Below are 72089 nucleotides of genomic sequence, written 5' to 3' on the forward strand. Positions count from 1 at the left end.
GTGTCACCTCTTGTGAAAACCATCCTAGGTTTTAAAGATGCACTGATGGTCGTGTTACGCCGCATTCACACTTTGGTCTTAAAGCAGCTTATATAAAAGGGCTCACACCCTTCCATTTATGTCAAAACATAAGAGAAAACAAATAACCATCTTAATTAAAGCATAACCTAACTATCCATGCTCGTGTCAATTGTTCTTGAGCCACCATAGCTTTTGTGAGGAATTTAAGGCAGCAAAAGCTTGCTGCAATTTCCATTGCCCCTCTTTATCAACAACTACACTACTATGGTGCTAGAAAACTAGTTCCATTGTACATAAGCATTGATAATGCTTCCTATTAGCTCCCTATTAGCATGTAGCCACTATCTCCTTGTAGCTCTACCTTCATCATGGACTTCAACTATGCATGAGCATCAAATTAGATAAGAAGAGGGAGTGTATCTTGCTCTTGTGTGAGCATAGAAAAAAAACAAGCTCCCAATCAAACCTCATCCTCTAACCAAACCTTGTCTACTTCCTCCTCCATCGCCTTACTCCACACGAGGTGGAGGATCTTGGGAGCATGCTAAGGTGGGGCAACATAAAATAATGACATGACAATTGAGCCTCCCATTGTCACCATAAGAGTTTGCCATCTTCTCTTTCAATAACTGCACACGATATTTTACGGGTTGATTTGGACATGGTGATTATGGTCCTTATTCTAAAGGATTTGGGTTGATTTGGCTCAAAGAGTTTTTGTTTAACATACTTTGTGTAGTGTTGAAAGCAATGGAAAAGGTTTTTTGATGGGAAGCAAGGTGTAGTTGAAGATTATAAAGCAGATGAAACATGAAAGAATTTTCTATAGAGTTGGAGATTTTACTTTCAACTTGTGAATAATTCTCTACGCTATAACAACAAAGAACACTAGTGAGAATACAAAGGAAATGGAAGCAAAAAACAAAAGTGCCACAAGTGTAAAAGCTTAAGCTGGAAGAGAAATCCTAGCTTGATTTTGGTACGTCACTCACATGTACGGCCTATGGTACTAGAGCCCTTGAGGTTCCTAGTGTGGGCGCTTTTCTTTGAGAAGCAAAAAGGCATGGGCATACAAGATAAGCACACACATCAAATGACTTTGAATCAATGTGAGAAAAAAATTGAAAAAAGAGAAAATAAAAAGGCAAGAAAAATGAAATGAAAAGACTTCCATTGAAATTCAAGCTTTTGTTTGGAGTTGTGAGAGTCAATTAGCTAATGAAGCTGAAAAACACAAATAGAGAATCCTGCATTTAGATCATCTTCTTGACTTAGCTAGCACTAAAGTGATTGTTTTAACCCTTAGTCATAGGTAACTAATTGATAGACTCATCCATAAGCCCAAAACTCTTGACTAATTAATTTTAGTAACTACAATTTGTTTTTTCTTAATGGTAGTGTATCATTTCATAATTCTTTGTATATGTACTCATTACCACATGTGCTTTGCCTTCTTCTTATGCATTATTGCCATATGATTGAGCTTGCTGCCTCATCAATGTTTTTATTTTGCAAGTATATTCTTCATTGAGCATCTACCATGACATGGTTTTGTCAAAGGCGACAAAGCTTAGGAAGGGGGGAATGTTAGCAGCACCAACAAGAAGCAGTGGACCAACTTCAATAATGCTATTTTTAGCATACAATGCTTCATTTTTTGACAAAATATTATTTGTATATGCACTTTTGATGTATTTACAGGCTCTACATGAGTTCCAAATTGTATAACTAACCCTACCATGATGCCTAGGAGCTATAGAGATGCACACATTTTATGCATCTCATGGGGGTGGTCAAAAATATTTTTTATGCCCTAGGTATAAAAGTGAAAGTTTGGTCATTTTTCACTTATCCTCTTGAGAGTGGAGCTTTCATGGAAAGCTTGTAAAGAAGGTGGAGATGGTGATGCTTGTAGTGGAGCTTCCCTCGTGCTTCCACTCTTTTTATGACATGTAATGGAAAGCTAAGTGCTCTTGTTCTTCTATCTCTTTGTCATTTGTGTTAACACTAGAATGGTAACCTAACAGGACATAAAAGTGTCCATTCAGGGTTTTGGGAAAAAATTCCAAAACCATAGTAGATCCACTCATTTTGAAAAATCCTTTCATGAGCTTATAGTTCAATAACTACTACACATGGAAAAAATGAGAAACTTGTAATTTTTCTCATCCCTTGGTCACTACAAGCCTCCAAAGTTGATGGACCAGTGCATTTTGCCCAAAACAACAATTTCTTACGGTTGATTGCATATAAATAAGAGTGGATATTTTTGTAGGACATGAGATAAAATGCCCTGTTAACTTCAATGGGTTGGTGACCAAAACATATGGTTGCTTTTACCTCACTAATTTGTTTTTGGGCAAAAAAAATAGGTACAAAAAAGTTGCATTTTTGCCATTCTGCGGACCTATCATCAAAGTTTCTATAGTCACGCTCAATACAGATACTATATATATATTCTCTTAGTTCCCTTTGGGCCTTTGGATTCAAAAGGAGCCATGGATCATGTCAAAATGATAGTGGATCTCTTACAATTGGAACCTTGGGGGCAATGATAAAGTGCTAAATACAGCAAACATGAAAAAACTGGGTTTAGCATCATGACCTCTAGAATCCCATAGAAACTACTCAATATCTAGCCAAGTTTGTAGTCTATGATTAGATATGGTTACTACCTACAAAATACACACAATTGGCCTAAGAAACTAGCAATATTGAGAAAGTTATACTTGCTACTCTAAAATGTATCGTATTCTTCAACAATCAAAAAACTCAACCATCATCATATACTATGCTACATAGCATATTAGGTCCCCCAAAACTCAAGGAAGATTAGCTTTATGTTATACATTACACTTACTCAATCAAAATTGAATTTGGATATCAAGAAAGCCACCAAAAAAATCATAAAAGTGCTAATTTTGGCAAAAAAACAGGATTATGAAATTCTTGTAAATTGGTCATAACTTTCAATTTTAACACTTAGCTCTCCCTTCAAGCATCAAAACATGTTGAGAACTATGAAGGCCTAACCTCTAGCCATCTAAACGTCACAAACATGAATTTTAGAGTGGTATAGTTGCCAAAAATTGAAAAAAAGCCAAAAACAGGACCCGTTTTTTCACACAGTTTAGGTTCAAAAATGTTGTGCAAGAGTACGGCTAATGGTGAGATCGATACTCCAAAAAAAATGCTAAGTTTTTTTCAGCTGATAAGGCAACTTTGTGGATATATAGCACCTAGAAAAATCATTTTCATACTCTTCAAATAATTCAAGCAAAATGGTCACTTAACAGGACACAAAAGTGTCCAAGGACATAAAAGTGTCCTGTTACCATTCTAGTGTTAATGATATGTGGTTAATGAAATTGCAGGTTATGAGATGTATAGCTTTATGGATGGTTATAGTGGTTATAACTAAATACATGAAGACAGAGAGACTTCCAGGGATAAGGGTACTGGAAGTCTGGGAACTGAAGACCAGGAAATTCTAGAATCAGCCATTTTAAGCCTTTTTCATGTATAGCCAGTTCCAGAGCCAGTCAAAAGGTCAAAAAAGTCTCAGTGTGACAAAACCATGTCAGTACCAAAATCAGTAAAGTGTTAGAACCAGTATTTGTTTTTATGGGGAAAAGGGTCAGTTGGACTATGTGTGATAATCATTTCAAAGAATATGGAGAGTATTAGCCAATGCATGTATGCCACATCATTAGCGGTGCACAAAACTCTAGGAACGGTAAGTAGTGGAGCTTTTATGGCGTGAATGCGTATAACAGTAAGGTGAGTATGCATTTTTCCTCGTAAGTCTCATGCACGACGTATGCCTATTGTTATCCATTCACCATCCCCGAGCTCTGAAGTTTTTTCACTGCAACCACAAACTTCTTCGTTTGAGGAAATTGTTGATTGCTGTCTATCTTTACCAGCCACACCATGATACGAGTTTGGGGATTCAAGTAAGTCCTCTGCTTCTTCTTCTACTGATTCATCGTATTCACGGTGTATGGGTAGGAAGAAAATGTCGAAAAAGATGTAGGAAACTATAGAGGAAACCCAAGCACTTATTGCTGCAGCAAAAGCTTCTCTTCCACTTATCCCTCACAATAAGATACAACGATATGTGTTTACTGAGCAAGCCGAGGCATTATTCCGACTGTGGGATTTGCATGTGGTTGTGCAAGCCACAAGAATTGAGTTTGACACAGCTATCATTAGATAGGTTCTTGATTCCTTCAATGTTGATGAAGGAAGAGCTATGGTATATGGTAGGAAAGTGACAGTAACTCCGGAAAATATTTCTTTTGCCTTCAAGATGCCAAATGAGCCAAAGCCATCTGTGTTATGGAATTGATATCTTATTATTTATTGCATCTGTGACAGGTGGAAAAGGCTTGACCGAGCTAAGCTATTGCAAAAGGATATCATATTTTATGTACATTTCATTATTCAAGTGCTCTTTATGAGCTTTGGACATTTATGACCGGCCGGCCAGTTTGTACTCACTTTGACCATTCAAGAATTTATAAATTAAATACGTGCAAGAGGGAAATGGTCACTCTTGCACGGGGGGAGATTGTACCCAGTGTTTGCGTTGTTCTTCTCTCCTCTTCCCTATTCTCTCTCGTCGTGCCGGCGTAGCACTCCACTCTAGGAGGTGCGCCTGCACGTGTTCTTTCGCTCTCTCCTGCTCTCTGTTTCTCTCTGTTCGTATTGTGCTCGATTATGGATTTGTGCGAATCGATAGGTACGTAGATTTATGCGTTTATGTCTTGCTATGCGCTATTTGGAGTATTTTGCAGGGTTCTCTACGCTCTCGACTGTAGCAGTGGTATTAGAGCGCAAGGCTACGCTCTTGGACATAACAGAGAATCAAGGAGGTCGACAACTTGGCATCTGAGAAAAAAAATTAGATCTTTGTGATTCCTAGAGATAAGTACAACTACACAATTATTTTCTATTTCATATAATTTTATTGTTTTGTCTCTTTGTTGTGGCAAAGTCTTCGGAGATCTTAACATCAATTTTTTTTAAATTAATCTGTGATTAGTGTAGACATTCAAATAGAGATCGAGTACAAATAGCAATATTTTATGTAGTAAGAAAAGCCTGAATATTGCTTATATAGTGAATAGCACTCCTTATTAATAATAATAAGTGAATATTGCTTATATAGTGAATAGCACTCCTTATTAATAATAATAATATTGATATAATTAGTCTACATACTAGTAGATTGCATATGATTAAGAGGGTGGATCGTTAACTGCCACAACCAGGCCTTTGACATTAAGCAACAATCTGCCATAATAGCGGCATCAGCAGAGTTGTTGCACCAACCAATTTTCGTACAGTAGCGGCATGAACCCCGATAGCAACCTTGCATGCAGTGGGGTAGTAGAATGAAAAAAAAAAACCCATAAAAACAATGAGGAGCTATAGTAATCGCCAACGGCCAACCACAACTTGCATGCCACCCGGTCGCGTATGCGACAAAGTCTGCATGAGATGAGGGTTCAATTTTTTTCGAAGCAAAGCTTCACTTGAACCATATATTTTTCTCACACACAACCACCTCATGCAATTCGCAGCCTTTCACGACCAACAACTCTCCTCAAAAGTAATGGTTGTAAGCGTTTCTCATCATCATCCCTCCCCCCCCCCCCCCCCCCCCCCCTCTCTCTCTCTCTCTCTCTCTCTCTCTCTCTCTCTCTCTCTCTCTCTCTCTCTCTCTCTCTCTCTCTCTCTCTCTCTCTCTCTCTCTCTCTCTCTCTCTCTCTCTCTCTCTCTCTCTCTCTGGCCGCTCAACCAACTACCGGTTGAGAGAAAAACTACGAGAAACTGCATGGCGGCTTGATGGATCAGAGAACAACTAGGAAACTACCAAGTCACAGCTCTCTATGCACACTGAGTGCCAGTGCAAGAACACACACTCTCTCTCTACCTATCTGTCCTTCTCTCCCTCTCGACACTCTGCGAGGCTCATTAGCTGCCAAGATCAGACTCAATAGTTCTCTCTCTCTCTCTCTCTCTCTATCTCTCTCTCTCTCTCTCTCTCTCTCTCTCTCTCTCTCTCTCTCTCTCTCTCTCTCTCTCTCTCTCTCTCTCTCTCTCTCTCTCTCTCTCTCTCTCTCTCTCTCTCTCTCTCTCTCTCTCTCTCTCTCTCTCTCTCTCTCTCTCTCGCTGTCGCCCCAAACTCCGGCCCTACCTAACTCCAGCCACCATGCACACACCCACCCACCCACACAAACGCCATTTAACTCTCTCTCTCTCTCTCTCTCTCTCTCTCTCTCTCTCTCTAGTTGGTGACCACACCGACGACTACACACACACACACACACACGTGCACACTGGCATGCGGGCTCACTCTCTCTATCTGCTGTAACGTCCAGTAGTTGACACAAGATATCAACCTCACGAACATTGACAACACACATACTCTCTTTCTCTGCCCCTTATTTGCACGGCTATACACACACTACGCCGCCAACCAACCTTACTTTTTCTCACTTGTGAGCAGCAGTAGCGGCAACCAATCTTTTGATTCCTCTTCACCCACCAAGGTCCAAAACTCTCCCTCGAGTGCATGGCACCCACAACCACCCGCCTCTAGATCAGAAGAAGCACGCTATGCATGCCGGCGCCCAACCACAACACACAGACATACGTACGTACGTTTTGTGCTCACCTTCTATGTACCGACCCTCAGTGCTCGTTTTCCTCTTGCTCTGCTCATGGCAGCCCTTGGCTCGACTCTTCATACCCTTCGTTTTCCCTTTCAACCCCAGGCCCGAGAGCAGCGCCATCCTGCCGGCAAAGCCCAGCCAACACCTCCCTTTACAACCTCCTCCGACATTGATGAAGCTCTTTCGCGACCGCTGCACTATTTTGTGCGACACCGACGCTGCAGCTCTAACGATGTTGAGGATGATTTTTTTGAATTCTTTTTACTTTTCATTTTATTTTATACCCAGACATAGTATTACAACCCTAAGGATTGTATGAGGTAGGTCCCATAGGAAAACATTTCATTACTCCCTCTCCTCCCCCCCTCGTCTCTTGCTTTGGATGCAAACACACCTATGGCAACCCCCCCACTACTTACAGAGCCGGACATTGATGAAGTTATCAGCAATTAGTGTAATACTTTCTCCAACAACGCGTTATTGGGCATTGCCACTGATGATGCTGGCTTTTTACTCGTCAAGTCTTTTACTTTATTTTGTACCCTGACATTGGAGTAGATCCCCAAGGATTGTATCTGATTGTTTTCATAGGTAATTTTAGCATTTTGAAGACTGTTAATATAACATTTCATTTCATTTCTTTCCGTCTCTTTCTTCCCCGTTCCCAGTATGCCTATTTACAGAGGCGGTATTTGACGATGCTGACGACACTTTTTCTTTAATTTTTATTTCCTTTACTTCATTTTCATATGTACCCAAGCATTGGATTAGGTTGCTAAATTTACATGGATTGTATCAATTTGGCCTATCTATAATTTTGGCCTTTTTGAAGACGTTTAATACGACAATTTCATTTCATTTCTTTATCTCTCGTCGGCCTCCCAATATGATTTCTAATCACGATGGACATTGAGGAAACTCTTCGGCAAACATTGAGGAAGCTTTCTCAGATAAACACCTGCTGTCGGGCAACCACAAAAATCGAAAATGATGTCGATGATTTTTAGAATGATGCTTTTAGGGTTTTAATTTTAGTATTTCACTTTACTTCATTTTATTTTAGTACCCAAACATCGGATTAGATTCACACTAATTGTATCAATTTTGACTCAAAATGTAATTCAACGACGTTTAATGTAACATTTTATTTCATTTTATTTCTCGCCTTTTTGTTGCATCTGAACCTCCACACCAGTGCCCCCCCCCCCCCCCCCCCCCCCCCCCCCCCCTCCACAACTGAGACTACTTGTAGAAGCTGACATCCACAAAACTCTTCCATGACTAATGCAATACTTTTAGCGACGACGCCTAATGCCGCGCATCCACGGGACTTGACGACGATGACACTGATTTTAGTTTATTTTTTCTATACAGACATTGTATTAGATCCATAAGAACTGTATTAGTTTGCTCTTATAGGTAATTTGTATAAGTTGCAGACTCTCATACTACATATCTAGTACAAGTTCAGAAGAGAAGCTTAAGTTTTTGGTCTTGCCAGACATTTTCTTGATGCATATTCTTTTACATATTTTGATGTCTGATTGGCAATGTCCGACAGAGCAACTAAGGTCAAATCAATTTTGCATTATTTTCTTTATTCATGAACCAATCTACTATTTATAATAGGGCCTTCACCTGATGTATGCTCGTGATATCATGACTAGACACTAGTATGCTCGTGATATCATAATTAAACACTAGTCAATACCCTTTAACAATTATAAATAATAAATTTTACAATGTTAAGCACTATAGAGACAACAACTTGCGATATCAAGGGGACAACTCCATTTATTCAAACAAAAACAATCTAGAATATATTGATTCCATCTCACGTTTCGATTAATCCAAGGCTCATCATTGTAAATGACTTTTGCTAATTACAGTTCTCTCCCACTTGTATCTCTCTCCCCACGCACAGACTGGTACATATTTCAGATGCACTACATCATCTAGAGTCTGATGATTTACAGAGAGAAAACAGGTAAGTTCTCTTTGCATTTTCATTTTGGGTTTTGAAAAATCTTGTCAGAAACAGAAGTAATTATACACTGATATCACTCTCTCAGATACTCATAGTCCTACACATATTTCTTAATACCATTCCATAGAGAACACCAACGTTACATAAATTCAACACATCTAGCTTACTTATCAGCTTGATTACCATTTATTTCTTGAAAGAAGGCATGGCTCTTTTAATTACCTGCATTCTCTAACATTGTGCCAGTACTTGTATTAAACAAAATTGCTATTGTGATCATTTCACATTGAGATATGCAGCTAGTCACGTGAGTCGCGGTGCTTTCCGTTAAATACAAATTTGCCAGTACTTTGTTACTCAATCTTACTCCAATGTGGTGTGGAACATGTAGTACATTCTTTTATGTTTTTATGCCTTGCCTCGTCCATTGGTCACATGCACACAGATTCGCCGATTTAGGCAGTGTGTAAATGCTCACCTTGGTGTAGATTCGCCGATTTAGGCAACACCAGTTATCTGTGCAGATCCGCCTATTTAGGCAACACACTGACAACTTGCAAATTCACAATGGTAAATGTAGATCCGCCGATATAGGCAGCATTAGTGTAGATTCGCCGATCTAGGCAGCACGTCTTATTGGTGTAGATTCGTCGGTTGAGGCAACACCGATCACAAAATCATGCTGCAGTGGCTGGCCACCACTGCAACTAGTATGATTTTGTTACCCGGGTACATAATGAAAGTGATTTGGATTTGGACTTATATTGTGGAATTGGAATTGGATTGGGACTTGGTATCTAGTGATTATTATGGCAGTGTTTATGTGATGAGACTTGACATTATGAGATTAACGATGAGTGTGACCAATGATATCTTGATTCATCAGGGTATGACATATACTGCTTATTCTAGTGATATGGGACACTAGAATAGGTAGTATGTGGATGACGGCAGGCATAAGATACTGTTGTTTAGTTTCATAATTTTTTCTTTTATTATGTGATGTTTTTGACACAACATATCAATCACCATTTTTGACAAGTATTGTTTGCAGACTTTTATCTTTGCAACTGAGGACAGTTGCTTTCCAACGGAGAGGTATGTTATGGAATTGATATCGTATTATTTATTGCATCTGTGACAGGTGGAAAAGGCTTGACCGAGCTAAGCTATTGCAAAAGGATATCATATTTTATGTACATTTCATTATTCAAGTGCTCTTTATGAGCTTTGGCCATTTATGACCGGTCGGCCAGTTTGTACTCACTTTGACCATTCAAGAATCTATAAATTAAATACGTGCAAGAGGGAAATGGTCACTCTTGCACGGGGGGAGATTGTACCCAGTGCTTGCGTTGTTCTTCTCGCCTCTTCCCTCTTCTCTCTCGTCGTGCCGACGTAGAACTCCGCTCTAGGAGGTGCGCCTGCACATGTTCTTTCGCTCTCTCCCGCTCTTTGTCTCTCTCTCTCTCTGTTCATATTGTGCTCGATTATGGATTTGTGCGAATCGATAGGTATGTAGATTTATGCGTTTATGTCTTGCTATGCGCTATTTGGAGTATTTTGCAGGGTTCTCTACGCTCTCGACTGTAGCAATCTGTGGTTACAACAGAATAGATTAGTGCAGCTCTGTAAGAAGATGATGCTGCCAAGAAGAAACGCAAAGCCAGTGCACAAGGGGTTCCAGAGCGGGTCTGGACATCCCCGCTGCTTATCGCTTTGTGGCTGAGGTTGTGAGTCTCAAAAACAACCCGACTTATGAGTCAATTTTTTTTTTTGCTATGCTACTGGCAAAGAGATTAGATGCCAAAATTTCAATGAATCTATGTCAGATTCTGTCGCATAATGTGCTTCAACAGACTACTAAGTTGAAGTCCCAGAACTGTTTTAAAAGCTTGGTATGTTTGACAGTTTATTTACTGGGCAACTTCTCCGACAGCTCATGACCAGGTAAGGATGGCTTGGAGCCAGAAGCCCTTGCCAGCAACTAACAATGTGGATTTACCATCATATGAAGAAGCCCCAAATAACCAGTTAGCTCTCACTAGACAGAAGAGGAAGGCCATGCAGGATGAAGATGGTAGTTCTAAGAGGCAGAAAACTACATTGGCCAAGAGCAATGCTTTCCTAAAGCAGCTTGAAAGTCAAGTCAAAACTGTGTTTACTGAAAAATCTCCAGTAAACCAAGCTTCAGCTAGCCAGACAAACCAGCCTCCAGTCCAGACCACTGGTGGAACCAGCCAACAATCAGGGCAAAGATCAGCGACCACCAGTGCAAAAAAAGACCAGCCAGATAGGACTAGTGCTGAGCAGCCGGTGGTTTAGACTGATAAGGGAAAAGGGCCAACACCTTCTAGTCCAATTGGTAAAGTTTCCATCCCTTACAGTGAATTGGCTTTTACTTTAACCAAGAAGGACCGATTACAACAGCTGTAGACTCATCCACTCATAGGACAATTAGTCCTTCATAAACGTGATTATACCACATTGTTGGGTATGCAAGCCCTGGTGATCAATTGTCATCTCCTTGTGGGAACACCGTTCATAAGGCATGCGGTTCAGAGTCAGTTATTGGTAGAACTTTGCATGGCAAATTCACCCTATATGTACAAGGGCTATTGAATAAAAAGATATAACAAGCGTTTTTCCTTATTCTGTGCATCGAAACTCTCTGCTCTCTCTCTCTCTCTCTCTCTCTCTCTCTCTCTCTCTCTCTCTCTCTCTCTCTCTCTCTCTCTCTCTCTCTCTCTCTCTCTCTCTCTCTCTCTCTCTCTCTCTCTCTCTCTCTCTCTCTCTCTCTCTCTCTCGTCCTCTGCAGCACCGCTCCTCGTCGCCATGGTTTGTCATCGGCATCACCCATCATAGCCTCTATGCACTGTAGCCCATATACCTGTCCACAAAAGCATCTCAAAATGCTGTAATACAACCTAATACCAACAAAGACACCTTTTGAAATGCTATCTAGCATAGCTAGTCATAAAAGGCACAACAAGTTATGGCCGACTCAAAGCTGCACCTTAAAACACCATTTGTGGTGCATGCAAACCAACAAAAGGCTTCTCAAAACACCGTCCAGTTTGGAAAAGATTTGTTTGCATGAGAAGAAAGCTGCAAATGAACAAAAGCAAGCACTGGAGTTCCATTGTGGCAAAATGGTTATCCAGTCTATTAAAGCTAAACGTGGAGGTAGAGTGAGGTGTCAACACTTTCTTCAATACATGTTGATCTAGAAAAAGACAAAGAACATCCAAAAGCAAATGGTTTGCTTCCAGCACCAAGAGGTACATCAACAGATGTAGAAGATGAAGATCTGCTTTGAGATTGTGGTACAAGACTTCACAAACTATTTTTATCTGCTTAGTGTCATAGAAGTTTTATGTTTGTTTGTCAACACAGTCATATACTTTTCAGTCAAAGCCTTCTTTTAGCTTGTCTGTTGTCAATTACTGCCATGCCAAAAACTTTGTACGGGTTATAGACACTGCCATAAAATAAAATGGTAAGACCACCCTTTGTTGTTTGGTCGAGTTCTAGTATGTCTCACACTGATGGTTGTTTGAGGGAAGTACACACACACACACACCTACGCTATAGTCAAGGGGGGGACTTCTACTCATGGTTTCAGGTGAATGAACTCTGCCATGGTTTGTCTGTCTCGAGTCCATTGTCAGTGGTTTGGGGGGGGGGGGGGGGGGGGGGGGGGTTGTTGTGCATGCAAGCCCTGGTGATCAGTTGTCATCTTACTGTGGGAACACTGTTCATAAGGCATGAGGTTAAGAGTCAGTTATTGGTAGAACTTTGCATGGAAAATTCACCCTATATGTTCAAGGGCTATTGAATAAAAAGGTATAACAAGAGTTTTTCCTTATTCTGTGCATCAAAACTCTCTACTCTCTCTCTCTCTCTCTCTCTCTCTCTCTCTCTCTCTCTCTCTCTCTCTCTCTCTCTCTCTCTCTCTCTCTCTCTCTCTCTCTCTCTCTCTCTCTCTCTCTCTCTCTCTCTCTCTCTCTCTCTCTCTCTCTCTCTCTCTCTTCCTCTGCAACACCGCTCCCTCCTCGCCATGGTTTGTCACCGGCATCACCCGCCATAGCCTCGATCCCCAACACACATTACCATATACGGCTCCTATTACAGTTTATGAGCCAGTTGACTATGACCCAGCAACGGTGAATGATGGTTGTTCAGTACTTATTCAATCATCCTGGAACACAATTGTTAATGCTATATGAGCACAAATGTTGGATGCCTGAGTGCCTAATGATGAAGTGACCAAGTTAAAGGCTGAACTGAGGGATAATGAGCAGCAAGTTGAGAAGTTGAAGCAGGATATAGGAGCACAGTCCCTGCGGCACAATATCCTTGAAAATCAATCAACTAGGACCATTCAGACTTTAGAAAATAAGTCGTCAAAGATGGAGTCTGAGATGAGGGTGCTAAAAGAAGAAAAGGTAGAGGCTAAGAGAGCTGCTGACAGATTCAGAACCATGCTGCAAATGAAGACAATTGATTTCAACTCATTGGTGACCAGCCGCACTGCATTGAAAGCCACTTTAATTGAAAGATATATCTATAATAATTTGGCTGATATACTGAATCCAAAGGGAAATGCTGTTTTCAATATAGATAATCTGAGGGCGCTCATGAAAATAATGCAGAGTAATTTGCAGGAAATACAACAGTGCTTTAGCAAATCAGGCCATCCTGGACTATATTGAACAGCAGAATAACCTCGATGAGGATGATGATAAAGTAGCAGAGGAAGAAGAGAAGGAGGATGAACCAACAGAAAGGCATGATGATGATGACTCTCCTCCATCTTCCCCTTCAGGATCTGGTGCTGGTGGATCAACTGCAACAAGGGGTAGTCAGCCCAATACAGACCAGCCAGACCAGTATAGGGATTAGCAGGCGGGAGATCAGCAGGTTGAAGATCAACAACCAAGCAACACTGGAGATTCACCAGTACGCCAGTCACAACATAGTTCAGATGTGAAGGGGAAAGGTAAAGTTGTGATTGAGATTCTAAAAGGTGATGAGAAACATTCATTATAGTTCATCACACTGAACAAGTGGCTAAGACATCAGCAAGCTCCTATAACTAGGATGTATCTGGAGGATGATGTTCTTCTTTCTGATCTTGAAAGATTTCAACGACTATATGTCGGCGCCAGAGAAATGATCCAGCATTGGAAATCAGCCACTTTTCATGATTAGGAATTGTGCCAGTTACCTGAACGTCCTACTAGAATTCAACTGCTAGAGAGAGTACCTGAATGGGCACTAACTGCTGATGATAAACTGGTTAATCCACACTGGCAGCGGCAGTCTACTGCAAACTGTCATTCCCTAGCCATCAGATTAGAGCTCCTGCTAGGGAACATGCCAACATATAAATGTATGAAAGAGGTCAGAAGTCAATTGAAAGAAGTCTTACTGCAAATGCAAATTGCCAGGGGAGTTTTGGATCAAAGGGTACAAGCTATTATTGAAGATCAGACTTCCACCAGTAAGGGGCCCTAAACTCAAATGACAATAGGACAACAGGCAACTGCTCTCCGAAGACTGTTTCAGTTGGTTAGAGTTACCAAAAAGACGATACAGCAGAAGAACCAGGCTATCCTCAACTTTCTGAAGTTTGTACCTGATTCCCCAGTCCTCCTGTATGCTTTACTAGCTAGAGAAACTGAGTTGCCTAGGTTTTTCCCAGCACTGTATCCTCGACATCCAGAACCAGTAGATCGGCTCACATACTATAATATCACTGATGATCTTCAGGATTGGTATGAGCGATCCACTGTAGAATGGAAAACCTGGCAGAGACTGATCGATGATGCTCTGCAACTGGATGATGTATTGGAACTGCAAGGAGAAATGCAAAGAATCAAGTTATGTATGGGCCAATGGAAGATCGAGCTCAAAGGACTCACCAAGATCACAAATCAACTGCTTCAACTTACTATGGAGTCCTCTAAGATCCCTGAAAAGGATATTATGGCTAAACTAGGTTTAGGCCCACAATACAAGGAAATGGCTAAGATACTCTTTGAAGCTAGGATTAAAACAAATCAGCCTCTCCTTGAAGGATGGCTCCATACGGCTTCGCATTGTCATAAGTTGGCCAGATGCCGTCTGACAAAGGGAAGACATACACTTTATGATCGCGACACTAAAATGTATAATCCTCTCATGCCTTATGAATTGGAGATGTCCACGGCAAGGTGGGATCAACTAGAGCAGGAGTCCATTTATCGACTTATCCAGAAGGACAATGCTGGCACTGGAACTTCTGAAGCACCAGCATCAAAGAAGGGCAAGCGAAAGCGGGTTCAGTGGAAGGATACTGGATAGTTCCATCTCAGAATCAGACGATGGATTTTCCCAGTAAGGCGCTGGAATTTCTTTAGCAGGACACCCTTGGAATTACAATTATAGGGGTGTCAAGCACTCAACAAGCATGAAATATGGCATAAAGCTAGCAGTACAGGAGAGCTAGCAACTCCAGAGGAGTACTATCATGAGGAACATCGGCCAACTCAAGAGGAACATCAGCCGACTCAGGAAACAGACATATGGGTTTAGGGTCCAGGGTTTGGATCTCAACCACAAATCTAGACGGGTTCCTCAACACTAATTCAGAATCAGCTGGTGAATTTTCAAAATTTTTGGAGTCATACCAAAATTCAAGAAAAGAGGGAAGGATGTAGAAGGCGAAGACAATCTCAGCAGGTGGGAACTGTCTCTTGGAAGCTGAACAGTGGATCAATCAGTAATTACCATGACAGTTACCACAGTAACTTCTAGAAGGCTATAAATAGGACCCATTACATTGGTTTCCTTGCTTCTTACTTTGGAGTTCTTTTTGGCTTAATCTTTGAGCAATTTCCTAACAGCAATCTATTCGCCTGTAATTTTGTAATCCTTACTACTGTAATCATTCGAGTTGCAAACTATTCCATCTTGTATTGATTATCTTGAATATGAATCTGAAACTGCAATCACTTTTCCAGTTGTCCAGTCTGTCTATCATTTCAGTTGGCTAATTCAATTTAGATAACCATTTCAGTCTAGTTCTGGTCTCTATTCCAGTTTTACTGACTGAACTGACGACTTACCATTAGCTTTGAATTCTAACACTGGAATTAGCTATCTGAAGAGATCAACTCCAATTCCAATAGCTCATGCAGATTCAAAAACCCTATGCCCTCGGCCATCCTTCAATGTTCATGGAAATGATATGCACAGGTCCCCATGTCTAATTTTCAAGATTCACACCAATTTTTTTCCGTGCAGTTTGCCCTTGCAACACCAAGCCGGACATAATCGGATTAAAGAAGTATCGGAGACCTTTCAAACCCTGGTTATAATACTTTGCAAATCATCAAGCGTTAAAATAATTTGCGGATCATCAACCTGGAGGGTACTTTGGATGCTTGCCGACGTGATGAGAACTCTCAAAGATCAGATATTTTGTGCGATCAACCCATGGCAGAGGACTGTTCTAGTGTTACCGAAACAGAAGATATCAGATTTTGATCGATGATCGGTTGGCCTAATCTGGGGTTGAATCACCAAAACTCATTGCCTTAGCAGGCTCGTTCAGCACATTTTTATGTTGATGCTATCAGGCTGTTGGCGGAGCAGATGGCAGAGGCCGAAGAAATGAAAAGAGTAAATGTCGAAGTGGACAGGAGGGCACAAAAGCTTAACAAGATCGATCACACGAAAGCTTATGATGGTTAACCTCAAGTAATTAATATTAGCCAGCAGATTCACTGCTAGCTGCTTGCACTTTTAGCAGAGGGTGTGAGGGGATAGTGGCAGACAACTCAATGTCAAGGGAAAGACATTTTGGAATATTACCACTAGTGCAAGTCATGGTCTGAAGAGTTGTTGGCTTTAGTTGCACTCCTCGTCCAGCTACTCCAGGGTGGGCAGTGAAAATCTATTCACATCTTTTCAAAGGTCTTTTGTACAACAGGCGGTCAAGGTAGAAACTCCATATAACAGCTATAGTATGCCGAACGGGCCGAGTGCAAATATTGCCAACAATGACTTAACATTCCATAGTGCAGGGCATGCTGCTATTAATATATTGTCTGAGTGTGGTGTTAGGAAATAAGACATAGCTAAATAGATAATTGAGTAGATTACTTAATGGAGAGAGATAGATTTACATACATGAGATTATAGAGTAGAGTAGAGAGAGAGAGAGAGAGAGAGAGAGTACACACGATATACGTGTTTCACCCAATGTGGGCTACGTCCACGAGAAAGCAGCCACTCAATGGCTTTAGTACTTCAAAACAATAAGTAGTTTACAAAGGGATTATACCCTTAATGGAGCTCCCGCCTTGCTTCACTTTCACCGCCTCTCACTCACCTTGTTGCATCAACTTCACACTCTATGAAATGTGTGTAGAAATGGCCTCCTTTTATAGGCCAAAAGGGCTGCCCTCTCTCATGAGAGGTAGCCATGTGTAGCCGCCCTTGTGTAGATAAGTCCAAATCGGACCCTTCAATCCGCCCATGTGTGGCCGCCCTTGAGAAGACAAGTCCGCTTTTGAATTCGGCCACCGGCCACCGGCCAACCGACCGGTTGTTTTCCGACCAGTTTCCGGCCGCCGTCCGGCCATAATATTCCGGCGAAAAGGAATATTCCGGCGAAGGAAAAAAAAAGTCTCCCCTAAAGTTGCCCCTGATTTTTGGCCGTGAAAATTTTCGTTTCCAGCGAGTGATTTTCCTTCACGCACGATGGATTCTCCTCATAATGGGGGCCTTACAAATGTGCGCTTTTACCACAGAAGATTACAAGGTAAATCAGGCTCCATACTTAACAATCTCCCACTTGGAGACTGATCTCAAAACCAAACCTGTGACTGCTTTCCATCCTGGCTTCTTATCCTTGAATGCCGATTGAGGATGAGCAAAAGCTCAACTTCTCCTTGTTGACCACCTTTGTAAACATGTCTGCAGGATTTTCACTTGTATGCACCTTACCTAGCTTTAGCTGTCCCTCTTCCAAAAGAGTGCGTATGAAGTGATATCTCACCTCAATGTGCTTTTTCCTTGAATGAAAGGCTGAGTTCTTTACAAGATGGATAGCGCTTTGGCTATCACAGTACAAGACACAATTGTCTTGTTTGAATCCAAGCTCTTCTAAGAATCTGTGAAGCCACATAATTTCTTTGCTTGCCTCCGTCATTGCTACATACTTTGCTTTCGTGGTAGAAAGTGAAACCACTTTCTGCAGCTTTGAAGCCCAGCTTCCTGCTGTGCCTCCAACCGTGAACACATAGCCAGTAGTGCTCCTTCGAGTATCTTTGTCACCTGCCATATCTGTATTAGAATACCCTTCTAGAAAAATATCAGTTCCTCCAAAATACAAAGCATTTGTTGTCGTCCCTTTTAGATACCTGAGTATCCACTTCACAGCTTGCCAATGCTCTTTACCTGGGTTGTCCATGAACCTACTCACAACTCCCACTGCATGTGCAATGTCTAGCCTTGTCCAGACCATAGTATACATTAGAGAACATACAACATACAACATGTCATCAACATGTCATCAACATACAACATTAGGATGATGAATTTTCCATCTCCCAAATTCTTCGTGTAGACGCAGTGATCCGAGTTGCATCTTGTGAATCCATGATCCAACATCCATCGATCAAAATTCAAGTACCATTGTCTTGATGCTTGCTTTAAACCATACAAGATCTTCTTTAATCTGCAAACCATTTTCTCCTTACCTTTACTTCATACCCCTTTGGTTGAAGCATGTAGATTTCCTCCTCTAAGTCACCGTGAGGGAATGCCATATTTACATCAATTTGCTCAAGATTTAGATCATGAGCAGCCACAAGGCTTAAGACAAGCTTAATTGAGTTCATTTTTACAACAGGAGAAAATATTTCATTGAAGTCAATACCTTTCTTTTGAGAAAAACCTTTTACCACAATCCTAGACTTGTACCTTTTCTTCCCACCTTCTTCTTCCTTCACCTTGTACACCCATTTGTTTTGAAGTGCCCGCTTACCTTTAGGCAACTCAACCAATTCCCATGTTTGGTTGCGATGTAGTGAGTCCATCTCCACTTGCATGCTCTTCTTCCATTCTTCTTTGGATCATGTTGCATAGCTTCTTCGTATGATTCCGGCTCTCCAGAATCCGAGATCAAGAGATGGTTGAAGGAAGGAACAAACCTTTCTGGAGGTCTACTTGCTCTTGTAGATCTTCGAGGAATAGGTTGAGGCTCCTCATTTGGTTGACGTTGTTGCACATTGTCACCGTTTGCAGTCCTTGAGTCTTCCCCGTCCTCAAGCTCCATGTACTCATCACTTGTTTCTTTTGTTTGATTTCTTTCCAAGTAATCTTTGAACATATTTGTTCGTTAAAAATTACATCCCTACTCCTTAAGATTTTACCATCTTCAAGATTCCATAGGCGATACCCAAAGTCACTTTCTCCATACCCGATGTAGAAACACTTTTTGGACTTTGCATCTAGCTTTGATGTTAGGATTCTATCTATGTGCATGAAAGCCTCACACCCAAACACTTTGAGAAATGCATAATTCACCGGTTTACCTGTACATGCCTCTTCTGGAACTCCCCTATCCAATGCCGTTGAGGGTGACCGATTGATTAAGTACACAGATGTACTTACAGCTTCCGCCCAAAGCTCAAGTGGTAGGCGAGCATGTAGCTGCATGCTTCGTGCTCGCTCCATGATTGTCCTGTTCATCCTTTCCGAAGTCCCATTTTGGTGAGGTGTCCTTGGGGTTGTCCTTTGCCTCCGAATACCAGTGCTAGCACAAAAGCTTTCAAAAGCTTGGCTGCAATATTCACCTCCATTGTCGGATCTGAGGCATTTAACCTTGGTACCTGTTTCATTCTCCACAAAGGCTTTCCACCTTTGAAATATGGAAAATGCATCGGACTTATTCTTCATGACATAATGAATGTTACATAGTACAATGAGCCACCAAGTGATGGTGTATACTTGCAGGACCCCAAACATCAGAATGAACCAACTCAAGTTTTTTATTTTTTCTTTCATTTCCTGATTTTTGAAATTTCACCCTCTTTTGTTTACCATAAACACAATTTTCACAGAACTCTAAGTCCACTTCTTTCAAACCTGGTAGAAGCTTCTTTGTTTGAAGGATTTGCATTCCTTTGGCACTCATATACCCAAGCCTGTAGTGACACACCGCACTGTCAACTTTTGTAGTTGCTGCACAAGCTGAAGGTTGCGTGCTAACAGTACACAAGTAAAGTGTACCAACCTTTTCTCCCTTGGCAACCACCAAAGATTCCTTTGAGATCTTCCACCGTTTGTTTCCGAATGCAATGTTGTGACCTTCATCGTCCAATTGTCTTGTAGAGATCAAATTTTTGCGATGAGAAGGAACATGCCTAACATCTCTAAGCTTCCATTCATTTTCGTTAGCAATTTTGACAGAAAGTGTACCTTTGCCGACAATCTCACAAGCTTCATCATCTCCCAAGTATACATATCCAAAATTACCTTTCGTGTAGTCTTGAAAATGTTGCTTGTGTGGTGTCGCATGTAATGAAGCCCCGGAATCTACTATCCAGGAATTAGACACATTGTCTAATGAGAGAATTAGAGCATCTTGCTCTACTTTACCTGCCACATTGGCCTCCGATGTTGGCTTGTTGTCTTGAGACTGTGTCTCCTTCTTCTTCTTGGACCAACAATCCTTCTTGACGTGGCCCTTCTTGCCGCAGTTCCAATATTCAAGAAATGACTTTGTGCGTGACTTGCTCCGCCTTGAGCGATCACGACCCTTTTGGTTTTTGAACCTCTCCTTAGGCCTTCCTCTTGTTTCCACTGACAGTGCACTTGTGCTTCTCCTTCGTATTTCCTCACTTAGGAGAACACCCACAACATCATCAAACCTAAGAGTATTTGTGTTAGAAATAGAATTACTTACAGCCATCACAAGGCTGTCCCAACTATCCGGTAGAGATGATAGTATAAGAAGAGCTCGCACTTCGTCATCGAAATTGATTTTCACCGATCAAAGTTGACTTATGTTTGTGTTAAAGTCATTTAGGTGTTCTACAACTGAACCATTCTCTGCCATCTTTAGATTGAACAAGCGCTTCATAAGAAATACCTTATTGGATGCCGATGGTTTCTCGTAGAAGTTGTCAAGTGACTTTATCAAGTCCTCCGTGGTCTTCATCTCCGAAACATTGAAGGCCACCGTTGACGCCAAGCTTAACCGGATTGTTCCCAGTGCCTTTCAATCAAGAACAATTGTCACGGCTAGGGACTTGCTACGCGCCGTGTGCGAGCCACAAAGGCTCCTAACACACAGTCATACAACAGACAAGCTCACAAGGAAGAATGGTGTGTCACTCACCTTCCTGCGTAGTTGCGAATGAAGGATTCCCGCGCCGCGAAGAAGAGGGAGACGCCGCTACGCCGCGCTCAACCGCCTCGCCGCCGTCGTGCCGCCGCAATGCTCGATCACACACACACTCTCACACTCTCTCTCACACGTACACACACACACACACACACAAGGAGATGGTGAAGGAGAAGGTGGAGATGGAGCAAGAGCGGCTTCTATTGCACAATGAGAGAATGAGTAAAAATTAGGTTTAGTGGCTTTTATATGAGCTCACCCCATTCACACTTGTGCGCCCATACTTAGCAAACTAACTCCTTGAATATTCCAGTTAGAGTGCGCCTGTCATCGGCGATCACCCTTACCCTGTTCCTATTGGTCCGACAAGCCCGGTACCTGACTCTAAATAATACAACGTTTATAGATCATAGGGTGTCCGTGTGCCGTGAGGGTTAACATGCCCCCCTTCCAGATGTAGATTCCGTCCTCGGAAGCTATCCAGTTGAAGCTCGTTCGTCGAGATGGGAGAGCAGTCGACATGGATGTGCGTAGTCTTCTTCAATCACTGCAAAATCAAACAACATTGCCACAGTAATTGCATTCTCATATACAATTAAAAATCATATGCAATAGACAGTCAAATTGATTGGTAACAGAATTTTAGACAATTTGTCAGCAATAAACATTAAATTGCAATATAATCAAATGCATAAACAGATGTAAAGGTAAAAAATTAAACAAGTCCGGGGTCGCTAATTTAACGGTCAAAAGGCACTAGAGCTCGACTATTAATACCATGGGTAACTTCTCAATTTTTTCTGGTCAATTAAGTTGTTTAATCGCGAGAGCTAAGTATTTGATGTTCGAGGGCTGACTAGAGGCTATACCTAGAAGACCTTGTAGTTAAGCTACGATAAAAGGAATTTCTCATGAAATCATCGCCTGACTGATTACCTTTTCTTTGACCCCCAAAGTCTTTTCACATTGATTCAATTTTGATGTGTGTGCTTATTTTGTATGCCTTGGGTTTTTTGCTTTTCAAGGAAAAGCGCCCACACTGGGAACCTCTAGGGCTCTAGTACCATAGGCGATACATGTGAGTGAAGTACCAATTTAAGCAGGGATTTCTCTTCCAGCTTAAAATTTTACAATGTGGCACTTAGATTTTTTGTTTGTTCATTTTCAGCATTTTAATTTTGTAACTTTGGGGGGTCATATAACACTGTTACCCTCCCCAGGCTCATCACATTAGTAAACTCCCTTTATAATACTTAAGCTAAAGGTCAATAGGGTTAAGCCCACTAGAAAGCCCTAGTACATTTCACACAATTCTGCCTAAATCGGATTAAGAACCTAAGTAACCATTGCTTATTAGGAAGGCATTCCCCATGGTATTAAGAGAAGATTTCTAATACCTAGCTTGGTCAAACTAGCTTAGTCGGACTGCTTGATTTTTAAACCTAGACAAGTGATTATGACAAAACATTACATTGAATTAAATGTTTGATACTAAGCAAATGCGCTGAATATTATGCTACCAATCACAATCAAAGCAGACAAACATGGATGCAAAAAGATAAGGGCAATGCTAATGGACATAAAACACCTGTTTGTGTTGATGGTCGCGCTTGATTTGAAGTGTGAACGAGAGAAAGGTTCCATGAAGGTCCAAATCCTATCAATAGCAACACGCTCCTGTACACACTAGGAAACAAAAGGAATACCTCCAGGAGGCACATTAGTGGGAAAAGGTACCAACACTTATTGAACACAACAGAAAACATAAGGAATCCTAACCTAATTATTTGCACTCCCCCTAAAGATTCAAGGGAATAGGATATTGTAGAGGTTGGGGGGAAACCCTAAGGCTAAACCCCTATCCTCGTCGTTGAGATAAACAAAGTCATCATCCATGAGACCATATGTGCCATCCGTGTAGTCATGTAAATTTTCTTCTTCATCATAGGTGCCCATGTTTACTAAGAAGGTCACTAGACGCCTATAGTCATCTTGGTCAAAAGGGTAGGCTTGTGCAATGGGAGAAACGTTCTCTACTAAGTATGGATCAGACGTGGTCAAGAGACGTATCAGCCATTCTAACTCCTCAAAATTCCTCTCACATGCTAGCATACCTATCAAATCCCATTCACATGCAAGCACTGGAAAGACCATGTGAAACATTTGTGAAAAGTAACGAGGGTACCTCTCACCCAAGGCAGGAGTGGATGACTCTAGCGTACTAGCCATATCTGTACACGCAAATAGATGATGGTTAGAGTGCAAATATTACAAGGGTCGTGTTCTTGTGCATAATTTGTTTTTATGATTTGTGTGATGGCTCTTGCTCTTTTACTTTTTTATCTTGTTTTTGTGAGTATAAGGCTTTATATATACATTCCCTAAGATCGGAGATTAAGAGGTCAGGGAGAAAGGTTGAGAGGGAAGCAAGTGAATGATGGATGTCCACAAACACTCCCCCCTTCCTTGGGTAGATCATACCGTTTGAAATGAGCTTGTCACCCTTTGAAACCAATTGTTCCAGTTGGTAATAGGTGAGGATTTTTGCCAGTAGTTTTCTATTACCCTAGGTGCCTCGTCAAGTTGCAAGGGTGGTAAGGTACTCTCCCAGGATCGAACTTGAAGTGGTTCATCAGGTGATTCTTGAAAACTGGGAGGTGTCGATTCTTTTGTAGCTTCATTGAGGTCCATTACTATAGATGGAGGCTGTGTAGAAGCTTTTACCTCTATGGATGTATTACATGAGGAGCTAGAAGCTTCATGGAACTCCCCCCTTCCTGAGCTAGGTGGAATAAATTGGGTTTGCCTTGGAGTCCAAACTAGCTCTGGACTAGGTGTCTAGCATTCTGTGATCTTTCCCTTCCCACGGTCTGCCATTGGCTTTAGCGTTACACTGTTTGACTCATATGGGTTTGTTGTCGATAGGGAAGGACACATCTTACGTTTAGGTACCCAAATTTGCTCATTTCCATCATAGTATCCTTGGGCTTTTAATAGTCGTTTAGGAATCCAGCGCCACGTTTTCTTACATTTCTTGGAGCGAGTGGGATGTTTCTTACGAGGCTTCCGTTTTTTAGCATCAGCCATGGTTACTAAAGAAGCTTTAGGGACCCACTTGTATGCTTTCTTTGTTATATTAGGATGGTTCTTGTGTGTCTCAAGCTTTCTTTCAACTACATCAGTTGAAGATCTAGAGAGTTGGGCTATGGGGACGTATGGTTCAACCTCCTGGACATGCAATGTCTTGGGTTTTATTTCCTTAGGCAATATCTCAGGGACTATAGCTTGAGTGGTAGGGATAAGAGTTGGTTTTTGCGTTGTGACACCCCAAGTCCCCCAATCAATAGTGCATTTGGTGGCTATCATCCATGTGCGTCCTAGGTTTATATTACCCTCCATAGTTCCAGTAGGCATGACCAAAAAGTGTTGAGCTACAATTCCATTGTCATAACTGACAGAAGTGTGCTAGATTCCAAAAACCGTAGTTTTTTTCTTGTTGACACCCTTGACTTGGATAATACTCTCAGATAGAGGTGGCTTCCCTAACTGACACCACACCCCATAGGATAGCAGATTATATTTAGCACCCGTGTCCAATAAGGCGTTATATAGCACTTTTCCATAGGCACTATTTAACTCAATAGGGTATCGTAGAGGTGTGTCAGAGTCCAACCAATCCTCTTCGATTTCCACGTGGAATGCATTTGTGACTCCAAGGTTAGCCTCTCGTTTTTGTCTTATACGTTGTTGTCGCTCCTTAGCCTCAGCTTGAGCTTGTATCTTCTTTAACTCGGTTTGTGCTTTGGCGGCCTTCTTTTGATGAATGGCCCATAGTTCTTCTTGGCTTAAAGGATCATAATATCTTTTGAATTTACTCCCATTGAGAAATCCAATGGTTTCAACTCCATCAAGAGTTTCCACACGAAGGGTACCTTGTGGGGTAATTTCACATACTCTATATGGTCCTTTACCAGCATATTTCAACTTTTTCTTCTCTTTACGTACTCCATACATAAGGACTTTATCACCAACTTTGATGTCCTTGTCCTTCACATGGCGATCAAACCACTTCTTTCTCCTATCCTTTTCCACAAGAGCATTTTGCACAGCCAACTGTCTCTCTTCGTCTAGTTTTTCTAAGATATACAAACGCTCGGTTAAGGGGTTACCATTCCATCCTTCTTGCGAAGCTACCCTAAGACTAGGAACGACAAACTCCCAAGGCATAACCGCTTCTTGGCCGTATACCATTTTGAATGGCGTACAATTAATAGCCACTTTATAAGCAGTACGATAAGCCCATAGAGCAGATGTCAACTTCGAATCCCAATCAGTGCGATGAGCTTCTACCGTCTTGGTTAAAATAGAGATTAGAGTTTTGTTGGTGCTCTCGGCTTGTCCATTAGCTTGCGGGTAATAAGGTGTAGACTTATGGTGGGATATCATAAAGGTCGTGGTAAGCTCTCTTATTACCTCATTTATAAAATGGGTACCATTATCACTAACAATTTCAAAAGGGCAACCAAATCTTGTGATAATGTTCTCAAAAAGAAACTTAGCTGTTGTCCTCGCGTCAGCTTTTTGTGAAGCCTTAGCTTCAGCCCACTTTGTTACATAGTCCGTAGCAACTAGAATATATCGAGATTGAGTGTTACGAGCTGCGGGACTAATTGGACCTACAAAGTCTAAGCCCCATTTTTCAAATGGTTGGGTTACTTTAATAGGATGTAAGGGCATTCTGTCTTTGCGCTGTGTGGTCTTGTAACGTTGGCACTCATCACACCCTTTTGTAAAAAGTGATGCATCCTTAAATAAAGTTGGCCACCAATAGCCTGATTGCAGCACCTTTCTAGCAGTCAGGTCTCCTGAAAAATTTCCTCCTGCTATGCCCATATGTGCTTCTTGCAAGATATACAAATATTCATCCTCGCGGGCACAACGCCTAAGAATATCGTCCTTTCCTAGTCTATACAGAGTTCCAGCAATCAAACAATAGGGTTCACATTCTTTTACTAGCCTTCGAGCGATATCCTTACGAAGTTCCTTGGGTGGAAAACCATTAACTAAAAAGTTAACAATGTTCTCACTCCATTCAGGCATAGTCTCAACTATGAATAGGGAAGTATCGGGTAATTCATCATCAACTCCTGTAGGGGCTTCACCATTGGGTATGCGAGACAAATGATCAGCCATGACGTGCCTTTTACCGGGTCTCACTACAATCGTGAAATCAAACTCCTGAAGAATTAACAACCATCGTGTGATTCTTCCTGTGGAGCATGGCTTGTTTACCAGATACAGCAACGCTTGATGATCCACATAAAATACAAACTTGTTTGCCAGAAGGTAGTAGCGAAATTTCTTTACTGCATAAACCATTGCTAAACCTTCTTGCTCTGTAGTGGTGTAGTTCCTTTCAGCATCGTTCAATTGACGGCTTGCAAAGCTAATGGGATAGTCCAATTTATGTTCTCCTGGTTGAGTGAGAACACACCCAATAGCAAAGTTTGATGCATCAATATGCACATGGAAAATGACATCCCAGTTAGGTGTCCTTAAAATCGGAGCACTTGCTAGTGTTTTCTTCAATTGTTCATAGGCCTGGTCACACTCTTCAGTCCATTTAAATTCAATGAGAAGCTTGTACAAAGGACGTGCTATCTTAGCGAAAAATAAAATAAACCGTCGATAATAACCCACGTGTCCCATGAACCTTTGAACTCCCTTGTAATTGGTTGGTGGTGGTAACTCTAGAATCACTTTAATTTTGCTCTCATCGGTTGAGATACCATTTTTAGATACTATATGCCCTAAAATAACTCCATGCTTGACCCAAAATTGGCATTTGAACGGGTTCAATGAGATACGATATAACCTACACTTTTCAAACACCTTCCGCAAACATGATAGATGTTCTTTCCAAGAAGAGTAAACACAAAGGTCGTCTAAGAAAGCTTCACAAAACTCTTTCAAATATTCTTTAAAAGCAGTGTTTATTAATCGTTGGAATGTAGCAGGGGCATTTGTTAAGCCAAAAGCCATCACACGAAATGCAAACACGCCAAATTCTGTGATGAAGGCAGTTTTAGCTTGGTCCTCTAGCTCTATCGTGATTTGGTTGTAGCCTGAGTACTCATCTAGAAAGCTATAAGCTTCCTTGCCTGCAACTCTTTCGAGTACATGTTCGGAATATGGTAGGGGGTAATGGTCTCTTCTAGTAGCTGCATTAACTTTTTTGAGGTCCACGCACACCCTGAGTTTCCCATTCTTTTTTGGCACGATAACTATTGGAGACACCCATTCAGAGTGTTCAATAGGATATATGAACCCACATTTGATAAGCTTTTCTAGTTCTTCTTGAATGATCTTTGCGTACTTAGGATTCATCGGGTACGGTCTTTGTTGTACGGGCTTCGCAGTGCTAATCATAGGGATTGTATGTTGGACCACAGAAGGTGGAACACCTTTCATATCATGGTATGTCCAAGCGAATACGTCCTTGAATTCCTTGAGAAGCTCTTTGAGGACCGCCTCTTCAACTTCTGTGAGGTCTTGGGCAATAAAAACAGGTTTTGATTCTTCATCGGGGTAGGCTAATTCTATTTCTTTAACTATTGCCGGACCATCATAGATTCCATTATTCCCATCGATAGGTATTCTTTGGGCTTTTGTGTACACAACCTTTGCTTCCCCGGTGGTGTAAGATTTGAAATGTTCTGGTGCAGGATGCAAGTCTGTGGATTCTGGTTGTGCTTTGGTCTGTGCTTCCATTTCTGCTTTCTTGTGTTGTCGAGCTAACTCTTGGTTTTGACGCCTCCTTGCAGTGCGGCTCAACTTTAGCTTGTCTATGATCTCTAATTGGGCTATGTCATGGGGTCGCGGTCTACACCACATAACATTTTGGAGATATTCACCCCAATCGTCTACCAATTTTCGATGAGCATCACATGCTCCTATATAACTGAGCCATTCTGCTGAGGATCTCTTCTTTTTTATCCTAGCACGTACATTGGCTCGATATTGACGCCTCTTAAAGTTTTTCTTTTTCTTATTTGAGACCTGCTTTTGATTTGCATTTAGATCTGGCTCACTAAAGGAGTCCTCGTTGGTGTCCTCTTCACTCTTGGAGGAGCTATCATCGGTTGATGTGCTCGGTCCTTCCGAATGTTTTGACTCTGAACTTGCTTCACTCTCTAATTCATGAGATTCAGAATCCGTTTCACTCTGGGAGTCCGTGTCTGAGTCGTGTTGGTCAAAGTCTTCTATTGAGCTACTGATGTCACTGTCAGATTGGTCTACAATTGCCTTGCCCTTAGAAGATGCATGTATGGCACTTATCATGTTCAGAGGTGCAATTTGTGGTACCTCTTCCCCCTCTGGTGTGACCCAAGTGTTTCCTCTATTTCCCCAGGTATCTATGGTTGCAGCTAGGTGTACCCAGTCTACGTTGTCTGATTCCGTCATACCCGGTAACACATCCATGTAAGGAGAATCTTGGCCAATGTCTGTATCCTTCTTACAAGTGTAACAATATTGTAGTGGGGCCGAGTGAACTGTGGTGTCAGAGCGATGATCAATAATGGTTTTACTCCCTAAGGGGTGTACCTTACCAGTCACCAAATCCACTCTAAGGACAGAGTCTTGGAATTGCAAATAGACATGATTTTTAGACCAATCATGAACCATTTGTGCTTCCCTCATGAATGGTCGTCCTAAAATCATTTCATATGACATAAGGTGTTTAGAGAAATCCATTACAATGAATGTATGTCGTACCTTGTGTCCTAGAACTTTGATCTTAAGATCCTTGAGCATCCCCATAGGTTTGGGTATGGTGCCATTTGCCATCTTTACCACAATGTTAGTAACACTGAGGCGGGGTTTTCCCATGGATTCCCAACAATCTTTTGTAACGATGCTAACTCCCGCACCACCATCGAGAATTCCCTTTATAGTTAATCCCTTGGTAGTGATGGGTAGGGTCGCATTAGACTCGTCGCCTTCAAAATACTACCCTAATTCGTTAATGGGTACCTCGATCACAGACTCGTGTCCATCTAAGTCAAGTGATTGCACATGATTTTCCTCATCAATCATAATTGAGTCAGGCCTATTTGGTTGCGCAAACTGTGGTAATCCCGTTTGTAGCTCTCCGTTAAGGAATGCTCGAAGTGCAAAGAATAACTCAGGATCTCCATACAGCTTTGCTATGATCGTGGTTCGGACCTCAGAAGACATGAAGTCCACTAGTTTGGCAACATTCATTGGCATTTTGCAGGGTGTAGGTCCTTGACTAGGAACTGGTGAGGATGGAATCTCATATTCCTCAATGGGATCAGGTATTCCTTCGTTAAACATCCTTTCCAACAAGAAAGGTGTATGCTCACTTTCTGATGTCCCGTCCTCACTCCCTTCTTGGATGATACTAGATATGGCTAACGGTCTATGGTTCATGTGGGGTGGATGAACTTGCGTGGGAAACATTGTGTCATGAATTTTGACATGCATGGGTTCTGGTTCTAGTTTCCTTTGAGTCTCCTCCACTAAACCTCTTAGATGTTTCACCTGCTCAATCTCGTCTACTGGGTTTGGGTACGTCCCAATCTTCTTTTTACGATTCTTCCCTTTTTGCCCCTGCGGTTTATCTTGGGGGTCTTGGATTGGATTTGGAAACACTTGTGGTGTTTTCAGAGGCTCTTTATGGTTTTCTCTTATTCGGTTTTCATTTGGTTCCATGTTACGGTTTTCTTTGTCGGTCTTTCCCTTTGTGGTATTGGTTCTAGTCTCCATTGTCTCGATTGAATCTGAATCATCCTCGAGGTCATTCATATACACGGGGTCATCTCCTGTTCCTATGTTTGTTTTGGAACTTGGCTTTGAATTTCCCGTATTCTGCGACCTCTTCCTTCGTGTCTTCTTTTTCTTTGCTTGGATAACTGACGCGGTATCTCTCTCTTCGAGGATATGGCGTGGCCCTTGAAGCATGGACCGTGTAATCGCATAAGCGGGTGCGACGGGTGGTATTGGCGATGTCACACTAGCAATTTTGACCAAATTTAGGGGTGTGATTTTAGGCGCATTTGGGTTATAGGGGCATTGGGCAATCAAGTGATCTATGCCACAACGATTACATGTGAGTATTGGCATTGCAGACGTGCTCCCTTGATTCATTTGCATCTGTGCAGCATTCTTTTGCAGCCTAATAGGGCACTCCGCTGCCCGATGTGGTCCACCACACTCGTAGCATTGAAGAGGTGGCCTCCTAGCCTGGGTTTTGATATTTTGACCTCTGGATGCGAGAGCAGCAGCTTGATAAACCGGCTTGACTTGCCCCCAACAATCTTCCATGTAGTATATAGGACACTCTTCCAATGTATCAAGTCCGTAGGCAATACTAGTGTCTAGTTCCTCCTCACAGCCATCTGCATAAGCATTGGATGGCTCGCAACCCACTTGGTTCATAGGGGCGACTCTTGGATGCGGGGGCTGCGGTCCTAGCACAGGAGGTGGTAGCGGTGTAGCTTGTACAACATTTTGAGATCTAGGGACCATGTGTTGCGGTAGTTGCTCAACAGGTGGAGCAGGCATCAATACAGGAGCTCAAGGTGCATCCGTCCAGGCTACAGGTGGTCTGTTTGCCATCATACGTTTGATCATTAAACAATCCTTAGCTTGGTGACCATACCTACCACATGCGTTGCAAGTTCCATTAAATTTTACTCTAAACGTAGGGCACTCACTAGTGCTATGTGGACCTAAGCAAATGGAACACCATTGTTGCTCCCTTCTTGGATACATGTGACTATTTTGAGGGGGTCGATTATCCTTAAGAGACTCTTGGATTGCCTTGGTGAGGTCTGTCAAGAATGTCTCAAATACCTTTGGCTCATTGGCAATGGGCTTTGCAGTCATGGGTTCATACTCAATGGCTTGTGAGCTAGTGGATCTCGTGTCAGTAGACACCCTCATGCCTGCTATCATCAAGTTGTCCTCTAATTGGATTGCATTGGCAGTGACATCTTCCAAGGTTGTGATACCTCTAATCACTAGTCCATTATAGATTCCTTCATTCCTCAACCCTCGAATGAATCGATCAAGCAGTTGGTTATTGTTGAAGCGCTCATTTACAGGGCAACAAGAGTTTAAGTGCTTTAGACGACTGATGAAGTCCCTTACTGACTCTCCTTCCTTACGTTCGGCCTTCTGTAGCTGAGATGCTACACCCCAAAGCACACCTTCTCGTATGTACTCCTTTAGAAACAACCTTCGAAGGGTAGGGTAGATTGTTTTCTCGTCCACCCTTAGGGTTCTATACCAATTTCCAGCCTTCCCACTTAATGTCAAGCTTAAGGCATTGCACTTATGTAGTTCGTTGCGTTCCCCTAAGGAATCACATACTTGTTCAAACACTTCAATGTGTTTTCTAGCATCTTCGTCCCCATTGAATTTTTGCGTGCGTTTGGCAATTTGTACTGCCTTACTTCTAGGCTCTCTATCAGATGCATGACGCATATTTTCCACGATAGATCGACCTATGGTTTGAGCAAACGCTGCCAAGTCACCTATGTGAGGAGGCAGGGCCGGTGTAGGTACTCTTGGAATCATATGTGGGAGAGGGACGGGTACCGGTCTTGGCATATATGTGGATGATGCAGGATATGGAACATAACCGGGCATAGGTCCACTCGGATAAGGGCTAGGGAGCGGCACTCGAGGAGCATAAACAAGTGGTACAATTGGAGGTGTGGGGGCCATGTGTGCATAAGGGGCTAGAGGCACATACGGTCGAGGCCCCATATTAGGTACTACGACACTAGGTAGTGGCACTGCGCTAACCGTAGATGTCATCGGTACATTCTCTGTCAGGCCTATCCCTGGAGTGAGCACTGTGTTTTCCTTAATAGAGGGTTGAGCCAAGTTAGGGAAGCTAAAGTTGTCGCTCGGAGGCTCAGATTTCATAGAGACCCCAGGTGAAATGACGTAAGATGGGTCCATGGGACTCATTAGAGGAGTCTCCATTTGTGATAGAGTAGGCTGTTGAGCCTTGCTCGTATCCAGAAATCTCATGGGGCCAGTTGAGAGTATATTTACCCCTCGGTTTTGCCTATCTGATTGAATAATGCCATGGATAACATTACAGATCATTTTCTGTTGATCTTCGATGCTCGTGGCACTAGAGGTGGATTGTACAATCTCTATCCATCCTACATGGTAGGCGTGGCCAGAGTGTAGATCCGTCAACACCTCAGTGTGGAGGTCGTATGTCCAATGATCATTAATGAACAATCCTTCTAGAGTCGACGTGTTAACGGTTTCTTGTGAGGTAGAAGCAATGTTGCTCCCCGTGGTTTTACTTGTCACCAACGGTACTCTAGAGGGAACTTCTGAAGGAGGCAGCTCAACAGGGCCTTCTTGGTTAGAAGTTGGCAGGATATCCACATGGACACTCTTTGGGGGTGTGGGGTCCACGTGCGATGTGAAAGGAGAGTCCACTTCCCCACCCCCTTCGTGTGCTTCATTTGCATCAGGTTTCGAGCGAGTAGCTCTACCTAATGTTTCCATGAAACGGCTAAACATACTAGTACTAGGCTGTGGAGCTTCGGGAGGTGCATGGCCTTCTCTCTCAGTGTTTTGGGTAGGGTATGCTTCCATGATTTCTGAGTCGGAGGAGGAATCACTAGCGGCTATTTTGGGGTCTTGGGTGGTGCTACCTTGTGTCCCCGCTGAGGGTCTAGAGCCTATCGTGGATGGGTAATGGGTGTCCGTATGAACAGAGGCACCCTCAATATGCTCGTGTTCTAGCACCCGCCCAGAGCGTAAGTGCATGTGCTTTTGATACCCTCAGGTGTCAAAAAGCTGCTCTAGGAGGCCTTGTGACTAGTTTTTTGCGTGTTTTTTGTTTCTTTTTTTGCTAGATTTTTTAGAGCGTGTCGTGGAATGGGCCGTGTGATAGCTCGAAACGAGCGTATTGCTAGGAGGGACGCGCTGTGCTTTACAGCCCACCGTTTGGTTCTATTTTGCTCCAGAAAAGCCCGAAACAGTCTTTTCCTAGCTGGGGAACTAGGCTCCAAATAGCAAGTCTAAGGGTGCAAGTGGGAAGAGAAGGGAGGAGAGTGGAGGACTTGCCCCACATGCTCTCATTCCCTCTTGAGGGGGTAGGGTATATATATAAGAGTGAATCTAGTATGTATCAAAAGACTGAGGACTGAAGCCTGGGCTTGGGCTTGGGCCCGATCAAAATTTTAGTGATCCCCCCTGTCACTCACGCTTAAATATTTTCGATTTTTTCCCGTCCGTTTTTATAACCTCCCCCTCACTCACGTTTTTATTTTTCGATTTTTTTAAATTTTTTTTGTTGGATATTATTTGGTACGCGTTTTGGTGCGCGTTGACCTCACCTAACTATTTACTGTCCCACCTACCTATTGACCTGCTAATCAGTGGTTCACCTAATTACTAACCTACTTAATTAACTAACTGTGCGCCTAACTGTGCACAAACCAGAAAACACAGAAAATGCAGAAAATTGAAACTTGACAGAACTGTGCAGTGCAAACCAGAAAATGCAGAAAACGCAGAAACGCAAGAAATGCTAACTGTGTAAGCTGAAATCTGAGCTTAATAGAACTAGCAAAACAGAGCTTAACAGAACACAGAAAACTTGAATGCAGTCAACAACATTGTGTCTTTCTCTACTATTTTTGCATAACAACAATAATCAAACTTAAGCCGTGCCTTTCCTACATAAAAAATAGCTTCAATACAATTTACAGGTCGCCATTGGAGCTTCACGCGCAGCAGCTCCCCGACAGCGACGCCAAAAATGTCACGGCTAGGGACTTGCTACGCGCCGTGTGCGAGCCACAAAGGCTCCTAGCACACAGTCATACAACAGACAAGCTCATAAGGAAGAATGGTGTGTCACTCACCTTCCTGCATAGTTGCGAATGAAGGATTCCCGCGCCGCGAAGAAGAGGGAGACGCCGCTACGCCGCGCTCAACCGCCTCGCCGCCGTCGTGCCGCCGCAACGCTCGATCACACACACACTCTCACACTCTCTCTCACACGTACACACACACACACAAGGAGATGGTGAAGGAGAAGGTGGAGATGGAGCAAGAGCGGCTTCTATTGCACAATGAGAGAATGAGTAAAAATTAGGTTTAGTGGCTTTTATATGAGCTCACCCCATTCACACTTGGGCGCCCATACTTAGCCAACTAACTCCTTGAATATTCCAGTTAGAGTGTGCCTGTCATCGGCGATCACCCTTACCCTGTTCCTATTGGTCCGACAAGCCCGGTACCTGACTCTAAATAGTACAACGTTTATAAATCATAGGGTGTCCGTGTGCCGTGAGGGTTAACAACAATCCATGGTTCATCTGCCATCGTTGCGGGCTTCTTTGCAAAACCGCCTAGTGGCAAATAGAGGTCCTTCTGGTAGAGATAGTTTTCAATCTGCATCTTCCAATGTTGGTAGTTTTGCCGTTGAACTTTGCAATCTTGAGATTCCCTTCCTCCGCCATAACTCCCACTCAATTCAAGGAATCCTTTCCTTGAGATAATTTAGCTACGAGCAAACCTTGCTATGATACCAGTTGTTAGGAAATAAGACGTAGCTAAATAGATAATTGAGTAGATTACTTAATGGACAGAGATAGATTGACATACACGAGATTATAGAGTAGAGAGAGAGAGAGAGAGAGAGAGAGAGAGAGAGAGAGAGAGAGAGAGAGAGAGAGAGAGTACACACGATATACGTGTTTCACCCAATGTGGGATACGTCCACGGGAAAGCAGCCTCAATGGCTTTAGTACTTCAAAACAAGAAGTAGTTTACAAAGGGATTATACTCTTAATGGAGCTCCCGCCTTGCTTCACTTTCACCACCTCACACTCACCTTGTTGCATCAACTTCACACTCTATGAAATGTGTGTAGAAATGGCCTCCTTTTATAGGCCAAAAGGGCTGCCCTCTCTCATGAGAGGCAGCTACGTGTAGCTGCCCTTGTGTAGATAAGTCCAAATCGGACCCTTCAATCCGCCCATGTGTGGCCGCCCTTGAGAAGACAAGTCCGCTTTTGAATTCGGCCACCGGCCATTGAATTTGGCCACTGGCCCCATCGGCCATTGACTTCCGACCACCGGCCACCGGCCATTGACTACTGGCCACCTGCCAACTGACCGGTTGTTTTCCGACCACTTTCCGACCGCCGTCCGGCCATAATATTCCGGCGAAAAGGAATATTCCGACGAAGGAAAAAAAACTCTCCCCTAAAGTTGCCCCTAATTTTTGGCCGTGAAAATTTTGGTTTCCGGCGAGTGATTTTCCTTCACGCACGATGGCTTCTCCTCATAATGGGGGCCTTACAAATGTGCGATTTTACCACAGAAGATTACAAGGTAAATCAGGCTACATACTTAACATGTGGAACCAATTTCACCGTCAGGAAGACAGGGTTTGTTTATTGTTGAATGCATTTGCAACCTCAAGGTTTGAGTTTTATTTTATTTAGTTATACACTCAATATATCATATATGTTGGGTGCCAAGCACCCTCTTATGCAAATACATTCCTCATGATGCTACATCTTGTCTAGGTTTTCTTGTTGAGATGAGTCAGCTTTCTTTGCATCTCTTACTGGCTTAGCATATAAGATCCATTACATCGGCAAAAATTTGAGGAGGGTTGTCTGGAGAGAGGGGTTGGCTGGGGTGGCGGCGGCACATCGATTGAACTAAATATATGGAATCTGGTTGTATGCAAAAAATGGCTAGATTTCTCGCAGGCTTCATGTCGCCACCTCAATTGCATCATTAACAGAACTACTAGTACCTCTGTCATAAGCACTGGCTTCTTCGTCTTTTAAAGGGATCGTACCTTGACAGCCTTTAAGTTGCATCCTTTAACTAGAGATACTAGTTTCTAATGGATGGTTATTATGGCCCCTGCACATAAAAAGTGGTTATTGGAGGTCCAAAATCGATGGATCTTTAGAGTTGTTTTTGGCTCATTACTGCTCAAAGCACGGGACTCACGGACTTATAATTTTTGTAAAGACCACAGTGCCAACTCTCCACCATACTTTTGTATGGCACCTCTGTATGACATGCACTATATACTTTGCACTTTAACTCTGTGACGTTCATTGCAAGATGATATGTTTAACTATTCACATTGCTTTTTTGTAGCTTCACTCAAATATTGGCCTATAGATTGGACAATCGAAAAGCAGCAGTACAACAGTGCAGGTCAAGAAAGCACCTCACTTATTGTTGCAATTCATTCATGCTTTATCTATTTGCTAGTTTTATAATTTTCCGCATTACTTCCCTTGCTTTGGTTTATTTGGATCTCGTTTTTAGAAGTATACACTCGATGTCGATCAACATCTGCACATGTTAGTTACACACGCAAATCTTTGCATATGGTTGCATGTAGACAATGCATGTGATGTATTACAATAGTGAATACACAAGTAGTGAATGGATGTGGTGTATCACAGTAGTGAATTCACCTTGTGCATCTTTATTTTAGCTCTAAATAATTGATACCATACTAGGTGTCTAAATAATTGATCACATATTGTATATGTCCTCGTTTCTCCCGCACTAGGTGTCAATATGAAGTTCTCAATGAGCTAGGGTCAAACTGCAGCCAACTTGAAACTAGCTTATCGTTCATATGCTAGGTCATGGTTTGAAATTACTGCATTGCATAAATATTGGAGCATGCAATGTGGCATCTTTGCTCACAATCTAGAAATATGTCCTTCCAGTGCACGATGGCATACCTCACATATATAGAGATAAACGAGATCAACAGACAAATGCAATAGACACTTCTGCTGCCCTCACTTTTGTATTATTGTTTCTTTGTCATCGGAGTGGTAGCAACAAGACTTAGCACCATTGTATCTACAGTCCATTATCACTTCAAGATACCAACCACGAATCAACAACATCCCCTCTCTATTCATGAGACCGATGAGCGATATTTGGACATAAAAGAGGTAGATATTATAATTATAGACAAGCTATCCATGTTAACCCAAATGACTTTTGACCTTATCGTAAGAAAAAATGTCAACGTAACAAGCAGTACATTGGCAGATCCCTTCAGCAACAAATGTGTTCTCTTGCTCAATAATCTTGCCCAGCTACCCCCAGTTTGTAGTCACACATGAGAGCTTTGTAACACATGCCATATCACAAGCTTGGTCCACTAGCTACATGCAACTTTGTACAAGATGTCACTCTCTGTAAGACATGCAACGAACCTTGAATTGCTTCAGTTCTTGACCATTATTCGTGAAAGAAAACCAGACTTAGATGATATCAATTGTACCTTGGGTGCATGCATTATAGATGAAGCGCATGTGCATGACTACATCAACAACTCTACTACGATAATTAATCTATACTCACATATGAAATGTCCAACACTATAACAACAACAGTAAGATCCTAATCCCTAGCTATGGCGTAGGCTTTAGCAACGCCCTCTCAGGGGTCACGTCGCCTCATTAACCTCCCACCTCTGGCTAGATGAGATGACCTCCCAGGCTACCTCACCTACTCCAGGCCAGGATCATAGGGTGCCAAATATCTGGGCCTCGGGAGCATTGCCACACCACTCCCCCCCCCCCCCCCCCCCCCCCCCCTTTCTGCATACAATTGGCCCAAGCGCTCTGCAACATCTTCACTGCCTCCATTAGTCCCAAGTTGAAGGGCTATTCCCTGAGTTCGGGCTACCACATGATAGCATAGAGCGCCTTGAAGCTGCAAGAGCCATTCTCCATGGAGCCGGGTTCTTCACACAACCCTCCCTTGCCTTCACACCAACAAGGGTATCTGCTGGGGGTGATGAAGGCCCTACTGCTGCAACCTCCCCTCAACCTACCAACGACGATCAATAGTCTTGAGGCGAAAGCCCTGCTCCAACAGGCCATCAACAGACTGTAGGAGGTAAGCCTGTCGTCATCCTACTTGTTCAAATCCGTAAAACACAAAATGATCTGGAGAATCGGGCTCTGATAGGGCTTTTGGCTGGCCTGTGACCTCCTGCTGATATCTTGAGAGGCTATATAAAAAACCAGTGGGGAACCTTAGGGGTAGAAGTTGAGACCATTCAGGCTCTCCCTAAGAACCAATATGTCTTTGTCTTTCGCATGGCAGAAATGGTGTTTTGCATTCTAAGTTCAGGGCAATGAATTTTGAGAACTACACCTCTGTGCCTATTTAAATGGAACAAGCATTACAATGCTGACACACTTTCCTGTATGGTTAGAGTTCCTAAATTTGCCAACCACTGCACTTCCATAACCATATGAGAATTATTGGGTCTTAGCTAGGAGGAAGACCTAGGGGAGATTACATCCCCGCGTGGCATTCTCAGGCCCTGATTGAAATGGATATCTCTGCAGATCTCCTCAAGCCATGATCATCACCCTAGATGATGGGGAAAATTTTGAGCAACCCCTCGTCTACAAGTATCTCCGTAACGCCTGTTTCCACTGTGGGGCCAAAGGGAATTTAGTTAGAGACTATCCTATTAAAAAGCCTAAGCCAGAATCAGTGAGAGAACAAAAGGACACCCAGACCCCTAAACCCAAGGCCCCTCCCACTAGCTCTGCTCCCCATTTCTCAAGGTCAGACAGGAATATACAGGAAAGAAACACCATGGACAAGAATAAGGCAAGAACCCCCAACCGATTTGCGTTGTTAGCCTCATTGCCTGAATGGGAGGACTCCGAGGTAGCAGAATCGACTGGTCCCGATTCAGAAGAGGAAGACGACACTATGTCTTGTCTTGAGTCTCAGGTCAACAAAGTCGACCAGGAAAAACTAACCAACCTTAACAAGGCTTCTTCATCAGCTGAAGGCAACAAGGGAAACGTTGCTCCAATTCAGACAAAAAGCCAAAATGCAGGCCCCAACCCTATGGAGGTTCACAAGGACAATAAACGTGTCCATAAATCTAGGGCACATGCCTCGCCAAGGACTCATATAAAGAAAGGCAAAGACCGTCGCATTAATAGATGAAGCTACTTTCTTGGAATATAAAGGGGCTCTCGGACCCCATCAAAGCTAGGAAGATTAAGGCCTTGGTGCTCAACTACCCAGTAGACGTCATTTCTGTACAAGAAATCAAGACCAACAGAGATGCTCTCTCAAAGATTCACAATAGCGTATAAGGACCACCAGTGGCACGTTTCTGATCATGCTTGAGGTTCTGAAGGAACAGCTCTTGGAACACCCAATCTCACTGGAACACCTCTAGTGGTGGTGTTGGAGAATTTTGGGTGGCTATCATGGTTGATGCCCCTGTTAACTACACTCTGGTCTTGGTATATGCTGGAGGCTCTGTAAAAAACAGAAATGACCTTTGGCACGAACTTCTATCCCTCATAGGACCGGTCATCCTCTTTGGAGATTTCACCATGATGGAAAGCAAAGAAGACCGATATCTCCAAAAGGGCAACACTATCTCAGGGGCTGAGCATAAGAAATGGGAGGACCTCAAAACGCATCTAGACCTGGTGGATATAGGTACGACAAGAGAATTCTCCTAGCAGAATTACTCTAAAGGAGACAATGCAAGGCAAGCTAGGCTGGACAGGTGTTATATAAGTATGGGAGTAGCCAAAGTGTACAATAGAGTCAAGGCTAACACCTCTTGTGCCTCTGACCACTACCCCTTAGTCATAACCCTAGATGACAAGAATTCCAAAATCAGAAATCATTGGTTTCACACAGACTCTTCCCTCTTTCAGATAGAAGACGTTCAAGACAATATCAAGGCCATATGGGTTCAAGCTTTCTCAAAGGGAGACTCACCTGCAAAGTCTTGGTCCAAGGCTGTTGCCAGCACTCAAAAAATACTAATCTCATTCAGAAAGAGGGTCACTGAAATAAGGCAACATAGGAAAGACCAGTTATACAGTGAACTCATAGTCTTGGAAGACTTCTCCATCGAGCAGCCCGAGGTTTAAGACAAAATCAGCACTCTTCGGCACCAGTTAAAAATGGAGGAAGACCTCATCCTTCTCCACACAATGGTTTTCTTTAGGGAATGGTGGGCAGGCCAGGTGGACAAGCCCACCAAATCCATGTTCAAAGCCCTCAAAAAGAAACATAAAAAAGACATGATACCGTTACTATCTACTGAAACAGGTCGGGCCACCACCCAGGAGGAGAACATCCTGCTAGTCCACACCCATTTCTCTAATCTTTTTAGTCCGGTAGAGAGCTCCAACCAGGCCAAAAAGAGCAAGAGAGCAGATTCAAAAGAGTAGGAAGCAGGTTATCCCTCTCCACATAGCCAAACAACTGGATTCTGATCTCACCTCACAAGAAATCAAGAGGGCTATCGATGCTCTTAAGATAAAGAAAACCCCAGGGATAGACGGGCTGCCGGCTAAATTCTACCAAGCCTTCAAAGACATGATGGCACCAATCTTGAAGTTGGTTTGGGAGGAGGCAATCAAATTCTCCGCTCTCCCAATCAGCATCAACACTGGCATTATCAAGCTTCTTCATAAAAAAGGCCCTAAGGAACAACTGGCCAATTGGAGGCCCCTCACCATGTTAACGTCCGCTTATAAAGTGTTTGCGAAAGCCATTGCTAGCAGAATTACCCTGGCCTTGACAGAGTGGCTGTGTGCTGAGCAGAAAGGGTTTATCAAAGGAAGAAGGATCACGGAAGCAGTTATCTCCATATGGGAGGGAATCGAACACGCTGAAGCTTCTGGACAGGATTTCATATTCGTCAAAGTGGACTTCGATAAAGCCTATGACAGGCTGGAATGGTCGTTTATCATTCAGAGTCTGTCTATGATGGGGTTTGGCCCCATGTTGGTAAGGTTTGTCCTCACCCTCCTCGATAATGCACATGCTAGAGTTGCCCTCAATAACTCTCTATCTGACCCCTTCCCTCTACACCGTTGAGTAAGACAAGGTTGCCCCCTTGCCCCTCTCCTGTTTGCTATCTCTGCAGACGCCCTTAACTGGTTAGTCAAAGCCAAAATGGCTAGTGGCAATCTCAAAGGTATTCTATTACCTAATGGCCAGCAAAACGGTGTCTCTCACAATTCACTGGACGACACCAATGGTCTTCTCCAGAACGACAACCAATCCCTAGCTTCATTCTGGGAATGCTTGGACATCTTTTACAAGGCCTCAGGTTCTCATATCAATCACAACAAGACAGGTATTCGATCTTATCTCTCTCCTCTCCCGAATTGGATTGTCGACCAGGGTGCAAGATTCTGCAAGATGGAGTGATATTCATATTGCTAGGCATCCCGTTTGGATTCAGAGTTACGCTTGGACAAAGATGGCAATGGGTCCTTGAGAGGTTCTCAACCAAGCTCAACAGATGGCTGGGGTTTCAATCAAACATAACAGGTCGTTCTTTAGTTATTAAGCATTTTCTATGTAGTTATGTGGTCTTCTTCCTTTCTTGCTGGCGTCCCCCTGACTCCCACTTGAAGAGCATCATTAAAGTCTTCCGAAACTTCTTATGGTCAGGAGATCCCTTAAAGAAAGGAATGGCCAAGGTGCAGTGGAACATATATTGCCTCCCGAAGGACGAAGGGGGACTAGGCCTTACGAACATCACGGCTTGGGTTGACAAACTTGCTATCAAATTAATCATCAGAGCTCTTGAGCAAAGGGAAGAAGAGTGGGCGGTGCTACTGTTCAGAAACCTCCACGAGTTCAAGATCAGTCAACCGAACGACTGGGATTGCCTCCCTTGGGTCCCCATCTTCTTTGGGGCAAATGAAATTAGTGCTAGCGGATCGGATCTCCTCAAGTCACTGTGGAACTCGTGGAACCATTATAGAAGCCACATCAGAATCAACTGGGACTTTAAGCACAATTTCCCTTTCAGAGGACAGGATTCTGTATGGTGGTCTCTCCCCCCTATTCCCCCTCTCAACCTACAGCAACTCAGAACAGCAAGGAGAATTCACTGCAAAGACCTTGTTAAATGGCAAGACCTTTGGCACAAAAGCGAATGCAGGTGGCTTAATGATACAGAGCTAATCCACAAGGCTGGCCTTCAGCCGTCGGAATTGAATCTAGTCAAAACAAGGAGGTCTAGCTTCCCCAAAACATCTGAATGGATGTTGGCCCTTAGTACTTCTCCATCAACCAAGGCCATTTACTGGCAGCAGGGGAGTATGTTCTCCCATCCACCTTCCTTTGCCCCCTATTTTGCCTACCCCTGTGCATGTTCTACTTAATGCTCGCTGGAATGTTTCTCTGGACAGGAAGCAATGGAACTTTAAGTTCAAAGCTGCGTGGAATAGAGGAATATCTGCTAAACATTCAGTTCTGCTTTGGTTAATCCTGCATAAAGCTGTGTGGACAGGTAGTCGCATTCAGAAAGCAAGGTTAGGGTCGGGCGTGTGTGTCAACTGCCAAAGGGAAGTGGAGGATATCCCCCACCTGTTTATGAATTGTATTAAAATTCAAAAAATACTGGCTCCGCTCTATACTGCACTGGGCTTTTGCCCGAATTGGAAGCATTTGCTACTGGGAGACTCGGTCTCCATCTTTTCAGTTGTATGGAACAGAATTAGGGGTGAATTTTTATGGATCATTTGGAAGGAGAGAAATAATAGGTTATTTGACGGCTCTTACCAGACTAAATGTCTGAGAAATGTGTTTGCTAATGTCAACTTGCAAATTAACCAACTGAATGGACCAGTGCCGCCTCTACCAAGCTAACTACAAGGTGCTGACCGACTGTATGGGATTTTACAACATCTCAAATATAAACAAGCAACAAGAGGTGCTGCTCGATGGGTCTTATACTCACCTTCAAAGGATGATTGACGAATTCAAGAATGAAAGAGAAAAGCTTCATAGGCAATATAACAAGGGATCAAGCTGCTCCAACACATCCAAAAAGTTTTTGAATGATCTCCCTAGATACTGAACAATATGATGTATATGAAGTTAGCCTTGTAACTAGGTGGTGGTCTGTATTTGAAGTTAGCATGGTAATCAGGGTTGGTGTATATGGTCATGTACTATTTTGTATCCGAGTCTATCATGTAATTTTGCCCCTCTAATTTAATTCACAAGCGCCGAAAAAAAAAACACTATAACAACCTTGCCTTGAATAAGCTGTACAATCAAACTGACATTACAAAAGTTGAAATAAAGACAAAAGCAGGTAACATAAATGTCCTTCAATAAGGGCTTCTAGAATCTAGACCTTAAGTTCAATAAGCTCGATTCGATCGCAATTGGCACTAGGGGCTTCTAGAATCTAGACCCTAAGTTCAATAAGCTCCATTCGATCGCAATTGGCATTGGGGGCTTCTAGAATCTGGACCCTAAGTTCAATAAGCTCGATTCGATCGCAATTGGCGTGCGCTGCATGATTATTCTATAGATGTTATATAGCAAGTCCCACCAAACAAGACTAGTTCGTTCGGACAATGTATTCTGCAAAGAATGAGGGATGAGTGACAAGCCTAGGTTGGCAACCAGCTCTACGGGACAGCTGCATATTGTCAAGGTAAGAAACGCTGTTTCTCTTTCTCTTTGGGGTTTGTCACCCCGCGCCAAACCAAAAAAAAGTCTTTTCTCGATTTTTGTGGTTGATGAATATCTCTTTAACTGTCGCCAGCTTTGTACTGTTTTCAGAGCTGCAGCAAATCCAGAGAAGAAGCAATATTCGCTACACAAGTCAAGCATAGACAGGAAGAGCATAATGAGGAGTCAAAAACAATGAGTTTTTCTTTTCTGAACAGACTAAAAGTCTGTGGTCAGAAGAAGGATTTGTACCATGTCAGTAGGATACACACTCAACTTCACAATAGTGGGTTACTCCAGAAAGATGCATATTTAGGGAGCACATTGGTGAGTGTGTATGCTAAATGTGGTGTCCTAACAAAAGCACAAGAAGTTTTTGATGTGCTTTCTGTCCGGAATGTCATTCACTTGGAATGCGTTGATTGCAGGATATGCCCAACATGATTGTGGCAAGGAAGCTCTGCGCTGTTTTCACAGGATGCGAAGGGAAGGCCTCTCTCCAAATGCAATCACCTATGCTTGCACCTTGAAATCCTGCGGCCTTACGCAAGACATTGACATGGGTGAGAGAATTCACGACGAGATTTCTAGTCAGGGGCTGTTAAAGAAAGGTGTCATGCTTGGTGGTGCTTTGGTCGATATGTATGCCAAATGTGGTGCTTTCACAAAAGCACGAAAAGTTCTTGATGGACATCCTATCTGGGATGCGGTCTCTTGGAATGCCTTGATTGCAGGATATGCCCAACATGGTTGTGGCAAGGAAGCTATGGGCTGTTTCAATCAGATGCAAAGGGAAGGCTTTTCTCCAGATGCAGTAACCTATGCTTGCATCTTGAAGGCCTGTGGCCTTATGCAAAACATTGACATTGGTGAGAGAATTCATGATGAGATTGCCAGCCAGGGGCTGTTGAAGAAAAGTGTCTTTCTTGGCGGTGCTTTGGTTGATATGTATGCCAAATGTGGTGCCCTTATGAAAGCACAAGAAGTTCTTGATGGGCTTTTTGTCCGGAATGTTATCACTTGGAATGCATTGATTGCAGGATATGGTCAACATGACTGTGGCAAGGAAGCTCTCTGCTGTTTCCAGCGGATGCAAAGGGAAGGCCTCTCTCCAGACGTAGTCACCTATGCTTGCACCTTGAAGGCGTGTGGCCTTGTGCAAGACATTGACATGGGTGAGAGAATTCACGATGAGGTTGCTAAACAGGGGCTGTTGAAGAAAGGTGTCTTGCTTGGCGGTGCTTTGGTTGATATGTATGCCAAATGTGGTGCCCTCATGAAAGCATGAAAAGTTCTTGATGCGCATCCTCTCCGGGATGTGATCTCTTGGAATGCGTTGATTGCAGGATATGCCAAACATGGCTGTGGCAAGGAAGCTCTTGGCTGTTTTAACCAGATGCGAAGTGAAGGTTTCTCGCCAAACGAAGTCTCTTGGAGTGCTCTTGTCGGAGGATACGCCCAGCAAGGGCTGGCCGAGGAAGCTCTGAACTGTTTTTGTCGGATGCAACATGAGGGCATCTCCCCAACTGCAATCATTTTTCTCAGTGTGCTTAATGCATGTAGTCATTCAGGTCTACTGGATGAGGGCCAAATGCTTTTTGATAGCATGACGAAAAAATATGGCATTATACCAGAGAAAGAGCACTATGCTTGTCTGGTTGACCTTTTCGGTCGGGCAAGGCATTTTGACAAAGCTATGAGAGTAATCAAGATGATGCCATCATCTGATTATCCACCAGTTTGGTCAACTCTTCTAGGTGCTTGTCGACTCTTCTAGGTGCTTGTCGGAGCAGTCAGGATGTAGCTGCTGGACTGATGCAAGTAGAAAGGTTCATAGATTTGTTGTTGGGCATACCGAGCATCCGCAAAGCAGACAAATCTATTTGAAGCTACAAGGTCTTGAACTTAAATTGTCCCTACAAGGGTATTCCCCAAATTTGCATTGGGTCTCACAAAATATTCCCCTTGCTTGAAAGAAGGTTTCGGGTTTTCAGCATTCTGAGAAACAAGTCATTGCTTGTACAATCATCAATATGCCACAAAGGACGGATATATGCATCACCAAAAACATGCCGGTATGCGGGGATTGCCATGCTGCCACCTCACTGATATAAAAAATAGAGAAGCATAAAATAGTGGTAAAAAATGCAAATTGCCTGCATGCTTTTCAAGGTGGAAAATGTTATTGTCGTTATTAGCAGTAAAAAAAGCGTTGGAAAACTTGAATCTGGGGAACTTGAAGTTTCATCAGTTCTTTTGGTGTCCAATTCCAAAGGAAGCCCATACCCTTGTGGCAAAAGGTGATTACAACAACATTTTAAGAACTATGATTGTATGTATTCACCATGAGAATATATATACATATATGAAGGCGGAAAGGGTTCCGGAAGAGGGCAGGGCATGAGGAAGCATTTCCCTCTTCTGAAATCCCTTCCCCCTCTCCATGGCCTTCGAGAGGACATATCAAAGGAGAAAACTCAAGAGTACCATGTGTCGGACTGAGCCTGTGTGCCTTTACCATATCTCTACACTTTATGGGTCCTGCTGTCCACCCGTCACTTTCGTGGGGCATTGCCTCTCTGTGGACAGGTGCTATAGTGCTCGCCCTCCACTCATGCTACCTGAGCTTACGTGGGCCGATAATGCAACTCCTGATATCGTACCCTCTTTCACTGTGCAAGGGAGTAGTGTACCAAGGATCTCCGGCTCAGATGCAACAACAAACAAACCCCCCCCCCCCCCCCCCCCCCCCCCAAACAACACACACTCCATTTCCCTTCTTTCACGATCTCTCTCTCTCTCTCTCTCTCTCCCCCCGCCCCCCCCCCCCCCCAAAACAACACACACACACACACACACACTCCATTTCCCTTCTTTCACGATCTCTCTCTCTGTCTCTCTCCCCCCCCCCCCCCCCCCCCCCCCCCCCCCACCAAAAGAACACTCGGCCTCTATGGCACCTTGAACGGCAGCCACTGACTCCTGATGTGGCTTAGCACTATGAGAGGCACAAGTATGTAGCAGCTTTGTGTGCATGTTGCTAGAATCATGCAGCTCTCAGTTAGTTAGGGCTCATGTCCGCTCAGTGGCCTTGAGCAAATGGTAGCCTGGGACAGCTAACAGCAGCGACTAGAGGACGAAAAGCAACAAGTAAAGATGTTTGGTGGGAGGCTGAGAGGTGACCAACCCCTAAGGCCAATGCCATGGCTTGAGTATGGGTAGAGGTGGGCTGTGCTGGGGGTCGATGACAAAGGTGTAGCAATGTTGCAGGGCACCTTAAACGTCCACAAGGTCTGTTGGAGCATGTATGCTTCTTTTGAGCACAGGAAGTCAAGCCGTGTACTTTGAAGCGGCAATGTCGCATAGGGCACATGTGAAGCAAGCCAATGGGTACAATGCAGGAGTCCAAGCTGTTGACCTTCAAGGGGCCAAGTTACACACAATGTAGATACGGCTTGCAGCTGTCAACAGCAATGAGGACTTTTAACATGACTAGCCGTGGCATGAAGCTCTGGGCTATTTTCAGCAAACACAGAGAGAGGATTTCTCTCTAAATGCTCACCTTTGCCTTTGTTTTGACGGCATTTGGCATCATCCAAAAAAACCACCTGGGCAAACAAATCTATCATGAGAGTTGTAGGCAGGGTTCTGTTGAAAAGAATGTCGTGCTTGGTGGAGCATTGGTCGAGAGCACGTCAAGTGTCAAAGTCGATGATTCGGAAGCGTAGGGCAATGGGGAGAATACACGAGAGAGAGATACCGCTGAACCAACCAACTAGGCAATAAATTAGTGATTTACAATGGGTTGGATGCACCTTATAGACTAGCTTTGTTTCGTGAAGTACCCCCCTCGGCAAATTGCCCTACCCAAGACTTTGACATTAAGTAAATTAAATACCTAAAGCCAAAATAATTATTGGGATCACATTGGGCCATTCAGCTTTAACTTAAACACCAAGAACCGATCACCTTTTAAAATAGATTGTGATGTCACTGGCTACCATGTTGTAATGCACTTGTCAAAGCCCTTTTTGTTGCCATTTAGCACATGCAATTTCTTACATCGCTGATAGTTCCATGATTGAGAGATACTAGAGGGGACAAGTAAATCATCCCCCTCAGTTTGTACTGAACCCTCTGGTAAATTCTCTCGGAAGATGATGATATTCTCAATTTGGAATCAGTGATATTTCTACCTTGTTTGAGACTGATAGGCTTTTCCATGACAGAAGATGCTGATTTATTCAGCGAGCCTTCATGTGCAAAGAAAGAAATAATGTTGTCTCTAGCGCAGAATGCAGGACTGTTTGTGCACCAGGATAAGAACAGGTCACACAAAGCATGCAGCTCATGAGAAGGGTCTCCTCCTCTACCCTAGCCAAATACAATTTCACAGAAAGTCAGCCAAATGTGACATGTGTTGGGCAAAGAAGCTCTAGGTTGTTTTGGTCAGATTCAAAGTGAGGGCCTATCTCCAAATGTGACACCTGTACTTGCTCTTGAAGGCATGTAGCATTATGCAATGTAGCTAGCATCATTGAACATACGAGCTGGAAGTTTTTTATGAGCTTCTTGCTGGGGATGTGCACACGCACATCGCGCTTGCTGCTGCTTGGATCTATTTAGACACAATCCAAATAGATGCCCTTTTAATGTTTGTAGCAAGTGCAAAGGACACAATATGATTGGGCTTTCTGTGTCCCCTGTACATCGGGCCGTACTTCTAATTGGGTCCCATCAGAACATCAAGTTACATTGCAATCAGACACCTATTTCATAGCTGCTGCAACAGAATTCACGATGTGATTGCTAGTCAGGGGCTGTTGGAGAAACATGTTATGCCTGTTAAAAATCCTTGATAGGCTTCGTGTCTGAAAGCTCCTCTCTTGGAGCGCGTTGATTGCAAGATATGCTCAATATGGCTGTGGCTGGGCTGTTTTAACCAGATGCAAAGGGAAGGCCTTTCTCCAGATGTAGTTGCTTATGCTCGCACCCTGGAAGCCTGTGGCCTTATGCAAGACAGCCAAATGTGGTGCCATCTGAAAGCACAAAGAGTTTTTGATGGTCACCCTTTCTGAAATGTCGTCTCTTGGAACCTGTTCATTGCAAGATATGCCCATCTTGGCCGAGGCAAGGAAGCTCTGGGCTGTTCTAACCGGACGCGAAGTGAAGTCCTTTCTTTCAAAAGCAATCACCTATGATTGCATGAAAGTATATGGCCTTACACAAGACTTTTGTTTATGCCTTGGTCGATATGCATTCAATTGTGGTGTGCTTACAAAAGCACATAAAATTCTTGATGAGCATTCTGTCCAAAATGTTGTCTCTTGGAATGCGTTAATTGCACTGGCTGTGGCAAGAAAAGCTCGGAGCTGTTTTCAGTAGATGCGAAGAGAAAGCCGCTATTCAGATGCAATCACCTTTGCTTGCACTCTAAAGACCTGTGGCCTTATGCAAGATGTCGACATGGGTGAGAGAATCACGATGAGATTGCTACTGAGGGGCTGTTGGAGAGAAACGTCGTGTTTATCAATGAAATGGTCCATATGTATGTCAAAATGTGGTGCCCTTGCCCGTTTGTCTCTCTCTCACACACAGAGTATTTGAAATGTCATCTCTTGGAAGGTGTGGTTGATATGTTTGTCTCTGTCTGTGACATACACACAAGCAGTGTCCCACGATGAGATTGCTAGTCAGGGGCTGTCGGAGGCATATTGTCCTGTTTAATCAACTCTGGAACAATTGGACCCGACCCTTTCATTCTCTCGTCGAAGATCTGGCACGTTGTATCAATTTCTTCCGGTCCTGTTAAAAAGAGAAGGATATCACCTTCTGGCTTAGTTACTAGGTCATTTGGCAGCCCAAAGAGGACATCAGTGTGTAATGTTCTTTCTGGTGCTTCATCAAGCACGATAACATAATAAGCTGAAAGCTAGCTATCCACAAGCACTTCATACCATGTGTCATGTACTTGATTACTGTCTCAGACCCATGCAATCCTCACAGCTAATCGCTTAATCTGCAACCAAATTCTTCAGCAACCCTTTTGGCTACAGACATTGTGGCCACTCTTTTAGGTTGTTGTGTACCTTGCTTCTGCTAACATTATGTAAATCTGTGTCGTTTTCCCTGAACCAGTTTCTCCAATCTGGTTCTCATGGACTACGCTAACCAGCTCATTTGTCAGCTTGTAATTGGGAAGAGTTTGTCTTTGCTCCTGTAGTGATAGCTTTGACCGCTGGCCAAATGTGGGTGCCTTACCAAATGCATCCTTCTTCCGCTCTGAAATGTCATATGAAGAGAGTCGTACACCACCAAGTTTTTGAGTGAGATGCTGCTCTCTTGTTTAGTGTCCACACTGCAGTTCGTTATTGTCAGGTGCGACGGAATTGAAATGGTGAAGATGTAGACTTTACATTCCACAAATCTTGTGCTACTTAGCATCACGAATGATGGTTCCTTTTATTTCTTTGGAGGGGGCGCGGGGGGCGCGGGGGGCGGGTGGTGGTCTGGAAATGAAATGTAATATTAACGTATTCAAAAGGCCAAAATGACCATAAGTTTACATGTGGTGAATCTAATACCTCCAAAATGACCAAAAGGTTACATGTGGTGAATCTAATACCTGGGTACAAAAAGTATAAAGAATTGAAAAGAAAATAGTGGGAGGGTGGGTGCATGGGTGGGTGGTGGGGGTGGGGTGAAAGCTGATACAAAGGGGACACAAAAGGAGGGGTGAGCTGATACAATGGAGTTCTCTTACAATAGGGGTATCATATATATATACGTCAATATCCAAAAGGACGGCTCCTATGTCGCGCCAGTATGGTATGGTCCTCTGTTTGCAGTCTGCGTCGATGTCGAGAGAGCCCCCTCATCCGTGGGCAACGGGACCTCCCTAACTCTATCGCCTGATCAAGCAGTATGCCTCTGGTGCCTTTGGAGCTACTTTGCTGTGGGGGTTGCCCGAACTCCTCTGTTTGTGACTGAAAGAAATCTGTAATCTGTCGCTGTCCGCGCTGGATCTCTATCATTGTGCCCCTATTCAAGAGGTCCTCTCTATGTCTGCAAATCTCCATTAAGTATAATCCGAGGCATCTTTGATCCTGGTATCTCATGACTCTAGAAAGTGGTTCAAAACCCTCTCTGAATAGATAGTGAGAGCAGCCTCGTATCTCACAGTATACTGGGCAGTGCCATATGTGATGTAGCTTTGTCTCAGGCTCAATCAAGCATGCCTGACAAATCCTGGACTCAGCGGGTACTCCTCTAAATCTGCCTGTTTCGATCTCTAGCTGATGTACGTGAGGATGTGCGTATCTGACTAATAGCACATCGTATTCCGTGGGATAGTGGAGTATCCATGTATCCTGATCTGATAAGAAAACCATCCTCCGTAAGCTAGAAAAAGCAATCTTCGTACCCAACTCATGTGTAGGCTGTATCCATGTCCTCTTCGTATCCAATTGAATCAAGTCCTATTTTGATGAGTTTGGTAATCTCTGCTCTAGTGAGAGAGATGGAGGGGGCATCCAGAGAGTACTGAAATGGGGGTAGCCAATCCATACTAAAGCCATGTAACTGAAACCAAGATGCCATCTTTGCATACCAACATGATCTAGCTCCCTCCAATGCCAACTGTCACAAAGACTCTAGTGCTAATCGAGCATATCTGTCTCTAGGGAGAGCCCAGGTGCTATGCATGAATGAAACTGATCGAGTGAGTTCCTCCACTATCAATGGAGGACCAACGAGCTCCGCCCTAACAATGTCATGTGGTACTGAGGCCTTGGCCCTAATCATCCGACAAATCATAGACACCAAGGGCCTATCCATACATCTCCATCCATTAGTACTACTAGCTATGCTATGATGATCAACTGAGGGGCCCCATATCTCCACGCCGTACAGCATGGCCGAAGTGACCAGAGTGTCAAAGAGTCAAAGCTTTGTCCGAGGTTCGTGGAACTGAATCCCTGCAAAGATATCCTCTCAAGTCTCCCCAATGTTGCATATGCTTTGGTCAATCTCGTATTTGCTGCACGCCTTAGGGAAAATACTGGACCACTGAAAATAGCCCCAAGATAAGTATATGTATTTACATACTCCATACATTATAACACATCGTGCAAAAATCGGCGCAGATACCGACGAGATAATGTTTCTTGTAAAAGTGAAATACGTTGGAATAAGCATCGTAATAAATGTCGGTATCGTAGCATCAATATATGTATCGGTAATAATCGTCAGAATACATGCAGTTTTACGTGTCGGAAATTGCCTCTCATACCGACGCTCCTTTCGAGCACTATACCGACGCTTATACCAAATTCTGTTCCGACGACTAGACCTGCAAATTTTTTTTGGGCAGAGAGGGCTGCGAACTGATGCTGCATATACTTTAGCAACAAAAAACAGCCCTCTCTACAAAATTTTTTCGGTAATTACCGTCAAAATACACGTAGTTATCTACGCCTGTATACATGCAGTTTTACATGTTGGAAATTGCCTCTCATACCGACGCTTCTTTCGAGCCCTATACCGACGCTTATACCAAATTCTGTTCCGACGACTAGACCTGCAATTTTATTTTGGGCAGAGAGGGCCGCGAACTGATGCTGCATGTACTTTAGCAACAAAAAACAGCCCTCTCTACCCAAAGGAAGAGTGCACAAGCAACCGCACTCCACCTACAAGTTGACGCTAAGGAGCGGGTGTATAGAGATTAGCAAAACTGTAAAAAGAACAAAACCACGAAATCAAAAGCTTAATCATGACAAGTTCTCAAAAGCATAACCATAACGTTGACTCCCAAACCATAGGCACAACGGCATAAAGATTTTATAGCCATAACTAAAACATGATTCGAAAATTGCAAAATCATAAACATAACCCACTTCCCATACCATAACCATTACCATAACTTGCTTGTCATACCATAACCATAACAACCATACCATCATTGCAAAACCATAACCATAACCATAATCTGATTGCCAAACCATAACCATTACATGATTGCCATACCATCCATTGAAAACCATAACCATAACTTGATTGCCAAATCCTAATCATACCATGATTTCCATACCATCATTGCAAAACCATAACCATAACTTGATTGCCAAACCATGATCAAAACCTATGTGCCATACCATAACCATAACCTCTGCGCCATACCATAATTGCGAAACAAATCATAATCACAAACAGAATGCAAAACTATAAACATAAGCACTACAAAATTGTACATGGAAACAATCACTGAGTAAGACTTTATCAAGAAGATGACAGCTACAAAAAAGAATGTACAAAGAAGACTGTATGAAGATGACTGAGTAAGGTTGTATCAAGAAGACCATCATGGTAATGTCTCCTAGTCGTCGACGTCCTCTCCCTCCTCCTGCAGCTGGGTCAAAAGGGCCACAAGTCCATGCTTGTACCCATACTTCTCCTCTCGGCGTGTCGGAAGACGCTTCACGGCGACTTCCTACAAAATTATGGTTTAATCATAAGAAAAATCTTCAGACTTCATATATATTTTCAACAATGCAAAGCATATGTATAATACTTACAAACTCATGTCAAAGTGTGTCGTAGCCTCCACTCCCAAGATGTGACGCTCAACAGACTCCAAACGTGCTCTAGCTACATCTCTCTACTACTGAAATTAGTCTGAATTGTCTTGTGTCTTTTGTGCAATCCCCGCCCACTCCTCTGCGTCCAACCATACCGGCTTTAAACTGCCTGTATTGTACCTATCTCTCGCCTCTAACCGAAAGTGTGACATTGTGGCCTTCGCCACGTCCAAAATCCAGCCATTCGAGATTGGATCATACCCCTCTGACGGCATGTACTCTCTGTAAATGGCCTCGACGATGTAACTCTTTCTTTCATCGTCGAGATTATCCCAAACCTCCATCACAAAGTGACCAAACTGAACTGTACAAAGCTGTGGAATCTTCTACCGCATGGCCTTTTCGACCCTATCTGCTACAACAGTCCCATCCATGCTCTTGTACACCTTGCTAGGATCATGCTCGTGTGATCCCCAAGGTGTACGTGGTGTGCCAATCAGTGAACTATCTACTGAAGAGAGTGGGGGACGCTCTCTCGGTGGTGTGGACGCATCGATAGAACCACTACTATAGCAACCACCTCCTCCAGAACGATGCCTACCTCATCTCGAGGATGCACCATCCGTCAGTTTAGGGGACACCCTAGTCCTAGGCGTAGGGGACACACTCGACTAAGGTGTGGGGCCGGTCGATGTAAGGACCACACTAGTCCTAGGCGTAGGGTCGGTCATAGTAGGTCTAGAGGAACTTATTGTCCAAAGGTTCTGTGCCATCGCAATCTGCTCTGGTGTGAACTGTGTAAAAAAGAGACCCATCTGCTCTGGTGACATGCCGGCCAGAGTGACAGGAAAACTAAAACTAGGAGAGTATGGCTCATCGTCATCGGCCATGGCTACAGATACACAAATAACACCCACAAAATACGTTAGTTTATAGAAAAAACCGCTTAATCAATACAAATAACAAATAAACGAATCACCAACACAAATGAATAAATATAAAGTATATGGTAGACTAATAAAAAGAGTTTTACAAAAGGAGATTAGGACCACAGGGTCTTTATTGGTCAATGACTATATGTTAAGGTTTTTTAAGTCTGTGTGTGCTTTTGAAGTCTGATTGCGTTATTTCACTTCGTTTATCAATTTCTATTTGCGTTTTGAAGTACACAAGATGTTTCTAAAGTCCGTTTGCGTTTTTTTAACTATTTGGTGCTAGCTCTAACAATCTCACATTCTCTAGCCATGCCCGATCACCACACACCTCGGTCTAGAGGTACACGGGATTAGGACCACAGGGCCAATGACTATATATTAGTGTTTTTGAAGTCTTTGTGCGTTTTTGAAGTTCAATTGCGCTTTTGAAACATATAACCTAAACCTAACCTATAACATATAACCTATAACCTATAGCTTAATATAACCTAACCTATAACCAAATTAAACCTAACCTATACGATCACTTATAACATAACCTAACCGAAGTTCGTTTGCATTTTTTGAAGTACACGAATCATTTTTGAATTCCGCTTGCGTTTTTTCTACTATTTGCCACTAGCTTTAACCTAACCTGTAATCTAACTTAACCTATAACCTAAACCTAACCTAACCTAGCTTAACATAGCCTATAATCTATAACCTAAACCTAACCTATAACCTAACCGAAGTCGAAGTCCGTCTGTGTTTTTTGAAGTACTTGAATCATCTTCAAAGTCCGTTTCTATTTTTTCTACTATTAATTTGTCACTAGCTCTAACCTAACCTATAATCTAACCTAACCTATAGCCTAAACCTAACCTAACCTAACATAGCCTAGAACCTATAACCTAACTTAACCAAAGTCCGTTTGCGTTTTTGAAGTACAAGAGTCATCTTTGAAGTCCGTTTGTGTTTTTTAATACTATTAATTTGTCGCTAGCTCTAACCTAACGTATAATCTAACCTAACATATAACCTAAACCTAACCTATAATTTAAACCTAATCTAACATAACCTATAACTTAACCTAACCTATAATGTATAACCTAATCTATAATTTAAACATAACCTATAACCTAAAACTAATCTATAATCTAACCTATAACCTGAAATAATCGAAGTCCGTTTGCGTTTTTTGAAGTACACGAGTCATCTTCGAAGTCCATTTGCATTTTTCTACTATTAATTTGCCGCTAGCTCTAACCAAACCTATTATCTAACCTAACCTATAACCTAATCTAACATAACCTATAACATAACCTAACCTATAACTTAAACCTCACCTAATCAAAGTCCGTTTGCGTTTTTGAAGTACAAGAGTCATTTTCGAAGTTCATTTGTGTTTTTTCTACTATTTGTTACTAACTATAACCTAACCTATAATCGACACAATCTTGCATGGTGAAGGGTGTGTATTCTAATCCAACCATTGCTGTCAAGGTGTTATCTTAAATAGATCTTCCTTTGATGAAACCTTGTTGGCGAGGAGTGCTACCCTTATCCAGAGTGGGATAGAGTCTTAGGGCAATTGACTTGGCAATAATTTTGTAAGCTACTGACATCATGGTTATGGGCCGCCAATGTTTCAGTTGGGAGCACAACCTAAAAATCAACATGTTGCCTAAACCTGACCTAGTCTATAACCTATAACCTAAATTTAACCTAGAACCTAACCTATAAGTTAATCTAACCTAACCTATAAGCTAACCTAACCTAATTAACCTATAACCTAACCTAACCTAGTCTATAACCTAACCTATAAGCGAACCTAACTTAACCTAACCTATAACCTAAACCTAATCTAACTTAACTTAATCTAATGTATAACCTAACATATAACCTATAACTTAACATATACCCTATATCCTAACCTAACCTATAACCTAAACTAAACGTAACCAAAACCTATAACCTAAACCTCATCAATCGCATGATGATGATGAGATGGTAGCGTAATTTTTCAAATTAAAATTACCCCAAACCATAATTTCAAAGCAATTTTTTTTCCAAAGCATAATTTCTAAACAAAATTGCATAAAAATTTAAAGCATTGAAATCTAATGAATGAAATTTTATTTTGTCAATGTACAATATAATTTTAAATTAATTAAATATGCATTAAACTTTTGAGCACTCACACTACAAGAGGTTGTGTGCTCTTGTCACGCTGTTAGCGACGGAAATACACTGGGTTTTTATAACCCCCGGCGTCGCTAAAACCGTCGCTAATAGCGTCGCTATATTCGTCGCTATATAGAGACGCTCATAGCGACGCTCATAGCGACGGTCATAGCGACAGTTATAGCGACGTTTGCACAGAAGTCTATAGCGACGCTCATAGCGACGCTACAGAGCCATAAATAGCGACGGTTATAGCGACGCCCGAGAGAATTTTTTTTTGGTGACAAGGCATTGAATGCCCTGCCACCCATCAAGCATATTGTACTTGATTCACTTTTTAAAAAAAGTGCAAGGGTAGATAATAGACCCAAAATAGTCATCCACAAGACGCATTGTTTGCAAAATTGACAAGCGTAAAATTGACAATTGTACACATCATAGGCAAAATGAATTGATTGGAAAATGTAATAATGACAATTGTACAACATCATAGGCATAAAGAATTGATTGGCAAAATGAACTGCGGTGACAAATGTAATAATATACATGGTTCAGAAAGACGTATAAAATCCGTCTCATGATACATAAGCTATGAGAAACCCTAAACTAATGCTATCTAGCTACGGCTAAACTGACGTCGTCTAGTCAGACGTCTCATCGCGTCCAAGCGGCATATCTGTCAGATTCTGCAAAAAAAGACAATAAGACAGCTTTCAGTAAGTATAAACATATAACGACATTTATAAAACAATACAAAAAATAGAAAAGAGTAAACCCTAATACTAACCATGCCGCCGCGAGAACTGAGAATGTCCATCAGGGCGTTTAAGCCCTTCCTGCCTGCGTACTCGCGCTCGTACGGTGTGGGATCACGTCCTGTCATCGACCACTGTCAAAACATACAAAGATTTCATTATGTTAGAATTAAAAAACTCATAAACCCTAAACTATCGAACATAAAGAGCAATGCGAAAACACTTACAAAATCGGCCTCAAATGATGCCCATCCACCGCTCCCCAAGTGGTGCGAGCTCCCTGCCTCTACTCGCGCTCTGGCTGCATCCTTTTGTTGCTTCCACTTGTTGGGATTCTCGCGCGCTGCTTTTTTCGCATTCTTCCAATCTTCTTTGGCCAACCAATCTGGCCTGTTCCACCCATGCTTGATTGCTTTTTGCTTTTCAGAACGCTTGTGTTTGCAGTATTCGCGCATTCGAATCTTCATCAGGTCTTCATTGAAGCTCTGATCCCGTGTTGGAACGGGAAACTCATCATGAAGTATGCTGATGACTCTGTTTTTTAAATCACTTGGTACTTCACTCCATTTGTTTAGTATGTAGTGTCTAAACAGCTGAGAGCAAAGACCACGCATGCGAGAGATCACCTTCTTGCCGTCATCATCCATGATGATGCCGCCGCTGAAGTCGACGGAGTAAGGCAAGCCCTCTGGCCGGTGACGCGTGAACCTGGGTGTCCCGACAGGGGTCTCTAGCGGCGTGTCGATGGGGGTACGGACGTCAGGTGTCTCCACCGGCGTCTGGGCCCCGAAGCGAGGAGTGTCGAGTGGGGTGGCTCCTGGCGGAGTAGGTAGAGGTGTGTAGCTGCTAGGAACAGCCAGCCGCGCAAAACCTGGCGTAGATGGCGATGCTGTGGCTGTTGTGGGGGCGGGCAAAGAAGGGGATGGTAAAGAGCCTCGTCGAACACGAGGTGGTGTGGAGGCATCGGCGGCGGAATCCCCACAACAACTGCCACCGCCACCACTAGAGCGCCGTGTCTAGACGAGTGTGAAGCTCGTCTCGTCGACGCCAAAGCTTCGGAGCGCGCCGAATGCTCCGAAAGAGAGGGAGATGCGGATGGAGTAGGAACGTGTGATGATGCGCCAGAGCGATGACGCTCCACGTACCACTATCTCTGCTGCGGTGACAAAGAAGAAAGAAACTCCTCATCATCCATACCTGCATTAAACACACGAATATTTAAACTTAATATTGAATGAATAGAGTAGACAATGACGCAAAGACCATTAAATACAATGACGTAATGACGCATATAAATACAATGACGCAATGAATTGAGTGATAGAAGAGGCAAGTCGAAAACTCAGAATTTTCAATCAAAAGATGTGAGCGCGAGTAGAAAAGAGCGTTATACACCATGGAAGGTACTTAGAGAGCCAGAGCTTTTACAACACGGAGCAAAATTGTTCAAATACAATATTTGTGGCTTTAAGAGATCTCTCTCTCATCCTCGCATAACTCAGCATAACTTCCTATATCTATATAGAGCTCTTCGTTTAAACACATATCCTCTGTTTCATTTTGTAGCTCCTCTGCATGCACCCCATATAGAGTAGTAGCATCTTGATGCTGGTCTGGCACCACCGCAGCGGCTTCTGATTGAGCATCTTCTCTGATCTCCTCCATTGATGCCGTTGTGATTGGCACATGGTAGCCTTCATACGTCCTTGCACTACGAGGGGCTACCTCTATGACGTACCACCAGTTTGATGTAGACTTTGTAGGATGAAATATTACCTGCTAGAGCCACATAACTTACATGAGAGCTTTCAAGCACATAACTTGTAAAAGGGGGATGTTAACTATTTACATACTTACTTGTTCACAATGCTCGGGTAGTACGAAAGTGTCTCTTAGGCCAGTCCATTTCTTAGTAGAATCCACCTCAAGAAAACCAGACTCTCCTCTACGCACAGTAGCGTTGCGACCCTCCATGATTATCTTGAACCATTGCACGTCGAACAAGTCAACAAAAAATCCTCTGTAATCGATCCTCAAAATCTCTTATAGCATGCCGAAGTAAGTGAGTTCTGCCACCACAGGATCTGCATCAGAGGAACGTCGTCGACTAGACTGTTCAAATTTTGCCATGATTCCACAATCTTGAGTAAAACGCTTTTTGTCGATTCGTTCCACCCTAAAATGTCGACCTTTACACCATGCTGCTGTGTATAACTTATACTACAACGAACAAAGATTATGAGTGGCTGTTCAAACGTTTAGAAATAAAGTCACTAGCTAGTCGTACATTGCAAACTTACCTTGGTCGCGCAACCCCGAGAGTACTCCCACTCTTCCTCAGTCACTTCGTCACCGCATTGTTGTGCGCTTTTCAATTGGTTGTGCAACCATCTTAAGCTCATGAATATTGGTAGGCTCTCCAGAACCGTCGGATAGTGCATTGGTGGTCGTCTTCCCCGTCTCCACTTGATTCGTGCCCTTTGTCGCTCTTGCTTTGCATCCTCATATTGTGAAATCCACTTTTGCATCACTGGATTGTGAAGCATGCAAAATCGGTTGATTTTAGCCTCTAGATCTTCCGTCATCTTCTTCTCAACACCGAGATTGCACATGACAATCCCAGATATGCGCTCATCATCTATGGTTCGCCATAGCATGTCCCGGGCTTTATCAAATCCGTCTAGCCACTCTCCAATGTACACTAGGGACTCTGATACCAACCAACCTTCAACCATGCTACCCTCTGGACGTGCCTTTTGACACACATATCCCTTAAGCGTTTTCATGAAACGTTCTAAGAAGAACATCCATCTGGAATGAACTGTGCCAGCTATTTCCACCTCATCAACTATGTGAACAAGAAGATGCACCTGAATGGTTAGCATGGTAGTAGGAAAATGTTTCTCAAACATGCACACAAGCTCCGCAGCATTTAGTTTGGCGAATGGTATGGAGTCTACGTTGATCTCCTTTTGTGAGATCCATTGGACCAGCTTTGCAAGTTTGTAGATTGTGTTACGGATGTCGGGAGACAAACATCCCTCAATGGCAACCGGTAAAATAAACTGTAAAGTATGTGCAGCAATGATATTAAAGTTCACATTTTATGCAATGATATTAAAGTCCACTATGAACGTACCTGACACATTTTATGCCAATCGTGTGACTTCAAACCGTTAAGCTTTCCTTCTTTAGTAAAACACGTTCGGAGCGAGTGCATTACGCCAGTGGGGGTCCGCAAAGATCGAATGGTCTCTTTTACTTTGCGTTCTTGGGCTCCTTTGAAAATCCATGGTGCTTTAGGGAGTTTTATCGATCCATCAGACGCTGTTTGCGGCCAATATTGCTCCATACGATCCACATTTCTAAGGTTAACTCTGGCTCCCAAAGTATCTTTCTTGCCGGTCAGATGGTCCCATAGTAGATTACCCACATTCTTGAATATGTGCATTGGATCAAGCAAGTGATTGATCATGAGTCGGGGCCAGTATTGTAACTTGTACCATAGAGATAGTCTCTTCATCCCTGGAGGCAATCCGTCATCGCACATCTCCTTCTGCTCTAACCATGCTTGTGCAGACATCCTTGGTGGCTCTCTTCCCAAAAAGCCGTCGCGTAACACATGATTCTCTGGAAGATACGCTTGATGACCTTCGTAGATTTGCTTCTTTAGTGAGGGCGCCGTACATGCATTCAGTCTAGGTCCACATGTGACACATGCTCTGTATCCGCTTGTTTGAAGCCCTGCATGTATACACATGATAATAGATCAACTATGGAAAAAAACAAGATTTACAGTGTCTGAGTGAGGAGTGTCAATAGATCACCTGAGCATTCTGTTAGCCCGGGATAGTCATGCATGGTCCACATTAGAATGCCTCTGATCAAAGCATTCCGTCGTCCTGTGTGTCGGCTCATATCCACCACCTCTATGCCAATCCACAATTGTTGTAGCTCTTCCAATAGTGGACGAAGATACACATCCATATTCTCCACTTTATATCGCCCTGGCACAATCAAGCTTAGCCATAGGTGTCCCTTCTTCGTAGTCAACCACGGGGGAATGTTGTAGTTGACGATGACAACGGGCCATACACTGTAAGATGTTGATCTTTGACCAAATGGATTTACGCCATCCATAGCCAGGCCTAAGCGCAAATTTCGAGCCTCCCTGGCAAAATCCGACCATGTTCCATCTATATGTTTCCAGGCTGCGCAATCTGCAGGAATTCGTAGCACACCATCCGAAGATTTATTCTCCTCATGCCATGATGCTAGGGCGGACATGGACTTACATTCGAAGAAATGCTTGATGCGAGGAAGCAGAGGAAAATGTCGCAAAACCTTTTGTGGAATTTTCATCCCGTGGAGATCTACTCGATATCTTTCGGAATCACATTTCGGACACTTCTCCATGTCTATGTATTCCCCTCTGAAAAGAATGCAGTCATTAGGACAAGCGTGGATAGAATTGTAATCCATCCCCAAGTTTCGCAAAATCTTTCTTGCTTCATCTCGGGAATCTGGCATCACATTGTCAGCTGGTAGTATGTGCTCTTTAAGCAATCTACACAACATAAAAATACGATACAGTCGTTTAAAAATCTATCAGATCATTATACATTTAGAGTTTTATTAAAGTAAACTAATTGTAATAGATCACCTGAAAAGCGCTGTGACGCTAGTGTCACTCCATCCAAACTTTGCCTGCATATTGAGAAGAACCACGAGTGCTTTCAATCTAGACATACGTGCTCCATTATACAATGGCGTATCGGCTTCACTTTTCATATCATCATAGATAAGCCTTTCTGAATCCATGATCGTCTCGATCATTTCATCAATCTCGGGCTCAAACATTGCCTCGTTGGGAATGTGCTCTGCATGATCATCCCCCGAGCCGTCAGAGGCTACATCTTGTGGCCTCACATATTCTTCTTGACCAAAGCGCCTGCGAACACGTCTATTGGGTTGCAAGATTGCTGCTTGTTGGCCAGCGTCCTCCATACTTACTGCGGGCTTCTGCCGCACGTATCGAAGCAAGGGACTTGCCTAGCACTGTGTGTGAGTCATAGATGGCTCCAAGCACACAACTAGTCTAAACTAGTAAGCTCAAAGATGACAATGGTGTCTCACTCACCGCTCTACGCTTGCTCTCGTGGAGGATTCCTCGTCGCGAAGAAGAGGGATCCGCCGCTGCGCCGCGCTCAACTGCCTCGCCGTTGTCATGCCATTGCAATTCTCGATCACACACACTCTCTCCCTCTCTCTCTCTCTCTCTCTCTCTCAAGCACACACACACACTAGTACACAAAGGAGATGAAGAAGGAGATGGAGCAAGAGCACTCTTCTTGCATTGCATAAATGAGAGAATGAGGTATTTTAGGTTTAGATTGACTTTTATATGGGCTTGCTCGTTCACATTTGGGTGCCCACACTTAGCCAATCTTACCCAAACATTATAGGTTCCAGTTTTAGAGTGCACCTCTCATCGGCGATCACTCTTAACCATTCCTACCTTGCCGACAAGCCCGGCCAATAACATAATACACTACTAACGGGTCCGACAAGCCCGGTCCATGGCTACATAAAAAGTGATCACTTGGTGGTAAAATGCCCCTATTCGTGATGTAGATTCCACCCTCAGAAGCTAGTGAGAGAAAGTCCGTTTTGTCCAGGTTGTAGAGCATCTAGATTTGAATCTGCAAGGCAAAGTCACTGTTTTATGCAAGCAAAATTATATGGCAATAAATCATGAGAGGAATATAAAGTATATGTGGAAATGATTAAATGCAAGATTTATGAAATGCTAGACTGCCATTAAAGACAAATAAATTGCACTTTGATGAAATTAATTAATCAAGAGTTTTGGGTTTATGGATGAGTTTATCAATTAGTTAGCTATGACTAAGGTTAAAACAACTACTCTAGTACTAGCAAAGCTAAGAAGATTATCTAAATGCAAGATTTCCTAATTGTACTTTTTAGCTTTGATTAGCCAACTAGCTCTCACAACTCCAAACAAAAGCTTAAAATTGTATCTGTAAGCTCGATGGAAGTCTTTTAAATGTCATTTTTTTCTTTTTTCTTTTACTTTGCTCACAATCATTTGACGTGTGTGCTTATTTTGTATGTGTGGGGATTTTTGCTTCTCCAGGAAAAGCGCCAACATTGGGAACCTCTAGGGCTCTAGTACCATAGACGATACATGGAAGTGAAGTACCAAATCAAGCCAGGAATTCTCTTCCAGCGTAAGATTTTTCATTTGTGGCACTTAGGTTTTTTGCTTCCATTTCCTTGGTATTCTCACTTAGTATAGTGTCTTTTTTTGTTTAAGTGAGCAAGCTTCTCTGTGCGTAAAACATTCCTAAGATCTCAAACACTCAGATAATTTTATCAACTAGGCCTAGTGGTCAAGTAAATGAGTTAACCTAAAGTCACGGTCTCCTAATCTCAAGGCTCATCTATAAGATTAAACTCTAGTTCAATCAAGTTAAGAAAAGACAAATTTATACATCTATAATGGCGTATAACAAACATAACTATTGCACTCAAACAAACCATGAAAAACCACAATTAGCAACTATACATATCCACCAACATGAATCATGGAAAGTAGTACACCTGGAGGTATGGAGTTGCTCATTTTGTTGAAGCAGATATTCCAGCCAAGTGGATGGAAATCCATATAAGTCCTATATAACAATATCAAACAACGAGGCACTATACCTCTAGGAGGCATGTCCCTATGCGTTTCATCTAGTTGCAAGGGTGGTAAGGTACTCTCCCATGATTTTATTTGCAACGTTGTTGTAGGTGGTGAACTTACAACGAGAGGTGAAAACTCTTTCTCGTTTGTATGGATATGTATAATGGTAGTTGGAGGTTGTGTCGAAGCATCTATTTCCATATAGGAACTACATGAAGAGCAAGAAGCTTCATTTGACTTCCTTGTTCCTGAGGTAGGTGGAACAAATCGTTCTTTTTTGGTACCCAAACTAGCTCTGGAGCGGCTATGTAGCATTCCATGAGTTTTTCCTTTCCACGATCTTCAATCTGTTTTGGAGCTACGGGATTGGGCTCACATGGGCCACGTAACAAGTAAGAGCACAATTTACGTTTTGGCACCCATATTTGATCATTTCCTTCATAGTAGCCTTGGGCTTCCAATAGTTTTTTAGGAATCCAATGCAACGTTTCTTTACATTTCTTGGGGCGAGTGGACGTCTCTTACCAAGCTCCTGTCTTAGAGCCCTAGCTATAGTCGCTAAAGAAGCTTTATGGACCCACTTGTATGCTATATTAGGATGGGTCTTGTGTGTCTCAAGATTTATCAACTAAAACAGTTGAAGCTCTACAGAGTTGGGCTATGGGGACATATGGTTCAACCTCCTAGACATGCAATGTTTTGGGTTTTATTTCCTTAAGAGGCAATATCTCAGGGAGTATGGCTTGAGTGGCAGGGCTAAGAGTTGGTTTCTGCATTGTGACCCCCCCATCCCCCAATCTATAGTGCATTTGGTGGCTATCATCCATGTGTATCCTAAGTTTATATTGCCCTCCATAGTTCCAGTAGGCATGACCAAAAAGTCTTGAGTTACAAGCCCATTGTTATAACTGACCGAAGTGTGTCAGATTCCAAAAACCGTAGTTTTTTTGTTGTTGACACCCTTGAGTTGGATAATACTCTGAGATTGAAGGGGCTTTTCCAACTAACACCATACTCCATATGACAACAGATTATACTTAGCACCCGTGTCCAATAAGGCGTTATATAGCACTTTTCCATAGGCACTATTTAGCTCAATAGGGTATCGTAGAGGTGTGTCAGAGTCCGACGAATCATCATTTGTTTCAACGTGGAATGCATGTGTAACTCCAAGGTTCGCCTCTCGTTGGCGTCTTATGCGTTGTTGTCGATCTTTAGCCTCAGCTTGAGCTTGTATCTTCTTCAATTCTGTTTGTGCCTTGGCTGCCTTTTTTTTATGGATGGCATGTTGCTCCTCTTGGCTTAAAGGATCATAATATCTTTTAAATTTTCTACCATTGAGGAATCCGATGGTTTCAACTCCATCAAGAGTCTCCACACGAATGGTTCCTTGTGGGGTGATTTCACATACTCTATATGGTCCTTTTCCCGCATATTTCAACTTTTTCTTTTCATTACACACTCCATACATAAGGACTTTATCACCAACATTGATATCGTTGTTCTTTAGATGACGATCAAACCATTTCTTCCTCCTATCTTTCTCCACAAGTGCATTTTGTGCAGCAAGTTGCCTTTCTTCATCTAACCTTTCAAGGATATATAAGCGCTCAACTAAAGGGTTACCATCCCAACCTTCTTGTGAAGCTACACGCGTTTTTGAATTATTTGTGCATTTTTGAAGTTCAATTGCGCTTTGAAACATATAACCTAAACCTAACCTATAACATATAACCTAATCTAACCTATAACCTATAGCTTAATCTAACCTTATCTATAACTTAACCTATAACCATATTAAACTTAACTTATAACCTCACCTATAACATAACCTAACCGAAGTCCGTTTGCATTTTTTGAAGTACGAGTAATTTTTGAAATCCGTCTGCGTTTTTTCTACTATTTGCCACTAGCTTTAACCTAACCTATAATCTAATCTAACCTATAACCTAAACCTAACCTAACCTAACATAACCTATAACCTAAACCTAATCTATAACCTAACCTAACCGAAGTCCGTTTGCGTTTTTTGAAGTACACGAGTCATCTTCAAAGTCTGTTTGCATTTTTTCTACTATTAATTTGCCGCTAGCTCTAACCTAACCTATAATCTAACCTAACCTATAACCTAAACCTAACATAACCTATAACCTATAACCTAACCTAACCGAAGTTCGTGTGTATTTTTGAAGTACATGAGTCATCTTCGAAGTCCGTTTGTGTTTTTTCTACTATTAATTTGTCGCTAGCTCTAACCTAACCTATAGCCTAAGCCTAACCTATAACCTAAACCCAATCTAACATAACCTATAACTTAACCTAACCTACAACGTATAACTTAACCTATAATTTAAACATAATCTATAACCTAAACCTAATCTATAATCTAACCTATAACCTAACACAATTGAAGTCCGTTTGCGTTCTTTGAAGTCCGTTTGCGCTTTTTCTACTATTAATTTAATGCTATCTTTAACCAAACCTATAATCTAACTTAAACCTAACCTATCACCTAATCTAACATAACCTAACCTATAACCTAAACCTAACCTATAACCTAACCTATTCGAAGTCCATTTGTGTTTTTGAAGTATAAGAGTCATTTTCGAAGTTGGTTTGCGTTTTTTCTACTATTTGTTACTAACTATAACCTAACCTATAACCGACATAATCTTGCATGGTGAATAGTGTGTATTATAATCCAACCATTGTTGTCAAGGTGTTATCTTAAATAGATCTTCCTTTGATGAAACCTTGTTGGCGAGGAGTGATACCCTTATCCAGAGTGGGATAGAGTCTTAGGGTAATTGACTTGGCAATATTTTTGTAAGCTACTAACATCATGGTTATGGGCCGCCAATGTTTCAGTTGGGAGCATCAGATTTTTTTCGAACCAAACCTATAACCTAAACATTAGTTACCTTAACCTATAACCTAACCTAACCTTTTATGTACAACCTATAACATAACATGTTGTCTAAACCTGACCTATAATCTAACCTAGTCTATAACCTATAACCTAACTTATAACCTAAATTTAACATAGAACCTAACCGATAAGTTAATCTAACCTAACCTATAAGCTAACCTAACCTAATTAACCTATAACCTTACCTTACCTAGCCTATAACCTAACCTATAAGCTAACCTAACTTCACTTAACCTATAACCCAAACCTAATCTAACCTAACTTAACCTAAAGTATAACCTAACATATAACCTATAACTTAACATATAGCCTATACCTTAACCTAACCTATAACCTAAACTAAACCTAACCAAAACCTATAATCTAAACCTTAATCGCATGATGATGATGATGAGATAGTAGCGTAATTTCAAAACAAAATTTCTTCAAGGCATAGTTTTAAAACAAATTTTTCCATAGCACAATTTTGAAACAACAAAACAAAATTTCCCCTTAGCATAAGTTTAAATTAAAATTATCCCAAACCATAATTGCAAAGCAATTTGTTTTTCCAAAGCATAATTTCTAAACAAAATTGCATCAAAATTTAAAGCATTGAAATCCTAATGGATGAAATTTTATTTTGTCAATGTACAATATAATTTTAAATTAATTAAATATGCATAAAACTTTTGAGCACTCACAAGCGGCCTATTTGAGCAAGAAAGGGTCTTCTACATGTCTTCAAACCTACAAAAGCACACACACACATACACACGCATGCGCGCGCACACACACACACACACACACACACACACACACACACACACACACACACACACAATGTTAAACCCTAAACCTACAAGAAAACTTGAAAAGAATCTCACCTTGATGCTAAGGAGTAGTCCACAAGCAAGATTCTCACCTCTGGCAAGTTGTTGGGCACTAGATCTGCAGTAGGTGAGGAGGAGGAGAGCAAGAGAAGAGGCGCAAACTAGAGAAATGTGCAGGGTAAGATCCATGGTTTCGGTTTTTGCAAAGTCTATTGATACAGGTGCTGGTGCAAGCGTCGAAAAAAACATTGGAAGAGGCGTCGAAATACATATCTATGTAGGCGCCGGAAAATACATTAGTACAGGCACCAAAAATTTAAAAATGAATTTTTTAAAAATGTTAATCTCCCTCCATACTTACTGCGGGCTTCTGTCCCACGTATCGAAGCAAGGGACTTGCGTAGCACTGTGTGCGAGCCACAGATGGCTTCAAGCATTCAACTAGCGTAAACTAGTAAGCTCAAAGATGACAATGGTGTGTCACTCACTGCTCTACGCTTGCTGTCATGGAGGATTCCTCGCTGCGAAGAAGAGGGAGCCGCCGCTCCACCGCACTCAATCGCCTCACCGCTATCGTGCCGCCGCAATGCTCGATCACACACACACTCTCTCCCCCCCCCCCCCCCCCCCCCCCCCCCCCCCCCCTCTCTCTCTCTCTCAAGCGTGCGTGCACACACACACACACACACACACACACACACACACACACACACACACACACACACACACACACACACACAGGTACACAGGAGACGGAGAAGGAGATGGAGCAAGAGCACTCTTCTTGCATTGCACAAATGAGAGAATGAGGTATTTTAGGTTTCGATTGACTTTTATATGGGCTTGCCCGTTCACATTTGGGCACCCACACTTAGCCAATCTTACCCAAACATTATAGGTTCCAGTTTTAGAGTGTGCCTCTGATCGACAATCACTCTTAACCATTCCTACCTTGCCGACAAGCCTGGCGAATAACATAATACACTACTAGCGGGTCCGACAAGCCCGGCCCATGGATACATAAAAGGTGGTCGCTTGGTGGTAACATGCTCCCCTTCCTTGATGTAGAGTCCGCCCTCGGAAGCTAGTGAGAGAAAGCCCGTTTTGTCCAGGTTGTAGAGCATCTGGATTTGAATCTGGAAGGCAAAGTCAATGTTTTATGCAAGCGGAATTATATGGCAATAAATCATGAGAGGAATGTAAGGTACATGTAAAAATGATTAAATGCAAGATTTATGAAATGCTAAACTTTCATTAAGGACAAATTAATTGCACTTTGATGAAATTAATTAATCAAGAGTTTAGGGCTTATGGATGAGTTTATCAATTAGTTAGGTATGACTAAGGTTAAAAACAACTACTCTAGTACTAGCGCAGCTAAGAAGATTATCTAAATGCAAGATTCCCTAATTGTGCTTTTCAGCTTTGATTAGCTTTGATTAGCCAACTAGATCTCACAACTCCAAACAAAAGCTTGAAATTTTAACTGTAAGCTCGATGGAAGTCTTTTAAATGTCATTTTTTCTCTATTTTCTTTTACTTTGGTTCACATCATTTAACGTGTGTGCTTATTTTGTATGTCCGCGGATTTTTGCCTCTCCAGGAAAAGCGCCCACAATGGGAACCTCTAGGGCTCTAGTACCATAGACGATACATGCAAGTGAAGTACCAAATCAAGCCAGGATTTCTCTTCCAACGTAAGATTTTTCATTTGTGTCACTTATGTTTTTTGCTTCCATTTCCTTGGTATTCTCACTACTGTCTTTTGTTGTTTAAGTGAGCAAGCTTCTCTATGCCTAAAACATTCCTAAGGTCTCAAACACTTAGATAATTTTATCAACTAGGCCTAGTGGTCAAGTAAATGAGTTAACCTAAAGTAAAGGTCTCCTAATCTCAAGGATCATCTATAAGATTAAACTCTATTCCATAAACTTAAGCAAAGACAAATTTATACATCTATAATGGTAGATAACAAACATAACTATTGCACTCAAACAAACCATGAAAACCACAATTAGCAATTATATATATCTACCAAAATGAATCATGGAAAGTAGTACACCTGGAGGTATAGAGTTACTCATTTTTTTGACGCAAATGTTCCAGCCAAGTGGATGGAAGTCCATATAAGTCCTACATAACAATATCAAACAACGAAGCACTATACCTCTAGGAGACATGTCAGTGTGAAAAAATTAAAACTTTTACAAACTCAAAACACAATCCAGATCTCTAACCTACCTATCTGTCATCCCTTTTAGAATCAAGGAAAGAGGATATTATATAAACCGGGTGGCATCCCTAAGGCTAGGCCTCTATCCTCATCATCTAGATAAACGAAATCATTTTCCGCGAGGCCGTAGTCTTCCTCAGTCTCTATTATTTCTTCTTCATCATCCTCTTGCGCAAGTGTGTTAATCAAGAACCTCGCTATGCGTAGAGACTCATCTTGTGAAAAATAATAAGCATGTGCCACTGAAGAAACATTCGCTACTGGGTAGCGATCACTAGTTAACCATAGACATATCAGCCATTCTAACTCCTCAAAATTTCTCTCACATGCAAGTCTCTCTACCAAATCCCATTCGCAAGAAAGTACAGGGTAGCAGATGTGAAACAATTGAGAAAAATAAAAAGGGTACCTTTCATAAAAAATAGAAGCGCATGCTCTGGTGAACTAGCCATCTCTGAGAAAACAGATAGATTTGGTTAGGTCTTTAAAACATAAGAGTTGTTTTCATGTGCTGCTTGATGTGACATGGTAAATTTGGACTTATGTGTAGGATTTGATAGGGTATTCTCTCGTTGGTAGTCGCTCTTGCTCTTTTAGTATTTGTTTTTTTTTCCTAGAACTAGTATAAGGCTATGTATATACATTCCCTAAGATTGGTTATTGAGAGGTTAGGGAGGAAGGTTGAGTGGGAAGCAAGTGAATGATGGATGTCTGTAACACTCCCCCATTCGTTGGGTAGATCATACCTTTTGGAATGATGTCATCACCTTTTGAAACCAATTGCTCCAAGTTGTTATGGGTGAAGGCTTTAACCAATAGTTTTTGACCTCCCTTTGCGTTTCATCTAGTTGCAAGGGTGGTAAGGTACTCTCCCATGATTTTATTTGCAACGTCATTGTAGGTGGTGAACTTACAACAATAGGTGCAAACTCTTTCTTGTTTGTATGGATATGTACAATGGTAGGTGGAGGTTGTGTTGAAGCTTCTATATCCGTACAGGAACTACATGAAGAGCAAGAAGCTTCATTTGAATTCCTTGTTCTTGAGCTAGGTGAAACAAATTGTTCTTTATTCGGTACCCAAACTAGCTCTGGAGCGGGTATGTAGCATTCCATGATTTTTTCCTTTCCACGACCTTCAATCTGTTTTGGAGCTACGAGATTGTGCTCACATGGGCCAGGTGACAAGTAAGAGCACAATTTATGTTTTGGCACCCATATTTGATCATTTCCTTCATAGTAGCTTTGGGCTTCCAATAGTGTTTTAGGAATCCAATGCAATGTTTCTTTACATTTCTTGGGGCGAGTGGGACGTCTCTTACGAGGCTTCTGTCTTTGAGCCCTAGCTATGGTCGCTAAAGAAGCTTTAGGGACCCACTTGTATGTTATATTAGGATGGGTCTTGTGTGTCTCAAGCTTTTTTCAACTACAACAGTTGAAGCTCTAGAGAGTTGGGCTATGGGGACGTATGGTTCAACCTCCTAGCCATGCAATGTTTTGGGTTTTATTTAATTACGAGGCAATATCTCAAGATTTATGGCTTGAGTGGCAGGACTAAGAGTTGGTTTCTGCGTTGTGACACCCCCCGTCCCCCAATCAATAGTGCATTTGGTGGCTATCATCCACTTGCATCCTAGGTTTATATTGCCTTCCATAGTTCCAGTAGGCATGACCAAAAAGTCTTGAGCTACAACCCCATTGTCATAACTGACCAAAGTGTGCAAGATTCCAAAAATCGTAGTTTTTTTCTTGTTGACATGCTTGAATTGGATAATACTCTCAGATAGAAGTGGATTTCCCAACTGACACCATACTCCATATGACAACAGATTATACTTAGCACCCATGTCCAATAAGGCGTTATATAGCACTTTTCCATATGCGCTATTTAGCTTAATAGGGTATCATAGAGGTATGTCAGCGTCCGACCAATCATTATCTGTTTCAACGTGGAATGCATGTGTAAATCCAAGGTTGGCCGCTTGTTGGCATCTTATGCATTGTTGTCGCTGTTTAGCCTCAGATTGAGCGTGTATCTTCCTCAATTCTGTTTGTGCCTTGGCTGCCTTTTTTTCATGGATGGCACGTAGATCCGCTTGGCTTAAAGGATCATAATATCTTTTAAATTTGCTACCATTGAGGAAGTTTCAACTCCATCAAGAGTCTCCACACGAATGGTTCCTTGTGGGATAATTTCACATACTCTATATGGTCCTTTTCTCACATATTTTAACTTTTTCTTTTCGTTACGCACTCCATACATAAGGACTTTATCACCAACATTGATATCCTTGTTCTTTAGATGACGATCAAACCATTTCTTCGT

General features: G+C 42.5%; 1 pseudogene across 1 annotated transcript; it reads left to right on the forward strand.

Annotated features, from left to right (window-relative positions):
• Nucleotides 1-43424: 43424 nt before the first annotated feature.
• On the forward strand, nt 43425-46390 carry LOC147460088 (pentatricopeptide repeat-containing protein At2g27610-like; annotated as a pseudogene). The gene is made up of 2 exons (XR_015187936.1): nt 43425-43633; nt 43762-46390. The product of XR_015187936.1 is annotated as a pentatricopeptide repeat-containing protein At2g27610-like (transcript).
• Nucleotides 46391-72089: the final 25699 nt, after the last annotated feature.

The sequence above is a fragment of the Adiantum capillus-veneris genome, chromosome 4, assembly GCF_014529385.1.
Source record: "Adiantum capillus-veneris isolate H3 chromosome 4, ASM1452938v2, whole genome shotgun sequence".
Taxonomy (NCBI): Eukaryota; Viridiplantae; Streptophyta; class Polypodiopsida; order Polypodiales; family Pteridaceae; genus Adiantum; species Adiantum capillus-veneris.